Genomic DNA, 72,089 nt, shown 5'->3' on the forward strand with positions numbered 1-72,089 from the left:
CTGAGGCAGGAGAATGGCGTGAACCCAGGAGGCGGAGCTTGCAGTGAGCTGAGATCCGGCCACTGCACTCCAGCCTGGGTGACAGAGCGAGACTCCGTCTCAAAAAAAAAAAAAAAAAAAAGTGGGCAAAGGATATGAACAGACATTTCTCAAAAGAAGACATTCATACAGCCAACAGACACATGAAAAAATGCTCATCATCACTGGCCATCAGAGAAATGCAAATCAAAACCACAATGAGATACCATCTCACACCAGTTAGAATGGCAATCATTAAAAAGTCAGGAAACAACAGGTGCTGGAGAGGATGATGAGAAATAGGAACACTTTTACACTGTTGGTGGGATTGTAAACTAGTTCAACCATTATGGAAAACATTATGGCGATTCCTCAAGGATCTAGAACTAGAAGTACCATATGACCCAGCCATCCCATTACTGGGTATATACCTAAAGGATTATAAATCATGCTGCTATAAAGACACAGGCACACGTATGTTTATTGTGGCACTATTCACAATAGCAAAGACTTGGAATCAACCCAAATGTCCATCAGTGACAGACTGGATTAAGAAAATATGGCACATATACACCATGGAATACTATGCAGCCATAAAAAAGGATGAGTTTGTGTCCTTTGTAGGGACATGGATGCAGCTGGAAACCATCATTCTCAGGAAACTATTGCAAGAACAGGAAACCAAACACCGCATGTTCTCACTCATAGGTGGGAACTGAACAATGAGATCACTTGGACTTGGGAAGGGGAACATCACACACCGGGGCCTATCATGGGGAGGGGGGAGGGGGGAGGGATTGCATTGGGAGTTATACCTGATGTAAATGACGAGTTGATGGGTGCTGACGAGTTGATGGGTGCAGCACACTAAGATGGCACAAGTATACATACGTAACAAACCTGCACGTTATGCACATGTACCCTAGAACTTAAAGTATAATAATAAAAAAATAAAAAAAAAAGACACCTGAAAAACTAGTTAAGCTCATGATGGGAAGTGGGGGTCAAACAGCCCTCATTATACCCTCGTCCTTTGGAATTCAGGCACAACTAATCAGTATTAATATTAAAACCGAGATCTTAAGACTGAAAAAGCAGACTGTTTGTAGCAGAACGATACCAAATTCCAACCTTACTCTAGTATAGCATCACACAACAGATATAGCAGGCCCTGGAAGTATCAAAGTATTTTACCCCAAAATATTTGGAGATGGCCCTGCAAAGTTGATTCTTACAGATAAATTTGCGTTCTGTAGAGAATCCCCTTCCCTTTCCAGGTGTTTTTCTGATCCTAAAGAGATTAGCTGAGAGTCTAGCACCTTTTAAATGTTTAAATAGAAAACATTTGCCATCTATTGCCTCTAAGGGTGGCCACATATGAGATTTCATCTACATAATAAGAACCTTGGTCTCCACAACCCTTATCTTAAAGCAGACACTCCTTTCTGTTGATTCCAGGTCTTTACATAATAACTCAACTCTTTCAAGCAATTACCAATAAGAAAATCTTTGAATCTACCTATGACCTATAAGTCCTTCCCCACCACAACTTCAAATTTTCCCACGTTTCTGGACCAAGCCAATATATACCTGACATGTATTGATTGATGTCTTTTGTCTCCCTAAAATGTATAAAATCAAGTTGTAACCCAGCGACTTTGGGTACATGTTCTCAGACCTCCTGGGGGTATGTCACAGGCGATGGTCCTCACATGTGGCTCAGAATAAATATCTTCAAATATTTTACTGAGTTTGGCTTTCCATCAACACAAGTAAAGGCAGGAATTTCATTTTTGTTTTTTATTTCTTTATCTGTAGCTTCATAGTGATTCTGGTGCTATCTACTGTAATATTTTGATATGCTCTAAACTTTCCTTTTCATACCTTAATATTGTCTTTTTATTCCCCTGCTATTATGGTACACTTTATACCATCATTATGGTACATCCAATAATTCCAAAAAAGTTTTCCACTATCCTCTGCCACTCAACATTAACTTATATCATACAACCTTGGACCCTCCCAACCAGGGGTCATATGAGGATTTCTTCTCTCTCAAGTTTTTCTTTTTATTTATTTATTTATTTATTTTTTTCGACAGGGTTTCATTCTGCTGCCCAGGCTAGAGTGCAGTGGTGCCATCATGGATCACTGTAGCCTTGACTTCTCAGGCTCAAGTGATCCCACCTTAGCCTCTCGAGTAGCTGGGGCTACAGATGTGCACCACCACACCTGACAACTTTTTTCTATTTTTTGTAGAGAAGAGTTCTCACTAGGCTGGTAGTGAACTCCTGAGCTCTAATAATCTTCCTGCCTCAGCCTCTCAAAGTGCTGGGATTACAGACATGTGCCACTGTGCCCATCCTTCCCTCGTTATTTATCCTCTTACCCACAACCTTAATAGACAAGTTAAAATCATTACCCTGTGCTAAACACACTTTATTTTCCTATTTTTTTCATCATTGCTACCTTTAAACTCCTCCAGGCTGGGATAATTGGAACAGATCGGATAGGGTAGCTTAGGTGAGGTGGATGCAGGAGCTAGAGTAGGTTTTCCTTCTCTAAGCTATTGTTAATGTGCTGTCAAACCCTTTGTAGGGATCCTGTCAATTTCTTTCTTCTCTATTCCCTCCCCTCACTTGCCCTTCAAAAAATTTTTAAAGATCATTCTACCTGATTCAATGTTTATTTCTCTTATTCTGGTCAGTATCTTCACCCCAGCCCATTAGCTTTCTTCTGAACAGCTTAAACTTTCTTTTTATTTATAAAGCCCATTATCAGTAGCTGTGAGAACAAATCTGCCTTGGCATTCTGCATATTCGAATCCTTGTTTTCTCACTAAAAGTATCCTACTGGGAACATATGCATGAGGGATTCCCCCTAATCACAATGTCTATAATAGTGCAGGGCAGAGGCATAGGGAAGCTCAACACTAATCATCATAAAACCAAGCAGGGTTGCCACTGCCCTTTATATTTTTAATGCTTCCACAGAAGCAACAGTTTCACTGTTAACAAAATGGATATAAAGTTTTCCTTTTCCGTATAAATTCAAGGTATTTCAGACATCACACACTCCCAAAGGGGCGCTGATATTTAATTTGGGTCTTCTGTGGATCAAATACTGAACACTGTGACAAGTTGATGATTAGCAGTCATACCAGAGAACTCTTTCCATTAAGTAGTTTCTAAAATCAACAGTTCCATGGCTGTTTAGCCTGAGAATCCAAGAAAGCAGAGATTCCTCAGTACTACTAAAAAATATAACCAAATTTCATCCCACTATTGCCTTTGGTTTGTATGTAGGTGTATCTGATAAGGCCAGGTAGATGCACACAGGTTGAGAGACCTAGGGACCTAACCTGTGAGAAGGTCCCACTTTCTCCATGAAACCAGAATCTTAATCTTAGGATATGATTAGCCTTTAGCTAGCCACAAGAAAGAAGAAAACCAAAGAGAATAAGAAATAGAGATGGACAATCTTTCCTGAGAAACAGGATTGGTTTAATGTATCTGCCAGTTACATGCAAGGGAATTAGTGGAAAAGGGAAGAGGCAAAAGGTATGCATAAGAAATTTTAATGTACAGTGACCCTGCTTACAATAAATGCAGCTTAATCAATTTCTCAGGTTCTGACAAAACATATTAGCATTCTCTTCTCTTGGGGAAAGACATAAATGGAAGTGGGCCAACAGGCAACAGGGAAACAAGGAAGAGAGAGTTCCTCTACAGCACTGCCTACACTCAATATAGCACTTTGAAAAGGCAAAAGGATTACATATAGAATTATCTCACCTTCTACTATGTAAAAGTTTGTGTAATAATGGAGAACCTCCTGAAATAGTAGTTTACATCTCAATTTGCCAAATCGGCTGTGCACTTTGCCTTTCTAAATCTTTTAATCTACAATTCAAAAAAAATTACATTAGATGATAGTTATAAGTTCTCTTTAAGATTTAAGATTCCATGATTTTACTAATATAGTGTCTATCCAGACTTCATTACAAGTTCATTGTTGGTACGGGACAGGGATGATGGCTTATGCACCCCTGCACATGGCTAGTGTTCTACAATTCGTCCATTGTTTAAATGCCAGTTGAGATGTGGGCAAGTGTGTATCACTTGCTTCAATTCAAGGAGCTGGAAGGAATATACATATGTACACTTGCATATAATATTTTTGGAATTAGAAATAAGAAAGTAATACTGGTTGTTTCTGAGCAAGGTGACTGAGGTATCAGGAGTTTTGGGTGGATGGGAAAATTTGTTTTCAATATCAGTTGTCCTTTGTATTTGTATTCGACTCTCCCCCTTGCTCTTTCTCCTCCAGCCACCCCGACCTTCTTGCTGTTCCTCCATTTCAAAAACGCTCCCAACTCAAGGTCTTTACACTTGTCATTCTGGTGCCTGGTGTACTCTCCCTCCAGATACTCCCACAGTGAACTCCCTTACTTCATTCAATGAGACCGAAATGCTACGTTAATACTGAGACTTCCCTGACCACACTGTATGTAATGACTTCCCCCACAGACTCCCCATGACCCCTTAGCTAACAACCCTTAACATTTAGTAGCATCTGACATACTGAATATTTGCCTGTTTGTTTAGTGTTTGACTGCCTTTTGGAACACTGCCTGTGCTAACAATTAACAAATACTTGTTGAATTAGGAAACTTACTGTTTGAGATTTTTAAAAAGTAATCACGAAATTACTTTTTCAACAAGAACAACCAGTTAGGGAATAAACATTTGATAAATTAACTTTTAGATCTACAGTATTATAGGATAAAGTCCAAACTTCTTTTCTCAACACACGGACTTTCCTCAACACACAGACTTTCCTCATCTGCCACGTTTTGACCACAGTCAAGTAACCCGTTCCCTTTCCTCCTGCATAAAATGGGGGTATTCATAATTACTTCAGAAAATTAAGATTCAATGCAGATGAAAGCGCTTTTGTAACCAACGCACTGTAAGTTACCATAAGCACAGGATTTCTTCCGCGCTTGGAGCCTAGGAATAGTACATGGTGTCAACCTGCGCTAATGACCTGAGGTTTAAGGACAGGAAAATCTCCAGTGCAGCGCTAGCAGACACTACTCTGGCGCGGGGCGGGGCTCCTTACCACCGTTGCCAGGGAAACTGTCCGGGCGTCCCTAGTCTCTGAGCCCGTGCGCCGGGGCCACTCAGCTCAACCTCTCTCCTGCGCTAGCAATAGGTGGAGCGCCGGCCAATCGGAAGAGGCCGGAGGGGCGGGGCAGGCAGTGGCCCTGGGAAGGCGGGTCCGCGGCCTCGCTCCCTGACTTCCGGGTCGCGGTGCTAGCAGGGAGAGTTCCGTCGTTTCCGTTGCCGGCTGTTTGCAGTGGGGAAACCGAGGCAGCTCCTGCTCCCCCTAGTTCTTCCGCTCCTGTGAGGTGGCTGCTGTTTCTTTTCCTCTTGCCCCGCGCTGCATTGGTGCGGCTGCGCTGAGAGTGCGCGGGCTCGCGAGCCCCGCGGGTTTCTGCGGGAACCCGGGGACGCCTGGGCCGGCGGGTCTTTGTGCGAGCCCTGCCCTCCCATTCGCGGGCGGCGCGCGAGGGGGGTCGGCGCAGCGACGCCCCGAGCCTTGGGGTGCTCAGGCGCGGATAGTAGTGCATCCCTTCTGCTCGGCAGTTCTGCGCTTTTGTCCTAATGAGCGCGGACTAGATGGCTTGGTTTTCAAGATAATGACCAACCCAGCTGTGATGTGTGCTGTTTTCTGCACTGACCTGCGGCGACTTCGAATTTGACAGCCCCTCCTCAGGCCGTAGTCCAGAGATGACGTGTCTGTGGGAATGTTTAAGGCAGGAAGGAGACGAGCAATTTTGTTTTTAAATATCTCCCTCTCACGAGTATCTCCCTGACTTTTTCATTTAGAAGCTGAAGAATTTTCTTAAGACATAAGATACAGTTGTATCGAGTGTATACTTAAAAAAAAAAAAAATTCTTGTTAGTATTTCTGCCCTTGACCTATTGAATGGAAAGTCAAGAATGAGCTAAGGTGTTATATACTCCGTGTTCAACTTGTATACTTAAGTTTATAAGCCATATGTAGTGTTTTTATTTGCTGGCATCACCTGACTGGGACAGTTGTAACGAATTATCCACATGGGATAAGAAGAGCGTGTTCTATAAAAACAATTCTGATGTTTTGGTATATATTTTAATTGTTGATTAGTTGGGGTCCTCTTGATCTTGAACTGTTGAACCCCAATTCTCAAAGAATGGGAAATTTGGAAACTAAGGTATGAAACACAATGATTTAGCAAACCATTCTGTTATTCTTTCAAGCCATTGAGTGGTTTGACTACGTTGTGTGAATTTTCGTTTTGAAAAAGTGATAAATTGGCCATTGAATCATCCATCATTTAATTAATGTAAGCAGTGTATATTACACCTGCCATTGTTTTTAGATGCCTAATTAAACACTATCACAAAACAGACACAATGAAATAATAGATACATAATTTGAGATTTGATCAGTTGTATAAACTAATTTTTTAAATTTTAAAATTCAGTTTAAGGTCATTAAGCTTGTCTTGTATATTTCCCTCCTCCAGGAAAAAAAAAAAAATGTTTATTTCTTTGTGGGAGTTCTTCTATGGGCACTTTTTTCGATTTTGGATGAAATGGCTATTACGACAGATGACTGGGAAGTGTGAATTGCAGCGAATATTTGATACCTATGTAGGTGCACAAAGGACACACAGGATAGGTAATGTTATTCGAAAAAGAAAAAGTGCTAATAAAAGTTTAACTGAATATTTTTCTCAGTCCTCACAGTGACAGATGTATTTCTTGTGTATCCTGACAAGTCACTTAAACTGAATTTCATAAGCTTTGAAATCCTGCTTTGACTCTTTCAGCTCTAAAATTGTATGAATTTATAGAAAAAGTGATTATTGAATTGCTTATCTGTGGAAAGAATTATCTCCTTTGGCTCCTGAAGTTTATCAGTTATTCCTTAGATTATAGCTGCAACCTATTTTCTGGTGAAGAATTTCTATACTTATATAATCCCTTTGAAATTTTCACTCACATGATGGGATGAGTGCCTCAGTCTAGATCCATTTTTATACTTGGCATCCTTCATCAGCCTTTTACTTTCTTACTGTTACTTATGAAAGGCCAGTAATTAGATATCCAGTGGTCTCTGGGAAAGACTATTAGACTCATTCTCACTGTCCAATACCGTAGCCAATAGCCACATTATATTGAGCATTTGAAATATGGCTAGTCTAAATTGAGATGTGCTGTAAGTGTAAAATATAAACTGTATGTCAAAGACTTACAAGAAAATGTAAAAAAATTTCAGTAATTGTTTATATTCTCTATATGTTGAAATGGTAATATTTTGGGTATATTGGGTTAAAAATATATTAAAATTTTATCTGTTTCTTTTTACTTTAATGTAGCTATAGAGAATTTTAAAGTACACAAATGGGTCACAATTTGGGTTGTGTTATATTTCTGTTGAACAGTGTTGCTCTAGTACCTTCTAAAATACATCAGTTTTCAGTGCTTCAGTGAAAATTTTACTCTAAAATTTGAACATAGATGAGTAAGAACTGTGATTTGAAGTCGCTTCTTTTCAGCCAGGGTAAGGAAGAGCAGGGAAGTGCTCTAGCTCATGCTCTCTGTGTTAAACAGAAAATTGTGAATAGCCAGATTTCCTTTTGTGTTAATCAAGTGTGCTTCGACTGAGAAATCAACCCCTGTCAGGTTGAGAGAGTGGAGTATTGGCAATTGGAACCTGTATCCAAAACAACATCGGAAGAATGACATACAGAAGCTGCCTCAGGGCAACTGGTTGATGAAGTTTAATTACTTTCCTAGTTTTCTTACAACTTCATGGCTGACTTAAATTATTGCTGCTCTTTTAACTTGCCCTTTTGACTACTCAAAAGAGCAAAGTACATCTTGATAAGAAATCTCTTCAGGCAGTATGGGTTGGTGTTTTAGAGTGTGGGGGAAGAATATATATAAAGGCATTTGTTTGTGGCAAAAGCATTTTTCTTATATTTTTCAAATTGCTGAGAAAAGAAGATTATTCGTAAATGTGCCAGAAATTTTTTTAAATAGACCAATAAAAATGTTCCTGTCATTCTTGATATAGAAACCAGGAATGGAGAAGCTATTTGTCTAGTGACAGAAGGGTTGACCAGATAATCTGAAGTCCTTGCTCCTTTGTTGTACAATTTGGTTGCTGTCACCTCAAATGTAAACGCTCAGGCTAACAAATGAAAATGCAATAGAGAGCACTCTCATTGTAGTGTTAAGATGAGTTTCTGGGACCTGAGCTACTGTGAAGCAATCATGGGTGAGTCTGCAGTGGTTAGTAGACACTTTGGGGTCTAAACAGAAACAGGTGACCCCAGGTAATGAGGTTGGTGTCCCCTCTTTGGATAGATATGTTGTGTTTGGTTATTTATACTGTAAGATTAAATTTTAAAATGCTTGCTGTTATGTAGAAATTATATCTCCTGGAACTATTAGTTTATTACTGGTTTGATATTTTTACTAGTTGTTTATTATAGGGTAATCCACAAACAGCATTCAATGGTAACATCTTTTTTTTTTTTTTTTTTTTTTTGTCATTTCAGAAAATTCCTTGACATACTCCAAGAATAAGGTAGGATAACATAAAGGTGGTAACTCTAGAAAACTTAACTTGGACATATTTTTTCTTAAAAAAATAAAAAGTGCCCTGCTAGAAGAGTGTTTTCTATAAGGAGCATTGAGTGAAATTTTCCCCCTTTAGAGGTAATATTCTGTTTTCAAATGTTTCTCTATGTATGTGTGTTTTTCTTGTGTGTTTCAAAGAAAATACTTGAATAATTTGTCCTGTTCTGAGGTTTTACTTGTTTATTTTGCTTTAAGAGTTGATAGCTTTTGGGAAAGCAGGGCCTTAGGAGGAAAGCTGTCTTTTAGACAGTGTCTTCCGGATAGGTTATGTGAGAGAAAAGCAACTTAGGATAATAGAGAAAACCCTGGGTTGTGTACCTTCTGAGCTCAAATAAGTCATAATTCATGCTATGTATTAGTCAGCTTTTGCTGTGTAACAAACTATTATAAAATCTCAGAGGCATAAAATGATAGTTGTTTCTTGCTCATATGTCTATGGGTCAGCTGGAGAAGCCTTACTTCAGGCTGAGGCCAAGTTCCTGTTTATTCCATTCGTCTCATCTGGGACTCAGGTGGGGGGTTAACAGGTACCTGGTGAATGTTTTCACCATGGGTAACTGAAGGCCCGACCACACAAACGTATTTTAAGTTTCTTTGTGTCATGTCTGTTAGCAACCTGTTAGTTAAAACAAGTTACGTGGCCAAGCGCAAGTCAAGGGGTGGAGAAATATGATATGCCCACCATAAGGCTATGGTAGGGAGTAGGTTGTATAATTCAATTACAGGGTAATGAAGAATTGGGACCAGTAATTCAGTCTACCACGTGCTGTTACTTCCCTATTGTAGTTCACAGTTTTGTCTACACGTAGATTATTTGGTGTGGCAAGGATAGAATATGGGTCATCTAGACCATTGTTTGAAATCCCATAATAGAACACAACCAGTATTAAACAATAATAGGAATAGAATAGAAAATATTTAGAAACCATTGGTCATAATATGGTTAAATATATTTTAGGAATTTTTTATACTATTATAATTATTTTAAATATTTCTGTGTACATCTGTATGTATTTTAGACATCCACATGAATGTTTGTTCTTAGCCATAATGTAAAATGTGGCTCAAGGTCAAAAATGTTGCTTTGCTACTGTCTAGTAATATGAATCGTGCCAGAAATAAAATAGACCTTCTTGAGAGTTGCAAGCATATCTGTTATGTTCTGAAGAGTAACCTTTAAAATAGGTACTTTAATGATTTAGTTATACTCTTTAAGAATGGTCTATGTAAGAATAACTCATATGTAAGTGAATATTTGGGGGAAGAGTCCAGAGTTACACTCCTTTGTTCAGAATTGTTAGAGAGTGATTAATGTATTTTTGAAAATGAGGATACAGAGGTCCTGAAAGCTAACAAATTGCTGGTTCTCAACATTTATTTATACCTTATCTATTTATATAGTTCCTTTGTTTGAAACATAGGATGCGGTTTCCCAAAGTAACAATATTATAAATTGTAGCAGATGCACTTGGGGAGGTGTTATATTTCAGGTCCATTACAAGAGTAGTTCTTAAATTAAGGATGAATCAAAATCTTCTAGAGGCCTGTTAAAACACAGAGTATTGGGCCCCACCCCCAGAATTTCTGATCTGGTTCTGATTGCATTTCTAACATGTTCCCAGGTGATACTGCTGCAGCTGTTCCTGCTGCTGGGGTCAGTGTCTTGAGGCACTAATAGCATATTAGTATGCTGTCTCGGAACTATTGTGGATCATAACTGCTTTAACTTTGTTTCGATAGGAAACTGTGTGCATTTTTCAAACTGACCTTAAACAAGTTGGTTTGGAACCATTTGGGTGCTGAACCCTCTAGAATGAATTGTTCTGTGAAACCTATTTTCTTTAAGCCTGGACATTGTAAAGAGAGTAAAACCATAACTGAGCTCTTTATATTATACCCACAATCCCCAGCTTCCAACCCTAATTTTTCAGTAGTGTATTCCTTCAAATACCTTGACATCTCTCAGCCTGGAAGTTGACCAACACTGCCACTGCTGTCTACTAAAACTCTTCTCTGGTCCCCTTCATGGCTCTCTGACTTTACTACTATTCTTGCCTTGCGCACCGGTCATCACCACTGTGCTGCCCGTTGTTTTCCAAACACATCGGCATGCTTCTGGTTTATGACCTTTGCACCAGGTCTTCTGTTTAACTAGGATTATCTTCTTCTGCTTAAAAGCTTAGCTCACTTCTTCATTTTCATGTTTTTCCTCAGTTATGACATTCTCTATGAGATTTTCCATGACCATTCTCTACCTAAGGGTATACTCTTGTCTCTGGTTATGATCCCCTTTCCTTAGTTGTTTCACCATAGCACAGACCATCCCTAGCATACCAAATATTTTACTTACTTGTTTTTCCACTCCTGAAAAGAAAAAGGCATTCTTTGGGTTTTGTTTTGTTTTGTTCACTGATGTTTTTCTAGTACCTGAAACAGTGCCTGGAATGTGATAAGGACTCTGAATATGTATTGAGTGAATGAATGAATAAGGGAGAAAAATAAGAGGTTGAGGAATAATAAGTAAATGAAAATTTACTTTTTTCAGAATAGAGTGTGTAGTGTGTCTTTTATTTACTAATTTACTGCAGAGGTTCTGGAACTGGCGACCCAGTATCACATCTATCAGTGTAATTGTTAGTACTGCATTTATAACAACAGTTTTGGTCACAGAATTTATTAATGGGATTGTATGTGTGGTAAAATCATGCCAAGCTTAAGTGGAACAGTACATAAGATGCTACATTTAAGAACTCCAGTGCCTTGGTCAAATCCATTCAAGGATTTGAATGACTACCGTATGTTCAATATTCAACCAGGGTCTTTGGGATATTCAAAAGATATACAAAAGAAGACTGAAATTGAATGTAATTGTAAATAGAGGTTTAGAGAAGCAAGAGGTAAATGTAGACTAGAGTGTTTGGGGATTTTAAAGTAGTGGTTACAAGTTAAAGAAAAATAAAATGTTCATTTTTTTTTTTTTTTTTTTTTGACACAGAGTCTCACTCTGTCGCCCAGGCTGGAGTGCAGTGGCGCAATCTCGCCTCACTGCGAGCTCTGCCTCCTGGGTCCACGCCATTCTCCTGCCTCAGCCTCCCGAGTAGCTGGGACTACAGGTGCCTGCCACCATGCCCGGCTAATTTTTTGCATTTTTAGTAGAGATGGAGTTTCACCGTGTTAGCCAGGATGGTCTCGATCTCCTGACCTTGTGATCCGCCCGCCTCTGCCTCCCAAAGTGCTGGGATTACAGGCGTGAGCCACTGTGCCTGGCCTAAAATGTTCATTATTTTTTACCTCTGTTGCTTGCTGTTAAAAAGTTCACTTGAAAGTAAACATTAAAATTGTATTCTTATAACTTCATTATTCAAAAATAGAAATTGCTGATAGTACGTTGGAGGGCCTGCAAAGAGAATCGTCAACAAATGGGTAAATACTGAAATTAAATCACTTATGGTTTATTCTTTTAAAGTTTTAAATCTAAGATAAACTTTCCAATAAACAGAAGTAGCTTTATCAATTTAAAAATATAATTTATGTGTGTATTGCACCTAATTTGTATATTCCATTTACTTTGTAGGGTAAATCTTTTTCTCATTTTGTGATATTTTGATTTACCTAATTACATTTTTATTCTATGAAAAAGTCGGGGTTCAAATCCTGATATTATCAATTACCAGTTGTTTGACTTTGTGCAAGTTACTTATTTGCTCATTCTAAAAGCTATTCATACCCACATAGTTGTTTTGAAATTAGAGATACTACTATGAAAACAGTCTAAGAGAATGCCCAATACTTGATAAGTATTCAACAAATAGTGGTTACTAATAATATTAATTATAATAGAATTAAGCCAATATATACCATAATCATTTTAGAAGTTTGATATTCATGAAAACCTCTTTGGTACTTCAGATTACTTAGCATAACCAATGATTGCTGTGAATAAAAGTGATTTTAATCTATTCAGAGTGATTCCCTAAAGCAGTGATCTTGGAGTATGATCCTGTTGGGTTATGAACTGTTCCACAGTGTGCATTCTTTCTTTGTTAAAAATTGAGTCTTATTTGCTTATATTTTAGATTAAGGACTATTTATCAATTAGATATTAAGGGTTACTAAACTTTGGGATTTATAAACAAAAATTAATGACTTATCAGAATCTGAGGAGTCTAATTCAATATTCTGCTAAGAAGTCTGGCTCCCATGCAATATATGACAGTGTAGCAAAGCTCCATGTACTTATGCATACACAGGCATCTGAATTTCTGAAAGTTAGGGAGAAATACTTTGGCAATCTATTAGTGTTTTTGGTGGCTGTCTTTGTATTGCAGCTGCTGTCTTAGGTTTTAAATAATAATAATATAGCTGTTAGATAGTTGAATAATAAATACGTTTTATGACATTAGTTTTCTTTTAATGCTATAGTGATGCACATTTGCATTTTTGGGCCTCTACTTTTCCATTACAGCCTATAGTCATTCAAAGTATAATAAGGGGATTCTATGAGCAACTTTATGCCAGTAAATTGTTCCATTTATATGAAATGGACAAAGTCCTTGAAAAACAACTTACCAAAACTAACATAAAAAGAAGTAAAAAATCTAAATAGTCATGTACTTAATAAAGAAATAGAAGCTGTAATTTAAAATTTTTTCACAAATCTCCAATCTTGGGTTCACTAGTGAAGTGTTAAACATTTAAGGAAGAAGAAATAATACCACTATTACATTAGCTCCTAGGAAACAGAATAGAAAGAAACACACTTTATGGGGCCAGTATCATCTTGATACTAAAGCCAGAGATAGACAACATAATATATGAAAATTACAGTTCAATGTCCTTCATGAATATAGGTGCAAAAGTCCTTAACAGGATGCTAGCAAATTGATCCCAGTGATACATAAAAAGGATAATATGTCATGTTGAGGTTTTTTTTTTTTTACTTTAAGTTCTAGGGTACATGTGCGCAACGTACAGGTTTGTTACATATGTATACATGTGCCATGTTGGTGTGCTGCACCCATTAACTCGTCATTTACATTAGGTATTTCTCCTAATGCTATCCCTCCCCCCTTCCCCCACCCCACCACAGGTCCCTGTGTGTGATGTTCCCCTTACTGTGTCCAGTGTTCTCATTGTTCAAGTCCCACCTATGAGTGAGAACATGTGGTGTTTGGTTTTTTGTCCTTGTGATAATTTGCTGAGAATGATGGTTTCCAGCTTCATCCATGTCCCTACAAAGGACATGAACTCATCCTTTTTTATGGCTGCATAATATTCCATGGTGTATATGTGCCACATTTTCTTAATCCAGTCTATCATTGATGGACATTTGGGTTGGTTCCAAGTCTTTGCAATTGTGAATAGTGCCACAGTGAACATACATGTGCATGTGTCTTTATAGCAGCATGATTTATAATCCTTTGGATATATACCCAGTAATGGGATGGTGGGTCAAATGGTATTTCTAGTTCTAGATCCTTGAGGAATCGCCACATTGTCTTCCACAATGGTTGAACTAGTTTTTTGGTACGGAGCCTAGCTCTGTTGACCAGGCTGGTGTGCAGTGGCGTGATCACGTCTCACGGCAACCTCCACCTCCTGGGTTCAAGCAATTCTCTCATCTCAGCCTTTCAAGTAGCTGGGATTGCAGGTGCACACCAGCATGCCTGGCTAATTTTTGTATTTTTGGCAGAGACAGGGTTTTACCATTTCTCAGGCTGGTCTCAAACTCCTGACCTCAGGTGATCCGCCCGCCTCTGCCTCTCAAAGTGCTGGGATTATAGGCATGACCAATCGCACCCGGCCTGTCATGTTGAGTTTTCAGAATCAATGTATGTAATTTACCACATTAACAGAGTAAATCAGAAAAATATGAACATTTCAGCAGATACTGAAAAACTGTTTTCACAGAATTCAGTACCAATTCATGATTTAAAAATCTCAACTAGATAAGGAACTTTCTCAACCTATGAAAGGCTGTGAAAAACATGCAGCTAACATGATACATAACACTGAATTATTGAATGCTCTCCACATTCAACTAAGAAGAAGACAAATAGATGTACTCTCTCTGCTTTTATTCAGCATCATACTAGAGATCCTAAGTAGTGCAGTAAGGCAAGAAGAAGCAATATAAGACATAATGATTGGAAAGAAATAAATTATATTAACAGATGACATTATGAATGTAGAAAATCTTAAGAAATCTACAAAAACTACTGGCATTATTAGTAAATGAATTTAGTAGTATTACAGGACATGGTATACTACTGTATGTTAGCAACAAACTTTTGGAAAATAAAGAACAGTACCACTTACAAAAGCATCCAGAAAACATAAAATATTCAGGGCTAAATTTAATGAAAGATACATAAGACTTCTGCACTGAAACTCCCAGAGAAGATTGCTGAGAAAGATGAAAATGGAACCATACACTGTATTCATCCATTGGAGGTCTCAGTATTATTAAGATGTTAATTCCCAAATTGATTTATGGATTCAATGCAGTTCCAGTAAAAACCCCTGCAGACTACTTTTGAAGATTGTGACAAGCTCATTCTAAAGTTTATAAAGAAATGGAAGGGACCTAGAATAGCCCACATAATCTTCTAAAAGGACCCCCACTACCTGACTTTAAGACTTTCTAGTCAAAAGATGAGTATAACAGATGAGAGACCAGAAATTGGCCACACCTAATATGTCATATAATTTTTAACAAGGGTATCAAAGCAATTCAATGAGGAGAAGAAAGTCTTTTCAATAAATAGTGCTGGAACAACTGGGTATATATAGGGGAAAAAACAAACCTCAGCTTCAATCTCTTACCATACATGAAAACTAATTTAATATGGACATTAGACCTATGTTTAAGCTAAAACTTAAGTTTCTGAAAGCAAGCATAGGAGAGTATCTTCCACCTTGGGTTATGCTACCACTTAAAAAAATTGAAAAGTTAAATTTCATCAAAATAAAACTGCTTATCAAAGATATCTTTAAGGAAAGGAGTAGGCAGGCCACAGACCGACAACGTATTTGCAGCATATTTTTCTGATAAGGGACTTGTAGCTAGTAAAGCACTTTTATAAGTCAGTAATAAAAAGGCAACAGAATTTTTAGTGGACAAGAGTCTTGAATAGTCACTTGACAAAAGTGTATATATATGTGTGTGTGTGTGTATACACACTTGGAAAAGTGCTCAGCATTATTAGTCGTCAGGGAAATGCAAATTAAAGTCACAATGAGAGGACACTAAAAGTTACCTAAATGAAATAGACTAACAACACAGATGTTGCAAACACCAGTTGGAGTATAAGATGATATTATCACTTTGGAAGGTGGTTTTGGCAATTTCATTGAAAGTTAAACACATACTGCCCTATATCTTAGTAATTTCACTCTTAGGTGTCTAAGAAATGAAAATATATATTTATCAAAAGTATAATAAAGTGTAATCCCAAACTGGGAACAATGCAAATTTCCAGTACCAGGAGAATGAATAAGCAAATTGAGGTATATTCATGCAATACAACTCAACAATTAAAAGGGACAAATTACAGGTATGAGAAAGAATGTGGATTTGAGTAAGAATGTGGATGAATTCTAGAGACGTTAATTGAACCAAAACCAGACACAAAAGAGTACATACTTTGATTCCATTTATGTGCACACAGCTAAGCTATGGTGGTGGAAATCAGAACAGTGGTTGCTTCTTGAAGGAAGAATGGATTGAAAAGGGGCGTAAAGGAACTTTTTGGGATGATAGAAATGTTCTGTATCATAGTAGGGATGTGGATTATCTGGATGTATGTATTCATCAAAACAGATCAAATAACATCTGTGCCTTTCACTGTATTTAAATTATAAATCAATTTTTTAAAAAGTAATGGAATAGTATATACAGGAAAGAGTATTTGCTTAGAAACTAGGTGTGGTTTCTCTTCTTAACTCTGCCCTACATTTATGTATGCCTTGGGCGAGTTCATTCAATCAGTCATTTGTTCATAATATATGTAATGAAGTTTTGAGCATATAATCAGTAATGTGCTATGCTAGATGCTCAAGATATAAGAGTAAATAAGAGAGACAAAAGCTGGTAGAGAACATACAGAAACAAAATATGGTGTGGTCAGTGCTCTCTAACTGAAGTATGACTGTGAAAAGAAGTAGGTAACTCTAGGGCTGGGGAAGGCTTCGCAGAGGAGGTGACATTGAACTGGATTTTTAATATTTTAGGAGTTTGTGATACATGCAAAACGTATGGCTTTTGCCTTGACTACACATGGTGAAGGTAGTCCTTTTACCATTGCTGGTATTAAAGCTTCAACACTCTTCCTGTACCCATATTATCTCAGAATTGGACAAACTAGACTTTGTTGACCACATCTGTATCTTTACTGATTGTTATTAATAGATCTTTGACCATTTTCTTCTCACCTTTTACTTTTATCTGGGGAAATCTGTTTCTTTCTCTGTCTCACCTTGGGGTGTATCTAAACTACGGACTCTATTTTTATTTTTCTTACCAGTTTTGATTCGAAGTCTTAGTTTGCGAACTGTTCTTCAGTATGCACAGTAAATTCCTACAGTTCAAATTTGATCTGATTTTGTTTTTGTCAATGCCAATTTGTTACCAGTGGTGATCTCTGGAGACAAGATTATGAGATTCAACTCTTTTCTGCATTTAATTTTTTAAACTTATGCATTCAAGATTTTTTAACATTTTTATTATGTAATTAAAATAATAAACACTATGGTGGCAGCTCATTTGCTAAGAACTCGTCAGCTGAGAACCTGTTGACTCAGTTGAGGAAGCCTTCCTCTGATACATCATGTTGCTGTTCTTTTATTATAAAACTATATATATATATGAGGTTAGCCCTAGAGAAATTTTGAAATAAACTGGTTGCAACAAACTGGGTTTATTTTGCATTTTCAATATCTACTTTGTAAGGTCGATTAAATGCCTCAAAACTGTGTCTTTTTCAGCTACAAAGAATTTTTCTCATTTGGCTTTCTTTCACATAAATAGGTTTTACAGAAGGCGACACGTGTTGTTCAGAGTGAAGTGGACAAATGTGTAGACGATATTATGAAGGAAAAGAATATTAACCCCGAGAAGGATGCCAGGTGTGCTTTTTGTACATTATTATTTTTTTATTATGCAGTCATAGCCTGTGAAGTATCGAGATCACACACTGTTGTAACACTCTAGAGCTGAAGGGTTTGTGGAGATCATCTGATTCAGTGCTCTCACTTCACAAGAGGAGCAGTCGAGATCCAGAGAGGGCAGTGATAGAATCAGTACTAGAACCTGTATCTCTTGGTTTCCAATCCAGAACTAATGCCAGTATATCATCTGCCTTCTTCAAGGTGTCTTACCATGACTTTCCCAAGGTTAATAACTTTGGCTACTATGTCTTTTGAAATACAGTTCCTATATCCTGTAGTAAAATCCTCCCAGGCTCCTCCATTCTGAGTTAGATGCATTGCTGTGGCGTCTCATAGTTCTATCATACCATGTAACCCATTGTACTATAGTCATTGATTAACTCTTGTCCTTCCCCCTGTAAATTCTAAGTTCCATAAGAAGAGGACTTATCCCATTTCTGTGTTCCCAGCACTGGTATGTTGACATAGTATTTCATATTTTTTCCTTCATTCAGCATTTTCTATGTGAATATAGAGGAAGGAACAATTTATTTCAGCTGAGACGAGGAAGGGTCTAGGAGGGAACTGTGAGGATAGTTCCACCTAAGAGGTGGCATTTACGCTGAACCTTCATGAGTGGGTAGGGGAGCAGTGCCAGCAAGGCACAGAGACATAGAACTATTAATACTTTTGTATCTGGAATGATAGGGAGTTATTTGTAGCTGGATCATTGAATATGATCAGAGTAGTGGCTGGAGAAATGAGTGAAATGCTAGATTGATACATCACAGAGTCTTGTATGCCATACTGAAGGATGTAGATGTTGTCCTCTGGTTTTTAAGCAAACAAGCTACATTTTTAGATATGTATTTTAGGAAGATAGAGAGTAGATTTGATGATGTGGGAGGCTGGCAGAAGGAGTAAACAAAAGGAAACTTGAGTCATTCAGGCAAGAAATGACAAAGGCATAAATACAGTAGGAGAAAGAGTGCTGTGAAGATTGCTTTGTTCAGAGCTAGAAAGGTTTAGGGTATGGGGATCTTTGGACACATTGTGATGGAGAGAGGCAGGTCAGAACTTGGAGTGTTGTAGTTTGGGGAACTAATGGGTAGCGATGTCATTAATAGATCTAGAGACTAAAGAAGAAGCATGTTTGTGTAGGGAAGAGAAGCAGTTGTATTTAGAGCTGAGATAAACTGTTGTGGAGCTATTTGTTTTATATATACTTGGAAAATTAAGTCTACTGGTGGTATCTGGCAATAAGGATTTAGGAACATATAGGACTGCCCAGAGAAAACATGAAGAGAAAAGCCTTCACAAATCCTTACAATTGTGAAGTTTGCCATTCCTACCGTATCTTGCCCTCTTTCTAGGCCTTGTATCCTATATAATACTTTGCATAATGTTTTGTGTTTAAGGAGGCCTTTGGTGGGTCTTATGTTAAACTGAAAGCCAGGAAATGCTTTCTAAATAGATTTACGAACCCCAAGCTATGAAAGACTTTATTGTGATAAGGTATGCTTTTTAAAAATAATTTTATTATTTTTAGTTTTAAAATCTGCATGAAGATGTGCTTACTTCAGATAACTGGTTATAAACAGCTCTATTTGGATGTAGAAAGTGTGAGGAAAAGGCCATATGATTCTGATAACCTACAACATGAAGAGCTACTCATGAAGGTAAATTTCTGTTTTCTTTATGTGGAGTTGTTGAACACTAGAAAAATAAATCAGGCTTCAGCTAAGTAAAGTCTGTGCAAATTCTAGAGGCTTATATGGCTAGGCTTATATGGTTTCTTTGCCCTTAGAGAATTTTGTTATGCTGGATTTCATTGATATGGAAAGATTTTTAGTTAGCTATTTTTATAATTTTCTGATAAGCATTATTATAAATATATAATGAATATGTTTTTATGAATAAATATATTCAAATAAATTTTATTTTAATGTTTTTAATTCTGAAATAAAAACCTATAGAGATCTTTTCAACCAAAAAGTATATGTCTACAAGTTTCAGATTTTTCTCCTACTTTTTATACAAACTGCTCATGTAAGTCATGCATTTTTTTAGCTACTTACAAATTGAAAACATGTGTATCCCTTTTCAGATTATTATGTCCAGTCTTTTGGGACTTACAGAATGTTAATTGCCAAGTAATGCCACAAAAGATTTAAACTTTATGAAAGTAAAAATTATTTACTTAGAGTTTTTCTATTTCTTATTTCTAAAGTCTAAATGCATAAAGCCAATGAGGTGCCAAAATTAAAGAGTAATAGACCTAGAGTAAGCTTTACAGATCATCTAGACTAGTCTCTTTGTTTGAAGGATGAAGATTCTAAGGACCAGGGAGATGAAGCGATTTGCTTTAGTCCTAGAATGATAGGGACTGGAACACAGCTGAATCTCCTGCCCGTCCTCTACACCTATTCCAATTTTATTTGAAAATGGTTAAAGAAAGTAGCACATTGCACTTGGAATTAGGAGTTCTGTGGAAACAAACATTGATACTATCTAAGTAACACTAAGCAATACAAGTTTAAAAACAAAGGATTTTTTTGCTTTTCAGGAAAAGTGTATTTTGTTAAATGAGGATAATACAAATATGTATCTCAAAGGGTTATTGTATGGATGAGTTTTTATATTTAAAGTGTTTAAAATAGTACCTGGCACTTATTGAGATTAACTGCTATTTCTGTCCCCATTGTCATCGTTATTCCCTTCATGTTAGGCCCTTGCTACACAATACCGTTCCTTTTGAGGGAAAAAAGTACAAGTCCTAGCCCTCTAGTCCAAGGAATTTTACCTTGATGCTTCATGGTGAAATTCAGTTCTACACTACACATACTCAGCAGTCTACACTACACATATTCAGCAGTTCTACACTACACATACTCAGCAGGGTAAAGAGCTGTGTAATCCGTCTTGCTTTAAGTGTAGTCCAAGGACCACCTTTACTAGAGTTAACTAGTGTTCAGTATGTAGATTCCAAAGTTCCACCTTAGACTTACAAAAATTACAATCTCCAGGAATGGAACCCACAAATTCAATATTCATGCATATTAAATTTTTAATACTAGTGGTTCTATACTGTGGCTCTCACCACATCACTGAGACCTTATCATTGGCATGATCAAACTCCTTGCAGAATTCATGGAGAGAGGCTAATGTAAGCAAGTCACACGTGTTGGTAATAAAAGTAGTGACCAGGTAAACCTAATCTAATGCTTAGATTTAGCTTCAGAGCCAGTCTTGACCCTGGTTTAAAACACGGTCACAAGTCTTCACATTTTATTTTAGGTAACAGAATACTCCTTTCGTTAGGGGTCCTTATTCAACAATGCCTGAAATGGTAATGAAATGGGAAAAAATGCAAGTATTTCTGTTTTGCAAATTTTCACAGACCTTTTTTAGTCAACTTCTGTGTCTTTCATTTGATGGCTTGTATTGAATTTAAACAATAAATTTTCTTTATTTTGCATTGATTAGTTTGTTGGTATGTAATATTTGATAGCTGTTTTTGTTGTTGTTGTTGTTGTTTTTGAGATGGAGTCTCACTCTGTCACCCAGGCTGGAGTGCAGTGGTGCGATCTTGGCTCACTGCAAGCTCCGCCTCCCAGGTTCACGCCATTCTCCTGCCTCAGCCTCCTGAGTAGCTGGGACTACAGCTGCCCGCCACCACGCCTGGCTAATTGTTTGTATTTTTAGTAGAGATAGGATTTCACCATGTTAGCCAGGATGGTCTTGATCTCCTGACCTCGTGATCCGCCCACCTTGGCCTCCCAAAGTGCTAGGATTACAGGCGTGAGCCACCACACCCGGCTTGATAGTTGTTCTTAAATCCTCATCCTTAAAGATATTTATTTAAAACCAAATCATATTTTTTTAAACTGAAAATCTGTAAAACAAGTTGGAATGCTATCAGTATCATTTCTTCATCCTCTTCTGTCTTAGACCTATTTTCATTCTGATTAAGCACTATTAACCTACCATTATAATAGAGCCTATTTAACTATACGGTATCTGAAGCAAGGGCTAAGTTCCTAAAATACTGTGTTCTTCTCAAGCAAGCAGTTTACCAGTTCTGGGCATATCTGTATTAATTAGTAAATAAAGACGTCTCATTGTTTTATATTTTTGTGTATTATTTGTTTTCAAAATCTGTTCTTTATACTAGTCTTTTTAATGGGAATAAATGTGCTGCATGTTTTAGGATAATTGAAAAATGTTCTAAAGTCTTTGCTTAACCTATGATTTTTCTACAAAAGTTATTTGATAGCATTAAATTACTAGTTATAAGCTATGAGAAAGAAAATGTCTTAATAATGGAAATATGTTTGTACAGCTTTGGAATCTTCTAATGCCCACGAAGAAGTTAAATGCTAGAATCTCCAAGCAGTGGGCTGAAATTGGTTTCCAGGGTGATGATCCCAAGACAGACTTCCGAGGCATGGGCATACTTGGATTAATCAATCTTGTGTAAGTGAAAGTGAACTTTTTTTTCTTCCCTAAATGAAATTACATGTAATCTCTGATCTAGTTACTTCTAATAAGAAGTGATCTAGTTGATTCGTACTATCTCTGAATTTTAATAACTGCAGTGCTGGGAGTATTTGCTAATGTGTTGGCAACAATATGAAGATATTGGAGGCCAGGCACATGGCTCAGGCCTGTAATCCCAGCACTTTGGGAGGCAGAGGCCAGAGGATCACTTGAGGCCGGAAGTTTGAGACCAATCTGAGCCATATAGTGAGACCCTGTCTCTACAAAAATAATTAGCCAGGCATGGTGGCATTTGCCTGTAGTCCAGCCACTTGGGAGGCTGAGGCAGAAGGACTGCCTGAGCCCAGGAATTCAAGTTTACAGTGGGTCATGATTGTGCCACCTCCAGTCTGAGTGACAGAGCAAGACCCTGTCTTTAAAAAAAAAAAAAAAAAAAAGACATTGGTGGAAATATACTTGTGTTTGTGATTTCTTTACTTACCAATGCTTTCCTCTCCTTTTTCTTTCTGATCTCCATTCTGATACTTCTTAAAGAATTATGTATCCTCCTACTGCCTTTATTCACTTGCTTTTTCTCTCTGGGCTCCCTGATTCTATTTTGGCAAATATAACCAGGTAAGGTGATAATAAAGTCTCTTTACTCTTTACATATATTCTTCACCACCTGTGACAACTTACCTACCTGCATTCCTGACTTTGTATAGACTACCATATGAACTTTTTCTCCTTTATCTTCTTTAATACTTATGATTAGCTACATGTATGAAACCCCAAATATGTAACTCAAGTCACAATTGATAGCCAAAACTATTCTAGAAGATGGCCTGGAAGATTAATTTCCTCCCATAAGGATATGCAAATGTACAAATTGTAGTGTTTGGGTCTGTCCATGAAATTGTGATTTATAGACTATGAAATGTCTAGAATGGGAAGGCTAGGCTATTAAAGTTTGGATAATTCTTACTGTGAAAAAATCCTGAAATTGGCTAAATTAGGTTAATTTTGATGGTTTTTCTTATTGTGTATATATGTTTATTTTTCACCATTTGATACTGTTAAGACAGGTTAACTAAATTCAGGAAGGAAATTAAAAGTTGTTCTATATTACAGATTGAATATTTTAAGAGTAGTTTGACTATTAATGCAATGCTGAATTATTACAAAAATGAAATATAGTCAACTGAAGGCATTTTAGAGTCAATCTAAGGATAAAGTAGAAAAATTAGAGTACTTAGGAAAGCATTGCATTAAGCAAGACTTTTGAAACTGTTTTGGTGTTTACAGATCCCTTAGGGAATCTGATGAAAGCTTTGTATACTCTCTCCCTGGGAAACATATACACAGAAAAAGTTGTCCATAATGTAAGATGGTTCCTGGATTCCCTTTCATTCATAAATTATCATTAATTCATGGACTTCTAAGTTAACAGCCCCTGGTGTAATGGGTTGAAAATTAGAGCCAGTGAAGAAATAAGGAAGTTTATATTAATACTCTGTAGAAGAATAAAGAGGGAAGAGTTAATTAGAAATTTCTATGCTTTATGAAAATGTCAATGATTTTGTCCCCTAAAATGTAAAACCATGGACATTTATTTTTTATTTTTATCTTCATATGAGCATTGTGTGTGTGTGTCTATCATTTAGAGGTGATCGATCCTAAGGTTAAATAGATTTGGTATAGGCCAAAAGGATGTATGTGCCTACAAATAGATAGTTCCATATCCATCTCTCTTGTACTACTCATACTTCTGTTTTATAGCTAGTATTTTAGTTAGATGATTGATGAAGCAAAAGATTGTTGATTCCCTTCTGATTGCACTGAAAATGGCACTAAACAACACAGACTTAAATTGTAGTGGAAGGAACGAACCTAGGTGAAAGGAAGAGTGTCCTGACAGGTACATATTGACTCTTCTATAGAACTAGAACCAGCAAAGAAACAAAAATAATTCAGTTTTTTTATTTTAAGGTAGTCTCTTTTTATATTATCTATTTATTAAAGTACTTTACAGTCTTGTCAACGACCTATATTCTGTACTACATAGGCCTGATAGCTAGGAAATTTTGACTGAGAAGCATTTGTGAATCACTGAAGTGATTTGAGACAGATATCAGGATACTCATGGCAATACTAGGACTATCATTTTGACAGTAGCTTTTTAAATTGGTTCTGGATATCTTATATTTGAATGGCGTACATTCCTTTGATTTTTTTTCTTAAACTTTTTAGGTATTTCAGTGAAAATTACACTAGTGAAGCTCATCAGATTCTTTCCCGTTCAAATCATCCAAAACTAGGGTAAGCTGGGTATATTAAAGAAGCTGTAATCTCTCACATTTATAATGCTTAGATGATTAATGAATTTGAAAGTATATCAAGGTATTTCTTAAAATGAAGTATTTAATAAGAACTTTATAAAGAATATTACATGATACATTATTTTTAAGGATAAATGTGATTGTAAACCAATTTTGTATGTAGTTCAATATATTTTTATCACAAGATATAGTTTATCTATACAATGGAGATAAGGGCCCTTATAAAATCTTTTTGAGAAATAGATTTGAAGACAGGCAGAGGAAATAGTTTGGAAAAATAATAGGAAAATGGGAAATAGCTTTGCAAATTATAAAGTGAAATGCAAACTGAGGTAGTTTTATTAGCCTTACCGTTATTTTTAAAAATATTCTGATAGTATCTAATCTTTGAAAAAGCATAGTAACAATGTTAGATCATAAAAATAAGTACCCTGATAATGGAGAAGAAAATGTCGGATTATCCAGTGTATTTTAGGAATCAGTGAGATTTGGTGTCTGTAGTCCCCCGACCCCTTTTTTATTTAAGAATTTTAGTTTTAGATATCATGTGAACAGAGCTTTATTTTTATTCCTTAGATTATATCCAGAAAAATATACAGGCTTTAAAAAGCAAAAATGTTAAATTCTTTCTAGTATATTTTTCTTACCATGTGGAGATTATCATAAAAGCAATACTGTGTTAAACCTGAAGTCATTTTCTACTAATTCCTAACGTAATTTTAATTTATTTTATGAGTTATTCGGCTAGCTGGTGTAACTGGTAATGTTTCTGACATAGGTATTCTTATGCAATAGTTGGAATCAATCTTACAGAGATGGCTTATAGCTTACTGAAGAGTGAAGCTTTGAAGTTTCATCTCTATAACTTTGTTCCTGGTATACCAACAATGGAACACTTTCATCAGTTTTATTGTGAGTATTAAAATGAGTTAAAACTAGATCTAAGATAATTCTTAAACCACTAGGAATGTATAATATATATTTTAATCTGTTGCCTCTATGAAGTATATAACTTACGTTTCTCATTTTATTACTTAGGGTCTTTGAAAAACAAAATAGTAGAAGATGAGTCCCCAAGAGTACTCTGTACTTCAGTTTTTATATTTGCTGATTATGAAAGGCAGTATTTCACATGTAGACACATCTAAGATGCATGTAATTTTTCTTTAGGCATTCATTTTCCAGCTAACTACAAAATATATTTTCCCTCTTGGATGCTGGTTAATGAATGCTGTTAAGGCCAGGATAGACCATTTGCAGATTATTTTATTATTTTTGGAAGGAAATTTAATTTAGAGGAACTTTTCACCTCCCCCTGCCTTGAATTTCAAGGCCAGATTTTCTTGTGGTAGGTCAGAGATACTAAGTAACTGTTCCTAAAGCTGTCTTTACTTCTCTGTTCCATTCACTTTTAGTGATAATATTTGAATACTGAAGGTTTAATTGAATGAATCCATCTTCTGAAGCTATTGTTCAGAAGCAAAGAACTCAAATCTAGTTTTTCTTCACATACTACTTTTCTTGATCTTTTTCTGTCTTTAGAATGTCATTTGCATGTTGGTAGCATATAAGAAACTACTTAGATAATAGGTGGCCAAATCATAATTTCTTTATCTCCATTGTTGAAAATATCATCCATGTCTCTTTTTTGCAGAACCTTTCCTGCCTTTACTTACACCCTAATTCCAGTTTTGTCTGCATCTTAACTTTCTCTTGCATGTGTCTGTTTCTTTCCGTCCCCATTGTAACTGTACAATATCAGGCCTTTGTTACTAGGTTACTGTAATAGCCTTTGGCAGTCTGTTTATGGTAACACTCTTCTATTTCTTCTCCACGTTGAAAGTATAGTTATTTAAAATGAAAATCTCATCATTTTACTCCACTGCCAAAAATTCTTCGAAGGATTCCCATTATAAGGCCCTGCATAATCTGAACCTTGGTAACCTCTCCAGACTCATCTTTTGCCATATACCAGCCCCCCTCGCACCCCTACAAACTCTATAGTGGAGGCATCCCAGTCTTCTTTTTAGTTGCTCAGATATATTATGCTCTCTCTTGACTCTGTGCCTTTGCAAGTGACATTCACTTGGCCTGAGCACTATTCCAGCTCCCTCTGTTCTTTCCAAGTGATGCCTTCTCATCTTCCAAATCTCAGTTTAGACGTGCTCTTCTCGGGGAAGTTTATTCATTTACTGTGTGTTAGGTGTTGTTCTAGGCCCTGGGGATATAGCAGAGAAGACAAAGTCACTGAATTCAGTGAGGAGCTGTCATCTTCAGAATCAAAATTTCCCCCTAATGCAGTGTCCACCTCCAGATACTACTTCATTTCTCTGCTCCCTTTCTTCAGGAAACTTTTTCAATAATTGCTGTTTTTCATTTCTTCATCTCCAGGTTTTATCTAATTCCAATTTAGTTTCTCTCTCCATGACTGCTCACACTGATTTTTCTCAAACACCAAGATTTTTTGCTGCCTAATACCATTGCCATGTTTTTTCTTCATGTTATTTGTTCCTTTTAGTGGCACTGGGCATAAATGACCACACGTTTCTTCTGGAAACATTATCGTGACTTTTCTGATGCCACATTCTCCTGGCTTTTCTCCTGCACCACAGGAATTCCTGTAGACATCCACTACCTTACTAGATGTAGGAGCACCTCAGGGCCCAGCCTGTGCCCACTCCTCTCTTTAGCCCGCATACTTTTCCTAAGTGATACCATCTGGTCCCTTGCTTGAAATGCCAAATGTGCATTAAATGCCAAAATATATATCTTCAGCCCAACCTCTACTTTAACCCCAGCACTGTATGTCCAGATCCTTTTTCTCCCTTAATGGATAAGGATAAAGAATCATATGGGCATGCTTACACAACGTAGGAGCCAATGCAGCATGTCTTTAAATGGAGGGACAGGTTTCAGGTCCCTAAGGACAGCATTGATGATTCTACCCAAGTGTACTGAAGATTTCTGGCAGGCATGAGATGCTTTGCTTTAGCATTCCAAAGTGTTGTCGCTGGGACTTTGCTAACTTGCCTCTATTTTTTTTTTTTTAATGAAATATATCCCTTGTTCATTAGCTACCTATTGAACATAAATATAAAAGCAATTTAAAAACTCCCTAAACAATTAAGCAGTTTCCCGTATCTCAATATATACAGGAAGGTGGTAGGTTAGAAAGCAGTGCAAAATGACCTCTGTGTAGTAGTTTTCCCCTAAAGACCAGGGAACTTGAGGATCTGTGGGAACTGTTGCTCTCCAGCACCCTCACACCATCTCGGCTGGCTCCTCTATAGGAAGGACATTAAAGTGTAATATCTGAGGTAGAAAAGTCATTGTAGAACCCTTTCAGTTGCCTCCTGTCAGCTCAATCTATCGAGCTATATAGATCATCCTGGAAACAGTGAAGCTTATGGTTTTCAATTATTTTGAGACATTAAAATGCACATACACATATACCTATGTACCTTTTAAGCAGAAGTTTCCCAAAAACTTGATTTTCATACCCGTTACCATTGGAAGTTTCACATCTTAAGGTTCTGCTTTTCTTCTTAGGAGGAACGTATTCTAACTAGAATAATAATTTGAAATCTTGTCTTTTGAATGTGTATACTTTTTTTGTTAGAGGAGTGGGATCAATTGGTTTGCACAAATTAGTTCCAAGGTCATAGTTTCTCTCCAGAAGGAAGAACAGTTAAGAGATTAGTTTCCACATTTTTTGTTTCCCTACGATCTGCCTTCATCTCCCCCTTTGCCTTTGATCTCTCTGCCTTTGTTTTAATGCGTCCTGTGTAGGAAGGACTGGAAACATTGGTAGGTTAGCTTTTTAGCTCCATTGTCATCCTGTACGTCCAAACTGTGAGCAGGTATCTGCCATGATTGTGGAAAGTTACTGACCACTAGTCCAGCAGGAGGGCTTAGGATTTGGGGACCTCTGTCTTCTGTATATTCCTGTCTAGGATGTCTCCATTCTAGTTTTGTAGGGCCACAATTTTAGCTGGACTTCTGGTTTGGTGGTTCCAAAAAAAAAAAAAACAAATAGTAACACCTCAAATTTATATAACAAGAAAGTTATGCCTCAATAACAACTTTATGGCCGGGCGCGGTGGCTCAAGCCTGTAATCCCAGCACTTTGGGAGGCCGAGACGGGCGGATCACGAGGTCAGGAGATCGAGACCATCCTGGCTAACACGGTGAAACCCCGTCTCTACTAAAAAATACAAAAAACTAGCCGGGCGCGGTGGCGGGCGCCTGCAGTCCCAGCTACTCGGGAGGCTGAGGCAGGAGAATGGCGTGAACCCGGGAGGCGGAGCTTGCAGTGAGCTGAGATCCGGCCACTGCACTCCAGCCTGGGCGACAGAGCGAGACTCCGTCTCAAAAAAAAAAAAAAAAAAACAACTTTATTGAGGTATAATTTATATACCATAGAATTTACCCATTTTAAAATTACACTTAAATGGATTTTAATGAGCTAAATTGGGTAGCCATCATCATCATCCACTTTTAGAACATTTTCATCACCCCAGTGAGATGCCAGTTTACAGTTAATCCCCCTTCCTATGGTTTTCTTATCCTTAACCTCTGCAGTAAATACATGCAGGGAATTTCAGGTTTAGACATTTCATATGGCAATTTCTACAGAGTCTAAGTGTTCCAAACATCTGGACTCAAAAGGACAAAATATGTGCATCATGGAAAACAGCTCTGTTCCATCACCTTTTGCAAAGCTTTGGGGGTCTTATGCCAAGGATGGCCCTGCCAGTTTCCTAGAATTTCAGTATTTTTTCCTGTGGTTTCCTGATGTCATATTAAATCACTTTAGCTATTATAGTCTCCGTTCTTCAAGTTAGTCTTTCTCTGACACTGATTTATATTATAGGTCAACAGCCTCACTCTGAAGCATGAAGTTCCTAGTGCTTTAACTTGAGCATTTTGTTCCAGGCCCATGTAGTCATTTGAATGGGCCATATTACTGACAGTAATGAAAAAGCAATTTAAAGGACGTAAGAATGGTAAATATCTAAAACATAATAACCAGATATACCGAAACAAATGGTATGGCCATGAAATTTGGATGGCTATCTCCGTTATCATACTATGCAGAACATTAATCTCTAAATGTATTTATTGTACATCCCTAACAGTGTATGGCGGATAGAGATAGCAGATGGTATTTCTTCAGAGGCTTCATTTCTTGATACTACTTGTATATCATGGTTGACAAAAATCTGTTTTATCATATATTGAGAATAATCCAAAAATCTTTCTTAAACTGGCCTTCTTATGAAATGATATTTCAGTGTTGGAATATGATGATTTTAACCATTAATGTTGGCTTTATGACCAATATTATTAAAATAGGATTTCCATTTTTTTCATAGTAGGCAATCATGATAGTCTAGCCACCCTTTTGTGTAAAGTCATTGGCTTTTGCAACAGAGACCACTTACAAACTGTGTGATTTGGGGCACATCATTTAACTTCTCTGCACCTCTGTTTCCTTTTGGTAGAGTGGGAATAACAACATAGTACTTGCATCCTAGGGCTGCTCTGACAGTATATGAGCATTTAGTGAGCACTGTAGAAATATTTGAAAAAATAATTCAATAAATACATTTGATTACATACAAAGTAGGACTGGGGTGGTTTTATTTTTTATTTTTTGTTTTACTTTTTAACAGCTTTATTAAAGTATATGGTAAACTGCACATATTATATAACATATGATAAACTGCACATATTTAAATATGTATGATTTGATAAGTTTTAACATATGTATACACCTGTGAAACCATCTCCATGATCCAAATGGTGAATATAATCACCACCTCTGAAAGTTTTTATGTGCTCCTTGGTAATCCATGCCTCTTGCCCCTCCCCCTACCATCCTAGGTACCACTTTTTTTTTTGTCACTATAGAGGAGTTTGCATTTATTTTCTAGAATTGTATTTAAGTGAAATGCAGTTTTTACTCATTTTGGTCTGGTTTCTTTCTGCATAATTTGTTATGTGTATTAATAGCTTTTTTTACTTGTTACTTTTTTAAATTGACAAATTAGCTCATTTATTTTTATTGCTGAGCAATATTCCATTATATGCTACACATTGTTTATGTACTTGTTGATAGATATTTTGATGCTGAGTAGTTTTAAATTCACGTTTAAGTTTACATATGTGTGTGTGTGTGTATATAAACAAGTTCAGTTTCATGAAATACCTTTAACATTTTGGGGGTTAATTTGGCTACCATAATGACGATATTGAAAGCCAAAAATATTAAGCTGATTTAGAGTGGATTTTTTTTTTTTTTTTAAAGAGAAGATGCTGATAGCTCATTGAAAAAAAAGTAGAAATAACTCTTAGATTTAGAAATCAAGAATTAAGTAGGAAATAGCTTTCCTACACTTTAGCCTTATCCAACATTTTCTTATTACTTGCATTTTTGTGCTTCAGAGGTTTCTCGGGAAACTTCTCAAGGTATCTCTTGAAAGTACTACGTCTTTTTTTTTTTTTTTTTCGAGATAGGGTCTCACTCTGTCACCCAAGCTGGAGTGCAGTGATGCAATCATGGCTCACTGAAGCCCTGACCTCCTGGGCTCAAGTGATCCCTTCACCTCAGCCTCCCAAGTAGCTGGGACAACAGGCGCATCCCATCATGCCTGGCTAATTTGTGTACTTTTTGCAGATACGGGGTTTCGCCATATTGTCCAGGCTGGTCTCTTAAGTCCTGGCCTCAAGCGATCTGCCCACCTCAGCCTCTGAAAGTGCTGAGAGTTCAGGCATGAGTCACTGCTCCCGGCTGAAAGTCCTGCATCTTTTAAGCTTGAGGGACGTTGTTGATTTTTGAGACCAATAGTAAATGCACACTAAATCGTTTATTGAAATTGCTGTTCATTTTGAACATACAGAAACATTTCTTATTTAGTCCCTCAGGCCTCTAATAGTTTTGAGATTACTTTTGATTATTGTATTCTAATATGGAATTTAAAAGATGGTTATATACTTTGTAAAAATGAGATGGTTTGAATGTGATTCCAACATTGAGGACTAAATATTTTGTTTTTCTTTAACTGTAGGTTATCTTGTCTATGAATTTGACAAGTTTTGGTTTGAAGAAGAACCAGAAAGCATTATGTATTTCAACTTGTATAGAGAGAAGTTTCATGAAAAGATTAAAGGACTTTTACTGGATTGTAATGTAGCACTTACTTTAAAAGTATAAATCATCCACTGTATCTTCTATTTCTACCACATTTTGCACATTCAACAGAATTTATATGTTGTAATAGGAATTATCTGCTCAATTACACTCTTATATATAATTTCCTACAAAAATATTTCAGAAATTCTATTTAAGAAAGCTAGTGGACAATCAGTGTATGTTTACAGTTGTTTATACACTGTTCTCCAAAGGTACCTTATCCTTCCAAAGATCCCCTCTGTAGAGTCATGCGAGCTACAGTTTGGAACTTGGGACTTAGCCCGTTGGTGTAAAAGTATAAATCAGGTATTTGTATTAAATTGGTTGATTAAAATGTGTAAAATCAATTTTCATTTTTATGTGTTGTGGGATCAAGTTGGTATCTTTTTTCAAAGCTCTTTAAGGTTTTTTTTTTTTGGTTTTTAGTTTGGAAATGGCTGTTTTTAATTTTGTCTGATTTTTATTTCTAGGGTAATTAACAGGAAGAGTGTTTCTTTATGATTTTCTTTGTTTGCATCTTAATTACATGTCATAATGTTGCTTCATTAGTAGCAAACAGAGTAGAGATACGGCAGAGAGAATAAAGAATTATGGCCTCCTTTTGGGTTTCTGTGATTATTGAGCATAACTGATGAGAGAATGACAGTATTGGTGACTAGCTTTTTTGTTTTTAAATAACACACTTTAAAATGCCACAGTGTTATTTGAAAGCTTAAAGGCATTTTCTCATCTTCAGTATTTGCTTTTTATCAGTTGTAGAAAAGAACCTTAATGTTTTCTTCTCTAGCTATGTATGTTTATGAAACTGCTTTACTTGTGTATGAAACTTCTCCACCTATGTATGTTTATGAAAAGAGATGTATTTGCCAAGAAAATCTTGATTATGTAAAAGACAAAAAGATTATAAAAGACAGTTTTTATTTAAATAAAACTGTCTTTGAAACTTAAGAAAGTTTAAGTTTAAAAAAAATCTCAGTTAAACATCATTAGTTTATTTGACTTACTGTTAACTCTTGCTTCTCTTTGACTCCATGGTGTTTTTAGATAACGATGTATGAACTTTATGTTAACGGTTTGTGGGATACTAAAATAGCTTGAAGACGACATGATGACTGTGCATTTTATATAGTTTTATTCTCCTAAAATCTCAGGAGGGCAGCAAGTGCTGTCAAGGATTATATAGTGATGAGATTCTTATGGGAATGATTTCTTCTTGATGTGTTTTACACATTTGTACTGATAGCAAAACTAAAGTTTAAAGCAGGAAAGTTTAAGTTCTCCTTAAATCCTACAGAAACCAACCTTTTGAAGACATAATTTCATCTAAAACATGATGATATTTAGCACACCTTTTAATGTGGGTGTATATCAAGTGTTTAAGGACTGGCTCGTATATAATAGAGCAAGACTTGAGACTTTTTAAGTATTTGCTCATGTCTGTTGACCTTTCTCTTTCAAACTTGTTAAAGAGAAGAGTGGTAAGACATATCCAATTGGAAAATAAGACGCAGTGTTGTATAGCACATACATTTAAAGTGCATGCGTTAAAATTAGTTTCTCAATAAGATAAAATTATTTTAAAATTTTAGTTCCTTTTATTACAATAGTGGCAATTTAGCCTTTCCGTATTACAGGAATTTAAAAATTGGTTTCTTGTAGGGGACATCTCAACTTTGGGAATGTCTTCACTTAATTTTTAAAAAATATTTTCATGCTTTATTGTCCAGCTATATGATATATCGCAAAATCCTGACAAGGTCATTGTATTAAGGTATTAACTATTACATGGAAAGCAATTCTGTTCATCTTTTGATGTTTGTGCTGAAAATGCTTACCTTTGTATTTTGATCCTCCAACAGCAGAGAACTTGAACTGATTTAAACCTTTGTCAGTATACTTCAGAATGCTTTAAGTATGGAAGGGGAAAATTTTAAGTAATTAAGTTTTTTCCCTTCTAGGAAGAAAAACTATGATGATGTTGAGAAAATGTCGGTATAAAGTTTGCTCAATAATGTGTTCTTTAAATCCACCTCCATATGTACGTTATAAGTATCATTCTATTTTTGCTTAAAATAATCTGCATCCATTTCAGATAGTTTTACAGCAAATTGATCTAAAAGCCACTATTAAATTCTAGGTTTGAGTCTAGAAGCCAAGCAAAATGTCACCAATGTCAGTTGTAAATTAGAATGCAACATGGGCCTTCAGACTCTTGATAGTGATATACATGAAAACAGAAATATAATTGCGTCTACCTTCCTACTTTCCCTTTTGACATATGTAGTTGGAATTTTATGTAGTCTTAAAATCCATATTTAGAATCTTACCTATTTCTATAATGATTAGTAAAATGCCAAAGTAGTGATAGAATATTGTGGCATTGAAATAGCCAAAAAATTATGTTAGTTTTAGCATCAAAAAAGTAAATAAATGTTGAAATGAATTTTTGTATGTGCCAGATTGAAGAGAGTGTGTCAGTGACAGGAAGTAGTCTAAAAAATTAATAGTCATGGTTTTAATAGGGTCTGAAAGACAATCTTTAAAGAAATGGGAGAAATCAGGGGGTATCAGTGAACCTATACCAACCTCTCTTTGTACATAAATGTGGTGATGTAGCTAGATATAAAAATCAGTGTCTTACTGGCACCATTTACAGTTTAGAAAACAATCTTTTTCTTAAAAATTCCCATCTGATTCGTATTTTTAGGAGCTACTTGGATTTGTATGTATTTTTTCTACGTGAAAATATATGTACTCTTCACTTTTGTTCCAGTATTATAATTGCTCATGCACTCTTTCTCCCCTTTGAGAACCTTCAGTGAAATACAAGTTCATCAAAGATTTGCTCAAAGGAGAAGCATCACATGAGCGTGAAAAATAGATGCTTGCAGCTAGAACAGAAAAGGTTACACATGATCATGACACAGAAGATAGGAGGTTTGACTTGGAGGGCCATAATGTTTATTATCTTTCTTGAAATAATGGGGACCAGCAGCTGTTTTCTCAGGATAAATGGTCTACCCTACTTCTCCATGAACAGGTGTGGGGAGGCTTACTTTCCATTTTCATATTTATACACCTCTCTACAAAAGCAATTTTTAATAAAGATTAGTGGAATTGTTAAAAATCTGAGAGGAATCATGAGTGGAGGTGTTTGGGGTTTTTTTCTGTATTCAGTTTTTGATGAGAAAAGTTTTAAATGTAGTACAGGTAAGACCCAACTACTACCTTACTATTATAGGATGATTCTGTGTTTCTGTTAAAGTATTCAAGTAGCTTTCTCTGGGGGAAAAGTACCACTTGGACACTTAAAGGAATTGGGATTTTTGTCTACTTTGGATAAGGCAGTTGACTTCTTAAGTAAAAGCAATAGTGTAAAATGTCATTTTGTTTGGAATGTTAAGTGAGCAAATAAAAAACCATGTTGAAATTGTTATAAGCCTTTCTGTTGATACTTCTTTTTTTCCATATTCCTTCATTTAGTCATTCATGCTCATTAAACATTTTTCTTATTTTTCTTATGTTGCTATAGGTAAATCAGAATATATAGAAAAAAGTTTTGATTTTCTTGACTTTTTAACTGCTAATTACCTATTTACAATGTTGAATGAGAAACAAGTGGTTATGAGACTGAAAATGTCCTCTATTTAAAAAGAAGCCACCACCTCCACCTGCCTGTTCTTACAAACAGTAGGAATAATTCATGCTAAACTGCACTGTTTTATTCTTAACTTTACATAAAAGTTCTATTATCCATCATAAAAAGGATCTATTTTCACATAAATACATCATTTTTTACAGCTGCACAGCATTTCTGTGTGTGTGTGTGTGTGTATGTGTGTATATCTTACTTTGAAATAAAAATATTACAGGTAGATCTGGTTGGATAAGGTTAAGTTAGTATATTAGTACTAACTTTATTAAAGTTAGTACTAATTATAATTTTAAATATATGTGTATATTTGAAAATAGAAAGGCTGGAAATTAAAGACAAAACATCCATCTTAAGGAGTTTGATGAAGAACACAATAAATGTAAAGAAAATAGACAAGGAAATATTAAAGATAAGTGCTTAAAATGCATAGAATAGGAAACAAGCATATAGGATCAACAGAAATAAGTTTTTGCTTGAAAAGACTAATATTGATAAACTTGATGATACTAGTTAAGAATAAAGGAGAAAGCAAATAATGTCAGTGAAATATGGGACATCCCTACAAATTTTACAGATGGTGAAAAAAATTAATTTTTTCAAAAATTTGAAAATTTTAATGAAATACAAAAATTTCTAGAAAAATACAGCTTACGCAAACTGTACAAGAAAGGGGGAAAGCCAGCCCTATTAAACTGAATTAGCAATTAAAACCCTTTCTGCTAAAAACTGCAGTTCTATATGGCTTGCATCAGTGAGCTGAATGACACATTTAAGAGTAAAATCACTTTTCACAAACTCTGGCAAATGATAGAGTATAGACTCTGCAATTCATGAGACTATCATAACCTTGATGACTAAAACTCCACAAGAACAGTATGAAAAAAAATTGTATGCCAATGTCACTTTAGATGCAATAATTATAAACAAAATGTTAGCATACTGAATCCGGAAGCTTACTAATTTTAATATATTAATGACCTGCATTTATAGATAATATTGCTTTAATATGTCATCAGTTATGGCTCAGTTGATCACCAGAATAAAACTAATGTAAGTTTTCATATTAACATTTGAAAATCATATGATAGTCTTACATGCAGAAAAAACATTTGATAAAAATTCATTTATGTTTAAAAAATAGTAAATGAGAAAAAGTGATTAATTTTATAAAGTGTATCCTTATAAACTACAACAAATACACTTTAAACAGTAAAATATTGGAATGAAATTTAGAAAGACTGGAGAACTATGGAGCAGTTTTGATGCAGATCATTTCCCTCTAGGGACAGACTATTAATGATAAAAATAAATGCTTTAACTCTATAGATTGCATTAAATCTGTAAGATAAATATAAAAACAGTTTTTCCCAATCCAAGAGTATGTTGTATACCTATATAGTTTTAAAAAACATATTTCAATAGAATTGTAGCCTTTATAGTGATACCACACATCTTTTGTTGTATTTATTCCCAGGTACTATTTTAAAATGCTTTTTTTTTTTTTTTTTTTTTTGAGACAGAGTCTTGCTCTGTCACCCAGGCTGGAGTGCAATAGTGCCATCTCGGCTCACTGTAACCTCTGCCTCCCGGGTTCAAGTGATTCTCCTGCCTCAGCCTCCTGAGTAAGTGGGATTACAGGTGCCCGCCACCATGAGCAGCTAATTTTTTTGTATTTTTAGTAGAGACAGGGTTTCATCATGTTGGCCAGGCTGGTCTCGAACTCCTGACCTCAGGTGATTCACCTGCCTTGGTCTCCCAAAGTGCTGGGATTACAGGTGTGAGCCACCACGCCCGGCCTAAAATGCTTTTATATAATACATTTTTAATGTTGATTTTATTAGCCACTTTGCCAAACTCTTATATGTGCCAATTCTTTTGGATTTTCTGTGTACACATTCATATCACTCGTGAGCAGTAACTTTTATTTCTTTCCATCCATTTATTTGTCTTACTGCACTAGCTAGGACTTCTAGTACCATGTTGAACAGATGTGCTATGCCAGTTTGGATTTATTCAGCAAATATTCAGTCCTTTCTATTTCCCAATAAGGAGTGCATTTCCCTGCTCCTTGATGTTAGGCTTGACCATGTGACTTGCCAAGATCAGTGGAATGTTAGTGGACATAAGCAAAGGCTTGAAATAGGTTTGAGCAATTGGGCTTATTCTTGCGCCTCTGCCATCACCATGAAAAAGAGCATGCCTTGGTTTGTCCATGGGTACCAGATGAATCAGAGCCACATGGAGTTGATCAGAACTGGTCATAAACCCATGGCCTGAATTTAAAGGCCAACTGAATTCAGCCACGATTAGCAGAGCTGCCTAGCTAGCCTACTGTTGTGTGAATTCTAAATTTGTAATATTGGTCAAAAGATGTGCACATAAAACATACTGGAAGATTCCATTTATATGAAGTTTAAAAATAGACAAATGAGCCATATAATTTAGGGATGTATACTTAAATAGTGAATCTATATAAAAACACACGGAAAACCATTTACCATGAAAGCAAAGTTAAGATGGTCTCAAGTTGTGATCCCGTGGGTGGAGGTGGTTCTGCGGTGCTTGCAATTTTCTGTTTCTTGGGCTTCACTTTGGTTACCTGTTAGTTCACTTTGTAATAATACATTAAAATATTCATTTGCTTTATGCACTTTTATGTATATGTGTTATATTCCACAATGAAAATTTTCCCATTTTAACAAATGAAGACAAGAAGCAAGAATGATTTGCATACTTTATATCTTACCTTGTTTCAAGTAATGGCTTGCCTTGTTAAACAAAGAACAGAGTGTGATTATTGCCACTTACTTTGCATGAAAAAGAAAAACTTTGTGGTGATTCTCAGGCCTGTAGGGGCTTTCGCCCACCCCCGCAGTTGTGTTCCCTATCAGATGAGATCACTGAGGCTGCTATCAAAACACTTGGTAAATCCCCAGGTACCTTCTGATAACAGATGGATTCCCTTATATTTCCTTCTGTATGGGGGCAGGGCCTATGCTTGTTTTATGTACCACTGTGTAGTATACACAATGTCTAGAGCATAGCAGATCCTCAAATATCTTCCGATGACTGGCGTTTCTCTGTACCAGGAATTGGCCAACTTGTTTCCCTCCATTTACAACTTCCCATTGCCTGACCAGGGTCCCAGGCACAGAAATAGTTACATGTTTTATTCCTTATTCTTGAAAGAAACATGCTATTTTAAGGTTGTGATTTGTCCTAGTTTGAATTCCCTGTGAATCAGACCTTGAGGAAAGGATTTGCACTTCATTTCGGAGGTGATCCAAGGAAACACTGGTAACGGAGTAGGGAACCGAGATAGGGAATAGAAGTCAGCCCACAAATGTTGTAAGCTAAAAATAAAATCTAAAGCTTCCCACTGACTAAAGGACCCCCTCTTGGCCAAGGGGACCCCAGAGAAACCCTCAAAACTGAATTCCCAGCCGTGATAGAATGGAAGGTCAGACATGCTTTGTTATATCCCCTCCGTTGGATGGTTTAGACACAACTGACCAGCATGAATGTTAAAATAGAGATCACAGACTGAGGGAACAGACGCTTTGTGGCAATATTCTTTGTAGCATTGTAGTCTTCTCCATAGTGATATGACACATGTTTTGTTATATTTATTCCCAAGTACTATTTTTAAATGCTGTTATACATTTTTACAGCTTTATTTTCTTACTTCCTTTTGCTGGTATATAGAAATGTAGGTATTTAGTCTTTTAAATATTGATTTTATTAGCCACTTTGCCAAACTTTTATTATGTATGCCAATTCTTTTGGATTTTCTGTGTATACATTCATATCACTTGTGAGCTAGCTGTAAGATGCCAAATTATAAACAGGACCTAAGGCCATGCCAGGCAGGATTAAGTTACGCACTCCTACACTTAAAGAATAAACTATGTTCTAACTGCCACAGTTTTTTCTTTTTCTCGAGCGGCTAAACAAACACTGGCCTTGAGTGTCTGAAGCAATTGCAGCTTCACCAAGTGTTGACTGGCTCCAGCCCATTTTCCACCAGCCATAACTACAGTTTTAACTGGACAAGAGGATTCTAGTAGGTTTCTCCTGATAAGAGACCAACCACTGTGGACTGGCTCTGGCCCATTTACAGAGATGGTGCATTGTGTGCCTTTGTGTCCCTGCTTCACCTTGTCATATATAGGGCCTAACTGTAATGCATTTAAATGTTAAGTCCCCACCCCAAGGTGTAACATGCATGTTTGTTTAACATGCATGCATCAGGACTGCCTTCATGAATATTCTTGGATCCATCTGTAGCCTGTTGAATACGTATACTTGACCAACCCATTCAACTTAAATTCCTGTCTTACTCTTCCTTCCCTAGAAGTGCCTGCCTCTGGTCTTTGCTGGAGGATACGCTTTCTAACCTGCAGAATGACCACCTTGAAGGCTGTAACCCTTTGTAAGAAATAAAGTCTCCTTTCCAAATGCATGAAGACCCTGTGATTTTTTAGTTAGCCATAATAAGCAAAACACTGCTGTGTGTTACTAGAGTTTGATCCCTCAGCAGTACTCCACCTGACAGTTGAGGGAACTGAGATATTTGTACACCAGCTACTACCAGTTATTGGTTAAGGGCTGCACTGGGGCTGTGTTATTTTCCCTGCTCCTCTAGAATGCCACGCACAGGTGAGTAAAGCTGGCTGTGGTGGCCAGAAGACCCTAAAAAGGGCAGGTGCTGACATGACAATAGGAAGTCAGGTCAGCAAGCACTAAAGAGCAAAATGGTATGTGTAGGACATAGAAGATATCTGCTACAAGACCCTTTTGCAGGTAATGAATGGGGAAGATATGCATGAGGGCAAGGTGAGGATCCTCAATAGTAAATGTAACGTGGAGTTGATTAAAACAGAAGTAGAATGATGTTTGGCAACCTGTAACCTTCCCGGTCGTCCAAGCTGCCAATCCTTGTATTTGGCTTAAAATCAGACTGGGCTTTGTCTTAAAAACTTCTTTTTAATATGTTTTACTGTTTCCCTCTCTCTTCTGCATGCAGTTTGTAGGCATTAAAAAGGTTACTACAGGTGCTAATGATGAATTTGAATTTGGCTTTGCTGAAAGATTCCATGAAGATTCATTTTCATCTCAGTAGGAATCTCAAACTGTTCTTCTGTCTTCCCAGAAGTATCCTCCAGCTCTAAAATTACGTGATGCTAGCACAGGTGCCAGGACTCTAGTAACAATCCTGCTAAAATGAATATAGTGTCTTAGATTAGAAGTTGTTAAAGATATCATCAAATCTGGACTCTAAACATTAAAAATTTATACTAATATCATTCAGAGTAGGTTCATGCCTATGATTCTAAAGACCTGCACTTCCTATTGGGCAGTATTGTATTCTAGGTGAACTTGACTCCTACACCCAGGTATAGATCTCAAAAGACACACTTTAAAAGGTATTAGCAATAGTTTATTGAATATATTAACTGACAACTGTGGTTAATAAAAACTAATATTTTTAATAACTTCATTTTTAAGTATTTATAAATATAAACTGCATTTCACTCAGTTTCTTTTCTACCAGTTGGAATTGTAATTAAAACATGTTAAAGTTCTTCACATTCATTCACACAATTGCACTCCAGAAATGGTCAAATGCAGTAGCTTATCTGCATTACATTTGCCAGGGTATATGCTGAATGTGTTGCTTTCCCCTTTTTAAGACACAGAGAAAAAAAAGTTACATGAAATAGGCATTAGTTTTCCTCTTTTTTAAATAGAAAAGTCCAAAATTCTCTACCAAAATTCCTTTATCATTTTAGGTTAAAATAAGTGAACAAGTTTTGTTTGTTTTTATGATCCAGTCAGCAAGATTCCCACTGGTATGTCACATCATTTTCTTGAAGCTGATTATGTGGCACAGTCCATAGTCTGCCTTGACTTTGACAGTTCTCGTTTCAGTTGTTCAAAGCACACAAACATAATGACGTTCCAGGATCCGAGTCGCAAGAAGGAAGGTACCAACCTAGAAAAGTGCATGTCATCGTTCGATTAGTTTGTTTGAGATTCTTTTTTATTTTTTAATTTTTATTTTTTTAGATGAGGCTTCACCCTGTCACCCAGGCTGGAATGCAGTAGCACAATCATAGCTCACTGCAACCTCGAACTCCTGGGCTTAAGTGATCCCCCCACCTCAACCTCCCGGAGTAACTGGAATGAGAGACTGCACCACCACACTCAGCCTGAAATTCTTAAAGTGATTATAGCAGGTTATGCTTCTCATTTTGCCACTCCTCAAGTGAAGATGCTTAAAAGTACATATTCTTCATCTTTCTCTCCTCTGCTGAAAATAAATTTTCCTTTAGATGTCCTATGTTACTTCAAAACAACACAGCCCTAATGATCACATCTATACAAATCCACAAATATCCTTCACTCCCAAAACATGTCTGCTCTTCTCTGACATGAACTTTTTCAAAAACTCTTTCCTTGTTTGAGGGAAGGGGGAATTTTTGCTTGTTTTGCTTTGCTTTCTGAATGGGAGGTAGGAAACTTAGAAGGGAGAAGGAAGAAGAGAAACCAAAGAAGTATTGAGTAGAGTCAAGAAATCAATGCTGTCTCAATCTTGACAATTCTTGTCCTTACAGAAATTGTTAAATGTTTAAATGGCTTTTATTGTTTAACCTATAAAAAACACCCCTCTGCCCCAATTTTTTTCCTTCAAGTCTCTTAACATGTTTCTCTTCACTTCTCAATGTGGGGTATTTTATTGCCCAAAAAAACCCACAAAATTACATTTCAGTAGCATTAAGTACATACACATTGTGTGTAACCATCACCACTATCCATCTCTAGAACCTTTTTGTCACCCCAGAAAGAAAGTCTCTATCCATTAAGCAGCTCCCCATTTATTTCCTACCTCCAGCCCCTTGTAACTTCTATTCTTTCTGTCTCTATGAATTTGACTACTCTAGGTACCTCATTTAAGTGTAATCATACAGTATTTGTCATTTTGTGTCTGGCTTATTTCACTTAGCATAATGTTTTCAAGGTTCATCCATGTAGTATTTCTCCCCCAAAAGATTTTTAAATTTGAAAAAAATAAAATTATTAAATGGTTAATGGTTTAATAACTGGTATATCCATTTTAAGTTAATTTTATAAAGAACTTCATTTGTATTAATGTATCATAAGTACAGATTATGATGAGTTGGAACTTTTTATAAAATGTGTATGATGTATTCATGCTTAATTTATAAGACTTGAGGAATGGCCTTACAGTTTAAAAAGGTAATGGAATTTTATCATTTAACCACTAGTGTAATCCTTGTAGAATATATTGACAGATTACTTAATACTGTATTTTCTTCTCCTTCTTCTTCTTCTTTTTTGAGACAGGGCCTTGCTCTGTCTCCCAGGCTGGAGTGCAATGGCACAATCATAGCTCACTGAAACCTTGAACTCCCAGGCTCAGGAGATTCTCTTGCCTCAGCTTTCCAAGTAGAGGGGACTATCAGTGCGTGCCACCACACTCAGCTAATTTTTCAATTTTTTGTTGAGACAGGGTCTCGCTTTGTTGCCCAGTCTGGGCTCAAGTGATCCTCCTGCCTCCATTTCCCAAAGTGCTGGGATTACAGATGTGAGCCACCATGCCAAGCCCATACTATATTTTCTTAGGAAGGTAGTTTCCAATACAACATTGCATTATGGAACTATGTAATCTATTACACAATACTTGTTTCTAGGTGAGTGTAATAATTACCCAAATCACATAATTTTCTGCATCACTTTTCTAGATTGGTGGTGATGTCTTATCTCTAGTTTTACAATTTTAAAACTTGAGTCCATCAAATTAAATCAAATCAAATCTTGTTCTCTTATAGCTCTCTATTATGATTTCCCCCTACTTTATAGCTCTCTTGCCCAGAGAAGGCAAAATACTGTCTACATTTCTAATAGATTGGGACCAATGGAAAAGGCACTGATCTTGAATGAGCCTTTGATCAAAGTTGAGAAAATTTTAATATAATGACTTTTTACTTTCTGGCACAGTGGAATTGGTGGATTCAAGAAATCTGTGGTAAGGAAAAGTCAATACTAAATATATGAATATACTAAAGCTTGTAAGCTAAATGTCAGTTGTTTGACATAAGAGTGTCCCAAAGCACATAGACAGCCAGAACACATTACAGATACACAAGACCACATCTTACCCCTTGAAAAAAGCCGTTGGTCCTTCATTAGTGAACATTTTCATTGCACAGTTGGGCACACTTCTATACTGTCCTGGTGGAGAATTAATAAATCTGGTTTTTACTACATCCACCGGGGAGGACATAGCTGTTGCGCAAAATCCAGCAATAAGAGCCGACACCAAGTGGCAGGTGACGTCATCTAAAATGGATCGGTGAAACAGGTCAACATCAGACTTTTGGGGGCTTGCAATTTAGTTATCTGTCATATCTTTATAAACCTGTTGATAACAGTAGCTCAGTGAAGAGGTCTTATAAATAAATAAAACAAGAAAGGCATTGCACTAGAAAAAGAAGGTAAAGAGTAAATGGCTTAATAGATTGTTAACACTTTAGGAAAAAAACCTGTTAGTTTCCTCTGTGCCTTTAAGGCCTGCAATAATGCCTAATATATGAGCATCTAATACTTTTTTACTGAAATAAAGTGCAAGGGAAATTTTAATGTCTCTAGAAATTGTTAGTATATTATTTTTAAGAACCTATCTTATGGAATTACTTTTTGGATGAGACCACTGATAAGCTCCTTGTATAACTAGATCTTTTGGATATAGTGCAGGATGGACTTACCTCCTGAATTCTGCTGTATAAAGAAAAAGATTCTAACAAAAGTCCCATATATTAGTGTTAAATGAGAACAATGCTGACCTAAGATGAAATTGCCTGTTATTTTTGTTGCAAAATATTTCTGTTGTGGCAAAACTTCTTAAACTTAATATTTTGGTCTTTTCCTGCTTCTCACAAAGTTATATATAGTTCAAAATTACTTATTTTTAAAAAGAGAAAACTATTAAGAGTTAAGGGATTCAGTATAAGGTGGCTGCAGAAGCTCCAAGAGGAAATTCTAAAGGTGCAGACGTGTTTGTTATATGAAATGGGAAGTTACCTGCTAATATGTTGTTTTTCACAAAGGCCTCCTTCATTAGATCATATGTTACCAGCTCTGTACAATTGATGATGACACTTCTCATCAGATTGGGGGTAGTCCCTGGGGAAAAAAAAAAGACAATGTTTACTAACTCTACTTTATAATAAGTTGATAATTGTATGTATGTGCTTTGGTGGTTCTAAAACCCACTTTGAAGTTAGTTACCTTTCCAAAGACCCGTCAAGCCTTCCGTTGTTGCTACTATTCTGTACGCGTTATAAGTCCCCGTGTAGCGAGGTTTGATACCGTGGAGATGGCTCTGCGCTTGAAGTCTGACTTTCACAACCTCTGTGGGTTGTCCGATGAATACTGCCACTCCTCCAGTCATTAGACCAGCTAAGATCTTGCTTCCTAAACTAGGTGTTGCTATCCAGAGAAAAAAAAAAAAATATTAAGAAAAAACAATTAAAGACCTAGAATGCATGCATATCTTTTTAATTTTCAGTGGTTCATAGTTTTTTGTTTTTTGTTTTTTGTTTTTCTGATATGGAGTCTTGCTCTGTTATCTAGGCTAGAGTGCAGGGGTGCAATCTTGGCTCACTGCAAACTCCACCTCCTGGGTTCAAGCAATTCTCCTGCCTCAGCCTCCCAAGTAGCTGGGATTATAGGCATATGCCACCACACCCTGCTAATTTGTGTATTTTTAGTAGAGACAGGGTTTCACTGTATTGGCCAGGCTGGTCTTGAACTCCTGGGATCTCAGGTGATCTGCCTGCCTCGGCCTCCCAAAGTGCTAGGATTACAGGTATGAGCCACCATACCTGGCCCATATTTTTGTATTCTGACAGCTTTTCTACTCCTCTAATGCATGTTCATGTGTTGATCATGTACTAAATGTGTACCAACTCAGAGTAAGGCTAGAAAACGTCAGGTGTCTGAAATTTTTTAAAAATGAAGACTTTCAAGGAACAAGAAAACACAATGCTTATTTTCACAGTGGTCTGATTTTTTCCTGTGTTCAGCTTGGTTCTTTCTTATATTTAGCTCTCTTTTCAGTATTATCCAACTGTGAGGAGGCACCTGTCACCAATGAGGCTTGATCTTTCTCCCATGAAGGATAATGTTAATTATGGGACTTGGTGCCCTTAGAAGAAGCCCAGTGGACAAGCTGCACCAATATGGGCCATCAACTAGTGTTAGGCTACAACATGTGAAGGGAACAAAAATAAGAAGACAGGTGAGAAGAAAGTGATTTTTATCTTAAAATTTTGAAAAAAAATAGCTTATGTTGCTCAAGACAGATATCATTAAATACAAATAGTCTTGAAGCCCAACATTCATTTCTATCATTAAGTAAATATAAAATTATGGTTCAGCAACATTTACTCAGCAAAGGCTTTCTCAGTCATTCTAATTCAGTTTCCTAATCTGTCAAACAGGGATAATAATATCTACCTCCTCGAGTTGTGTGAGTTAAATAATACTGAAAAAGAGCTTACACTGTGTAGCACAAAGAAAATCCACAAAACTGGCAGCAATTTTTAAATCACTATCGTGATTGTACTCTTCTCATCATGCTTTAGCAGGAGCTGGGCATATGATTGACAGCTGTCTTTTAATTGGCAATATCGTATGACTACAAATGCCTTCACTTTTAGCTCACATTTGTAATGCATTGCGCTACAATGTAGTGTATCTTGATGTACTCATCCTATCCTCCAATCTCCAACTTTCAAATCCCTCTCTTCACTTCCCAGTCAAGCTTCCTGGAAAAGAGGCTATGTATTTTTTTTTCAAGAACTAAAAGAAATTTATTTACAAAATATATTGTTTGTCTTTACTTCTCAGACCCATTTCTTCCTCAGTCCCCTACAATATAGCTTATACCCCACTACTCTGCTGAAGATGTTTTTACTAGAAAATCAGTGAGCTTCTATTTGTTATGTACAATGATCACTTTTCAAGCCTTTCCACACTCTCTGCTGTCTGACCCTATTGATAGTCCCTGCCCAGACTTTTCTCCTAAACTCATGTGCCTACTGGACATTACCTGTTGACATGGCCTAAACTAAATTTCTTGTCTTCCCCCTAAGACGGCTTCTATACATCTTCCCTCAATAAAGGGTATCTTTAACCAGAAACTTGGAAGTCATCTTGTATTTCTACCTGTCCTTTATGCCTTACTTCTATTTGTTCACCAATTCAATTCAATTATACTTTCTCAGTCTTTCTGATTGACATCTCTTTTTCCCTATTGCCAGTGCTTTAGGGCATACCCTGATCATTTCTTGCTTTCTAACTTACCTCTTTCTTACTCCTTTTACATATATACTCTATCTGCTGCCAAAGTGATCTTTTGAAAATGTAAATTGTTTATGCCACTCCCCTGCTTAACATTTTTACAGTGACTTCCCACCAGGGTAAGGATAAAATCCAAACTCCTTAGCATCGCCTGCAAGGCCTTCTGTGATCTGGCTCCTTCCTGTCTCTGTGGCTTCACCCCTCCTTCCTCACCAACATGTCCTCCCTGTGCTATGTTCACTCTACTTCTCACTGAGTCTTTGTACATGACCTTCACTCTACTTGGAAGGTCTTTCTTACCCCTTTACCTGGATCACTCCTGCTGGCCCTTTCAGAATTGATCTGGACATTAACTCTTCAGGAAAATCTCACAGGACCATGCCTCCATGGCTAGGTTAAATAGTTCTGTTTAATATGGCACCATCTTGTAATTACAGTTAGTCATGTGCTGCATATGTGATGGTGGTCCCATAAGACTAGAACAGAGCTGGAAAATTCCTATCATCTAGTGACATCCCAGGCACCGTAAGGTTGTCATGTAATGCATTACCTTTTCTATTTTTAGGTACACAAACACTTAACTGTTATACAACAATTGCCTATAGTATTCAATACCAACAGTCTGCACAGGTTTGTAGTCTAGGAGCAATAGATTATACCATATACACTAGGTGTGGCTATGCCATCTAAGTTTGTGTAAGTGCTCTCTGTGATGTTCGTACAACAACCAATTTGCCTCCTAACTCATTTCTGAGAATGTATCCCCATCATTAAGCGAAGTAGGACTGTATTGTAATATAGCATGTGTCATGGTGTTGCTGGAAGTCAGGGACCCCAAACGGAGGGACCGGCTGGAACCACAGCAGAGAAACATAAATTGTGAAGATTTCATGGACATTTATCAGTTCCCAAATAATACTCTTATAATTTCTTATGCCTGTCTTACTTTAATCTCTTAATCCTGTTATCTTCATAAGCTGAGGATGTATGTCACCTCAGGACCCTGTGATGATTGCGTTAACCATACAATCTGATTGTGAGACATGTATGTTTGAATAATATGAAATCTGATTGTAAAACGTGTGTTTGAACAATGTGAAATCAATGCACCTTGAAAAAGAACACAATAACAGCAATTTTAGGGAACAAAGCAAGACAACCATAAGGTCTGACTGCAAAAAGAGCCATATTTTTCTTCTTGCAGAGAGCCTATAAATGGACCTGCAAGTAGGAGAGATAACACTAAATTCTGTTCATAGCAAGGAATATAATATTAAGACCCTAGGAAAAGAATTGCATTACTTGGGGGAGGTCTATAAACGGCCACTCTGGGAGTGTCTGTCCTGTGCAGTTGAGATAAGGACTGAAATATGCCCTAGTCTCCTGCAGTACCCTCAGGCTCACTAGGGTGGGGAAAAACCCTACCCTGCACCCTGGTGAATTTGAGGTCAGACCGGTTCTCTGCTCTCGAACCCTGTTTTCTGTTGCTTAAGATGTTTATCAAGACAATACATGCACAGCTGAACATAGACCCTCATCAGTAATTCTAATTTTGCCCTTTGCCTTGTGATCTTTGCTTTGCCCTTTGCCTTGTGCTCTTTATTGGCCTCAGAGGCATGTGATCTTTGTGACCTACTCCCTGTTTGTACACCCCCTCCCCTTTTGAAGTCCTGAATAAAAACCTCTGGTTTTACGGCTCAGGTGGGCATCACGGACCTACTGATACATATCACCCCTGGTGGTCCAGCTGTAAAATTCCTCTCTTTCTACTCTTTCTCTTTATTTCTCAGACTGGCCGACACTTAGGGAAAATAGAAAGAACCTACGTTGAAATACTGGGGGTGGGTTCCCCCAATATCATGGAATATGGTCATCTATTCACTTCTCCTCACACACCCCTTACTGTCAACTGTAAACTCTGTCCAGAGACACATCTGCCATCTAAATATCTAACATAGTTACTGGCACATGGCAGTTCAACAAAGCCTACTAAATAAACTGAATCTATATAACATAGAACACTGCCAACATATATCCTATTAATTTGGTGCCCAAAGTCTGCAACAATTAATAGAACAGTCAATCTGTAAAGAAAACCACCTGAACGAGCACTTGACCTCCTTTGTGTTTCCTCTCTTGTACATCTATAAATATCAAAATGCAGTTTTGATCTAGTAACATAGAGACTTTATCTTCACTTTGAAAGTACTTGTGTGGATAAGTATAATTTACATATTTGTGTAGACAATATTTATAAATTATCCCATAAAGCTACAGTATTGAAGGTTACTCACAGCAGAATTGATGAAATCTACAAGATGGATTTCACTTAATATATTCATTTTGTCATCAGCACATCTTCTCTCTGGCTTGTCTGCTCCACATGAAAGTGCCTCTGATGTTGATTAGCTGTGTGATTTTGTGCATCTGACTTAACTGCCCTGATACTCGGCTAGCAGTTTTTACTCACAGCATTGTTGTGTGTTTGAATGATGGACAGAATCATATGCGAAGTGCAGAAGGCAGTAGAAAACAGGGTTAAGAGCCTGGAGTCCGAGGCCAGACTGCCTGGGTTTGAACCCTGGCTCTGCCCCCTCCCAGCTGTGTGACCTTGGGCAAGTGATGAATTGCTCTGTGTTCAGTTTTCCCAACTGCCAAGGGATAATGATACTACTAGTACCCTTCCAGTTGTAATGTATCTGAAGCACCTAGAACAGTGTCTCATTCATAGTAAGCCCTCAAATAAATACTAGTTAAAGTGACAGGAATTCTTAGAGTGCACTTGCACTCAGGAAATACGTTTCTTTTTCCTTTTCCCGTAAACAAACGCCCTACAGCATTCGTCCATTTTTTCTGGTCTGGTCTTCCCTGGACCTTATGAGGAACTTCTTAAAAGGAAATATATCTTTTCCTGTCCTTTCAACTCTACTCACCAAGTCTGGCTTTCTTTGCTTCAAACAGAAGGTTTTGAACTTTGTTGCATACCCAAATGATGAGGGAAGCTTGTGGAAACACAGATACTCTGGTCTCTAGCCTAAGGATTCAGACTCAGAGGACCATGGTAGTCCCCATCTGGATTTCTGACAAGCTCCATAGATGTTTCTGATATATTTCCCTGTTTGGAGAACTTTAAGTTAAACATTATTCTGTAGCTCATGCATATTCTCCAGATGGAGATCCAAATTAGGCACACAACTTTCATGACTGGGTGACTTTTTAAAAGCATAAATCTGCATCTAAAATGTCAATTTTGCATACTTTTTTCTTTCTATGAACAATTTGGGGAAGGGAGAGAGTTCAAATATGAATGTTTTCTCGCCAATTTGTTATGAAAACCACTCCTCGATGTGTTACATTTTTTGGAACAGAGCAGAGCCCAAGGTTTTTCTGCCCCTCCCAGGAACGTTCTCGGCTTACTTTCTTTGCCTGCGGTGAGGAACTCCTGGACCGTGTCATAGAGGCCGATCCTGAGAGAGGTGGAGCTGATCTGTCTCTGAAGCCCGGCAGGCAGCCCACTGTAGAGTTTCATCCGCCCTTCTGTTTTGACCAGAGTGGTGATTGTTCCCAGGACACCTTTATACCTAATAGCACTGGACGTCGGGCGTTCGCCTTGGACCTGGAAATAAGAAAGGTGCAGATCAGAAGGGAGAGAACATTGAGTTCACTCTTAAGCCAAGATTTCCCCCACCGTGTTCCTATTTTCCGTTTCTTTTCTCAGCAACATCCCCCTTCCATCCACCTCCCTCTACGCCGTGTGTGTGTGTGTGTGTGTGTGTGTGTGTGTGTGTGTGTGTGTGTTCGCGAGTGCGCAGATTGGGGAGGCTGGCTACAATGCACATTTTGAACATCCCCCTCCCCATGAACTCTCCAGAACCCCTAGGGCAGTAGGATAGGACAGAACCCCCGAAGAATCAAAGAAAGGAAAAAGCACCTGACTAGTAAACTCAGGAGAGGCCAATATTCTCAGCTCTTAGAATACTAAGTGCACCCTAAATTTTGGGAGAATTTGGTAATAGTCATGGTCAACCCGTCCTCTGTGGCCCTCGTGGTTCTTCAGCTAATCCCAGAAGAATTTCCAGTTTCCCATCCTAAAGCACCAGCCCTGGGACAAGGCCAGACTGCTTTGGAAGGGCACGTACCCTACCTAGAAACAGTGGTCAACCCAAAGCAGAGAATAAATGGAATGCACTCAACAGCGCCCCCTCTGGCCTGAGAGCCCTCGTCATACCCCTCTGGCTGGCTACCTGGAGCCGGACTTTGGCCGTGTCCAGCGGGAAGGTGATCACGTCCGCTAAGCACGCGGCTATGCCAGCTGAGAAGAGCTGGATCCCCAGGGTCGGGTGCACGTCCGAGGCTGTCAGGCCCCCCATCTTCACTCAGAGACTGGAGATGCAGAGGAAAAGGGTTCCAGCCCTGAAGGTGTGGGAAGTTTCTTTCCCTTGCTCTTCACGCCTGTCTCCCGGGCAGCAAAACCCACTTTCTGTTTTTTGAACCCCTCACCGGGCAGCTGAGGTGCAGAGGCGGCGGCTACAGACGAAGCGCGGCGTTGGGGGCCGAGTTCCCGCGTCCCCTCCTCCCCACCCTAGCGCCAGCAGGACCCTCTGCGCCCTGGTCTTCCGCTGGGACTTATATAGCTGGGCCGCTCCGGGGCTGGGCCGCGCGAGGTCTCAGAAGACCCGGGCGTGGGACCTGGCGGGGGCGTGTCCGGGAGCACTGGCTCCCTCCCATTCCCATCCTCGCCCGGCGCCTCGGGAGCCCCGCTTCTCTCCCCAAAAGCCCTAGGCCGGTCCCTGGTTGTCTGCGCCCGGCACTCCGCGCGTCGGAGGGAGGGCGCACCGCGGCGGTCAGCACCCGCGCCCCCGGCACGTGCCTCACCTTCTGTCACCCTCTGCTGCGCACCTTCGGCTGGGGCTTTCGGAAACCAGCACTACCAGAGACCTTGGTAAAAGGTCTTGCCAAGCTGGAGCTCTCCCAGGAGGAAGAGCTAGGCACTCTCCCACTCCTCCGACTCCTCAGACATCTTGCAGGCACCTTGCAGCCTTCTCTGCTTCCCCTTCCTCTCCTTTAAACTTCTCATCCTCCTTCCTCCGGATTCCTTCTCTTCCCACGACCAGTTTCAGACTTGGAAGAATCCCACACAGGAACCAAGAGCACTCTGAACTTGTCAAAGAAAGCGTTTCGTTTCATCACTTTTTGAGAGAAGATGTCAAACGAGGCAATAGACACACTAGAAAGCAAATAGTACATTGCTAAAGCAAATACAAAATGAGATACCACTTGTTCCTTCTAATTACATTTCTTAGAGGGTGCAGTGGAAAGGACAGGGCAGGTTGCTTGGCTCCTGGTGCAGCTCTCCAGCTTACCAACTCTGTGAACCTGGGAAAGTCATCTGTACTCCAGCTTTTATTTTCAGCAGTGTGAAATGTGGTTCCAGAGCTAGCCCGGGTCTGAAATCTTCCTGCTAACTTACCTATTGTGTGTTGGTTGTGTGGCCTTTCCTAGTTCAATCGTTGTGCAAATTTTATTTTCAATGTTTATTCTTGTGAAAATTAAAAAAAAAAAACTTTTAAAAAACAGTGGGAAATAATAGGAAACAGGAGAAAGAGGGAAATCGGCAAGATCAGGTCCCAGCTTCCAGAATCTCTCAGATGAGCCAAAGATCTATTTGATATTACCAGAATCCACATCCAGCTATCTAGGTCTCAGGTGCTCAACCCTGACTTAAGCCCCCCAAAAGAGTCAGTGGAAGTCAGAGTCATCTCCTCCAGGAGCAGCGGAAATAAGACATGAATAAAGAATAATCTCCAATCCCTCTCTAAGAAAAGGTTGTGTACTGTGCAAGAAGCCAGTCCTAAGGCACTTCCAAGGGAGGTCAGGCTAACGGAGCTTCCCTGAAAAAGGCAATGTTGACCTGACTTGGTAGCCTCTGAAAAAATTAGAAAGGAGAAGGAGCGAGCGAGGTTTCCCCTCTGCAAACACTTGTTGAAATAAAGATCAACTGAGGCAAATAAGTGGCATGCGTGCAGGCAAAGATGTTGAGGAAAGCACGTTGCATATATAGAGTGCATTCTGTTGGCCTGACTGACTGGGAAATTGGGTGACAGGGAAGAAAGAGAAAGGTAGGGCAAGAAGTTGGTGAGGGATGAGGCTGTAGAAGCCAAATGAGAAGCAAAGCCTGCAAATCCCTTATGAGTGTAGATTCATGTTATCACCTGTGTAGTGCTTTCTGGACTATGAAGTGCTGTCACATAAATGTCACATTTAATATGATCGACAATACAGCTTTATGAATGATTAGATGTGGAGTCAAAGATGACTCTGTTTAAGAACATGGGTTGCAAGCTTAGTGATGGTACCAACAGATTGTCATGAGGCAGTTGGTAAGGGGGTAGATTTTAGGGGTAAGAAGATTAAACCAGTTTTTAAAGTCTTAGAATTACTTGGAGAGAATACTGTTGATACCTAGATAGAGAGCCTAGGAAGTTGCATCTAACATGCTAAAAGAGCAAGAAATAGAGCTGGGAGGTATTTGGTGGTCATGATATGGATGCAATGAAAGGGGCATGCTTTACATGGGAAAATGGGACTAGTCCAATAGGACTAGGAAAAGAGTTCAAGGGCCAAATGATAGGGGGACCCAGACCCAGAGTTATAGTCTGGAAAGAATGGCCTTGTCAAAGGTAGAGTGAGAACAAGAAACTGTAACATATCCAGTGATAGAACTAGTATTTAAGAATATGTTTAAATAAAGATTGGGTCTTGACCAGTGTCAAGTTTAGAAAAAATGTCAAGAGGACAAAAACAAAGAAAAACCTACTGGATTTGACTCTAAGATTGTCGGTGATCTTAGGGAGTACAACTATGATGGAGTTGTTAGGTTGTGAGGCTGATGGCTAAGCAGTGGCTAAGAATGTTGGTAGAGTATGACTGAAATGTCCATAAGGAGGCCTTATTCCTTGCTGACTCTAGTGAAACTCTGCATCAATGGATTCATTCCCAATCCTCACCCCAAAGCTACCCATGAATCTTTCTCAGTGGTTCTATCTGTAGTAGTTTTAAAACATAATTGCAAATCCATCGCATTCTCCCATCAAAAGATGAGGGTCCATGTGCCTTCCCCTTGCATCTGGCAGGCTTATGAATGCTTTGACCAATAGAATAATACAGAACTGATGCCATGTGGCTTCTAAGACCAGATTATAAAAGTCCTTGTATCTTCTGCTTTACTCACTGCAACATTTGCTCTTGGAGCCCTGGGTCGGCATGTAAGAAAGCAAACTTCTCTGAGCTGTCATGCTGGAGAGGCCCCACATCGTCATCCCTCTTTACCAAGGCACCAGGCACCAGAGTACAGCTATCTTGGACCCTCCAGATAAGCCTACTTGCCAGTTGAATACCATCAAGTGATCTCCAATGATGTCAGTAAAACAGAAGAATCACCTAGCTGAGCTCTGTCTAAATTCCTGATCTATAAAATTGTGAGATATAATAAAATAATTATTGTAGTAAGGTAGCAAAAGATAACTGTAACAGCACCTTTACTTGTTTGAGCAGTTGGGAGGGGCATGTATTCTCTCTTTGCCCCATCCTACTTTCACAATGAGGAGTTCAAGGCAGTGGATGGGTATAGAGTTTTGGATTTGGACTATAAGAAGAAGCCATAATACATTTGTAAAGAAGAAGCAAGGTAAATTAAAATTGTCTTTTTTCCCCCATAAGGCACATGTTTGCATGTTTTAAAGCCAAAGTATGACAAACTGGAGGAGAAAGTGAGAGGAAAACTATGAGAAGGGAAGGAAATGTGAGAAATAAATCTATTAGAAAATAAGAAAAGTTGTTATCCAAAAACAGGTAAGGACAGGTAGGGACAGAAGACTCCTGACAGGATAAAGGGGTTGCTTTATTTGAGCCTGGAAGGAAGAACGACAGTATAAGCTTCCGGGATATTAACATCAGACTAAGATGGACAGTTAAGAGCCTTTGCCAGGAGATAGTATGACTGTAATTCAATGGTGACTGAGCACCTGGGATGTGCGAGGCACAATAGTGACTTCTAAGGGTTACAGGAGAAGCTGACGTCAAAAACTTCACACAAGGAGACCCTGAGAGGTCACAGAAGTTCAAGATTCTGAAAATGGTTCTGGATTCCAACCAGCAGACTGGCCTCACCACTTCTGAGAGGCTCTAGGAAGTAGGAGAAAGTTTGCCTCAGGTTGGAGAGAGCAGTAGGGGAAAGGGTGGTATCCCCAAAGGGTCAGATTTCTGCTCTTCTGGGACAAAGAAGAAGCAGAGAGGTAAAGAATAGGTCAGTGTGAGCAAGGGCAACTGACCCTTTATGACGTAGCAAAGGAATGGCAGCAAGCTCTGAATGTACCAAATTCTCCTCTCCTTTTTTAAAATTTAGAACACATTAACAAATGCACTTGATCGAACTGTGGTCAATCAGAAATCGCTACACAAAATGTCTTTCTATTAAATAAAAATCATACAGTGCTTTGCACTTGAATAGTGTTCTATACTTTCCCATAATTCTCTCATTAGCCACCATTGGGAAATATCCTGCTATAGTTATACAGATAAATGTGCAAATGACAGAAAAATCAATTTATAGAAGAAGAAATACAAACTTTTAAAATGGGAGAGAGGATATATTTATTATCACTAATAAAGAAATGTATATACTTCACCTAATAAATTAATACTATGTCACTACCAAAATTATAATTACTATAACTTTATATATACTATACATTAAATTTAATATTATAAATATTAATAAATTATGAATGTTATAATTATAAATTATGAATGTTAAAATGTAATAACCATAATATCAATACTATATTAATGATGGCGTTATACATTCACACAATTCTTTTGGAAAACAATTTGGCGGTATACACTGAGCCAAGAGAATGTCTTTTTTTTTTTTTGAAACAGAGTCTAGCTGTGTCACCCAGGCTGTGTAGTACAGTGGCACAATCTCAGCTCACTGCAACCTCCGCCTCCTGGGTTCAAGAGATTCCTATACCTTAGCCTCCCATGTAACTGGGAGTACAGGCATGTGCCACTACGCCTGGATAGTTTTGGTATTTTTAGTAGAGATGGGATTTCGCTGTGTTGGCCCAGGCTGATCTCGAACTCCTGGCCTCAAGTGATCTGCCTGCCTCTGCCTCCCAAAGTGCTGGGATTACAGGCATGAGCCATCACACCAGAATGTCTATATCCACTTCTGGTAATTCCACTTCTGAATTTCTACCCTAAAATAATTAACTAAAATATGAAAGAGTCATATGTAGGCTAATGTTTATGATAGCTTAATATTTATAACAGCAAATTAGTGAGAGTGCCAACCTCAGCTTGGCATCTAGATGTGGGATTGTCTGAAGAGCTGTCCAGAATAGTGGTGCTCAAGTGTCTACCGTTAGGAACTGATACACACGTGAGAAAGGAGAGCGCTCTTAGGAATAGAGAAAAAGTAGAAAGAGGACAGGATTGGGTTTTCTTGGTCCAGCCCAACACAAAGAGACAAAGACTATCAAACTCCATGTTAAGGAGAAAATACTCCATATCCATGCTGATTCAGGTGGTATAGCATGGTGATTAAGAGACCAGGAGGCCCATGTTCAAATTCTCGCTAAGATACTGACTGACTGGGTAAGCATGGCCAAATTACTTAACTTCTCTGAACTTTAGATTCTTTACGTATGTGATGAATATTCCTGCATCATGAGCCTATTCTTACTAATAAGTCACTCTTTATGCTAAGCGCCTGATGTACCTAATCCTCATAACTCAATGAAAGATTTATTCATGTCATGTATTTAACAAATATATAGCATTGAACTAGTGCCAGACACTATAATATTTTAAGCATTTTGTGAAACTTAACACAGTTAGTCCTCCTTGCAGCCTTTGGAGGCATATATTATTATTCCCACTTCATGGATGAGGAAACTCAGAGGTTCAGAGAAGTAAAATAACTTCTCCTAGGTCATGGAACCAGTAGATGGTACCCTAAGGACCTGCCTGACCCCCTAACTCTCAACTACTATGTGATACCCCAACTGTCTTCCCAATACATTTGAGACATGATACTTTCCTATGATTTGAAGACACATAATGGCTATGTATCCTTATATATTTTTCAATAAATCATATCAAAAGTTAAAATATCACATGCAATATATATCCCTTATTTGATTTGTATATTTTACTAAGGAACTTACAAAGACAAAAATAAACAAAAAGCACTTTTTTCATCTTCAGTAGAACCTGGTAGAAGAGATAGGAAAAGTGACCTATGAGATTCAGAAAAATGAGGTGTATGGGGATTGAAGCCCCGTGGAAGGACCAGACAGTGAAAAGGAGAAAATGTCTTACAGAACAGGACATTACTGTTCTCAGATACTTGAAGGCATAGCCAGTGGACAGGGGTAGATTTGTTCTGTATGCAATTAAGCAAAAGAATTAGTGCCAAAGAGTGGAAACTACAGGTGGGCAAATTCTAGATAAGTGTAAAAATGGTGATCCAGATATAGAATCTGATGCTATTTGGGGTAATGAGTTCTCTATCAATACAGGCATTAAATTTTAGGCAGTTTGATATAGTATTCATTCAGGGCATTAGATTTATTGTCAGAAAGATATAGATTTGAGTATGCCATTTGCTATGTGATCTCAGGCAACTTCTTTAATCTTTTAAAGTTCCTGTTTTCCTGTCTATAAACTGGGGGCAGTAATTATAGTTATGGAGATATTGTGAAAACATAATTAAAGAATACTGGTAAAGATCTTAGCATGGTAACTGGAGTGGCAACCTGGAAAGGGCATAAGTGATAGTTATAATTACATTTTCTACTGATAGAGTTTGGATGACCACTTCATAGGCTGTTGCAGGGAACCAAAAGATTGAACTAAGGGTTTTACTAAAAAACATGAAAAGGCCCTGTACATCCTGAGATCCTACAAGTCCATGATTCTGTGGCCCACGCTGGGACACAGTTTCTATGCAGGGAGGTGAGGCAGGACTGGCTCCCAGATCCCTTTAGAAACGGTCTGAGGGTGAAATGGGAACGTTCCAGCTAAGACTAAGCCTCAAGACTCCTGGTATGCAGAGACTACAGGGCCTCTGTACAGATGAGGACATGGCTGCCAGGTGAGAGGTCACAGCCCAGTGACAGGGCCCTCCCCTTCCATCGTCCCTCCTTTTTCTAATCTCCCGGAGAAATGGAAATTGCAGAGTGCTGCAGAGTGGTGCGTCCTGCCTGGCAGAAAGGACTTGGTTAAAGGTGAAGAATTGTAGCCCTAGAGTGAATGTGAAGCAGACAGTGGGGGAAGGAGCAAAGACGAACTGAGGTTACATTGGAAGCATTCTTTGTGATGTCTGTGGTCGTCTGCCTATTTCCAGCACTATGTGGAAGCCAGGGAACAAGCCAGGAGGCCTTCTCAGCCAGCGCCCTGCCTCTATGAACAAACCCCTGCAGGCCCTCCTGTGGCCGTCTATTGATCCTGAGTGTCTGGGAAAGATGAAGCTCCCACACCAGGACAAAGAAGGATTTTATTTCATCTACAGCGTGATGGAACAGGGCAAAATACAGAAAAGAAATCACTACCCTCAACAGTTTTCACTTTGTTGTTTGAGCTATTATACAGTACGTGAAATGCATTATATGGTGAGCAGGTAATGGGGAACCTCCCGCAGGGAATTCACACATCTGAGCTGCCCAGGGTGCTTCGTCTGAAGGAAAAGCAGAGGGAGAAAACATCTAGGTGTACAAATATACTTGTGTGCCTAAAAGTCCATAAAAGCTCACTTTTTTTTTTTTTTTTTTTTATACAGGGTCTCACTCTGTTGCCCAGGTGAGCGCAGTGGCACAATCAGGGCTCGTGTATTCAAGTGATCCTCCCACCTCAATCCCCCAGTAGCTGGGATTACAGGCACGCACCACCACATCCAGCTAATTTTTGTACTTTTAGTAGAGACAGGGTTTTGCCATGTTGCCCAGGATGGTTTTGAACTCTTGGCCTCAAGTGATTTGCCCGCCTTGGACTCCCAAAAGCTCACTCTTTTACATTTACTCATGTTAAAAATATTACTTGGAAACACATATGTGACTGGTTTTAGAATGTCTCAGTCTCACAGACAAAAGAGTAAACTTTCCTTTCTATTATTTTCCTATGATCTGTAGAATGACCTTATGATCACTCTCCAGGAGGGTTTCCCTGCCCAGCTGAATTTCATAATGAAGTATAGTACTTGGAGTTTAGTTCACCTTAGAAGCCATCCTTTGGCATGATCTCCACCTCATGTTTTTGGATCTTTGTCCTTTTGAGGTGCATCCTTTGTGTTTAGATCCTTTGCTAGAAACATTCTTATTCAACATTTCTTGGTAGGGTATGAAGGGGATCGGCCTTTGGGGTAACTATCCATTGGGCAGAGCTGTTCTAACATTCTTGGAGCAACTGTTTATTCAATGAATGTCTAATTCCACACACATTTATTGAGCACCCCCTGCACACCCTGTGCTAAAGTCTGGAGAGACTGACGCATTGGTAGATGATTATGATATAACATGGCAAATACAATGTTAAAAATGCCTCCAGGAGAATTGGGATCAGACAAGAAGAGTTCCTGGCCCTGGCTGTGAGCATTTGGGGGGCTTCCCAAATGCGGTGCGAATGGATCCAAATCTTGAAGAGTGAGTAGGAGTCACCCAGACAAGAGACGGGCATGGAAAGTGGGAGTGAGGTCATGCAAGACAGATGAGATGGCACAGCCAAGACAGGGAGTCAAGGAACACCATGGTAAGTTTGGATAAACAAAAGCTCATTGGTATTTCTGGACCATAAAAGTCAAAGCAGGGGAAAGCAAGACATTGGACTTGAGTCTGAGGAGGCAGAGCAAATCCAGAGGATTTGATCCTCCTATCTCATAAATAATGAGGAGATTTTAAATCCGGAAGTGACAAAGATAATTTTATGTTTTAGATAGATCCGGGTGGCTTTGGGATTGAAGTCCCGAGGGCTTTGAGAAGACCCTGTTGCATGTCTCTCCCTAGGCTTCTGGTGGTTTGCTGGCAAGCTTTGAGTTCCTTGGCTTGTAGAAGCATCACCCCAGTCTCTATGTCCATCTTCTTCATCTTTGCATGATGTTCTCCCTTGGTGTCTGCTGTGTCTAAATTTCCCCTTTTTGTGAGGACATCAGCCATACTGGAATAGTGCTCACCCTAATGATCTCATCTTTATACCTGCAACAACCCTGTTCCCAAATGAGGTCACATTCTAGGGTATTGGCAGTTATTACTCCAACATATGAATTTGGGGGTGGGGGAGACACAATTCAACCCATAGCAAGTGCCAGTAACAAGCTGCATAGGCCTCTTTTGGCAAGACTTGAGTCTGTCACCCTTGGGTTAAGAATGAATAAGCCAGGTGTGGTGGTGCATGCCTATTGTCCCAGTTACTTGGGAGGCTGAGGCAGGAGGATCACTTGAGCCCAGGAGTTCTGGACTACAGTGTGCTATGCCGATCGGGTGTCTGCAGTAAGTTAGGCACCAAATGGTGACCTCCTGGGAGCATGGGACTACCAGGTTGCCTAAGGAGGGGTGAATTGGCTCAGATCAGACATGGAGCAGGTAAAAACTGCCCTGCTAATCGGTAGAGGGATCGCACCTGTGCATAGTCACTGAATGCCAGCCTGGGCAGCATAGCAACACCCCATCTCTAAAACACAACAAAAGAATGAATAAACAAAAAAAGAAGCATGGTAACAAATATAACTTCTTTTTTCAGGAGCCAGAGGAAAATTTCAGAAAAATTGTGTAGTGTATTAAAAGTGATGTAAAGAAGACACAATTTTTGAAAAATGGAGCAGAAAGCCCAAAGAGAAATCATGCTTCAGTGAAAATTAAGAGAAGATAAGATGCAGACAAGTTGAGAAGAAAATGGATGTGGAGAGATAAGAAAGAAATGCAGGTAAATCAAAATTTCAATAGCCAAATGGAAATCTGACTTGGGCTTTGGTGGAAGACATACATAATTTGCAGAGGGCTACTCAGCATTTTGAAATATTACTTTATTCAAGAGTAATACAGTGAGGGTTTTTTCCTCCCTATTTTCCCCCTTTCCATTTGTCTCATTCACGCAGGTAGTTGGGTTTATGCCTATTGTTTTAGGAGATATGAGATAGGATGGAAAGGTATATTGTCCCGAAAACTCTTTCTATGTTTTATTTCCCAAAACCTAAGTCCAGAAAGGGAGAGAGTTCCCAGGTAGGGGTAAAATGACTTCCAAGTACAGTTTAACCCACAACAGACATGCCCTGTCCTCTTCCTCCTCCCTGCCCTCTAGGTCCCGGGGAAAGAAAGGCAGCTACAGAGTAGTTTCTCCGGCCCTACACGTGGCATGAAAGCAGCAGAGACAGGCTGCTTGAAGAGCCTCTTCCCACCTTTGGCACTGTGCAAGATGAATGGCACGACCCCAGAATGCAGAAAGCATAGGAATAACTGAGAATAAATGTATGCCAAACCTGCAGAAAGGCACTCTGAATCAGAAATGAAGTTGCATTCCTGAACTTGCCATTGTCTTAGAGGGGCGAATGGAATTTAAATCGGTGATTGGAGAACAGACCAGAAAACTTCCCAAATGTGGAGGACATTGGACAAGAAAACTGATTAGAGAAATGATAAATATGAAAAAGAGATTAGTGATCCAATTTTAAGATATTGCAAAGCTCAGAACTTGGTAAAAATCACCTGAACATGCAGGCTAGTTCATGGAGCAGGCTAGTTCATGGATCAGAAGCAAGAGCCCAAGAGGCTGGAGGAGGCGCACTACTGCAGGCTTGGAGAGGCCGCTCCAGCCGGCAGGGGGCTCCCCCGACCTGGGCTGGCTGCCGCAGCGGGGCTTCGGCTTGAAGGGATCCAGGGTAAGCGCGCGGGCTTGGTGGTACCGCGCCGAGTCCTTCAGCGGCGGCGTCAGCTCCTGCCAAGCATCCTATCCCCGCGCGGTGCAAGACCAGGCGGGCGGCGCTCCCTTCCTGCCTCAACACCTGCGGGGCAGATGGGAGAGCTAACACCCCCTTGCGCCCCACCTCCCGGCTGCCCCGCTGCTGGCCACGCCGGGGACCCCCACGCGATCTCTGCTCAGGGAGACCCTCCCCAAGTTGTTCGAGGAGAGGCGCCCACTAGGTTAGGAGCCTTACCATCTACACTAGGCGTGGGAAAGTTGAAATGTATGGAGACAAGAGAATAAGCGGAAGAACAGAAATAACGTCATAATTAACCTAGAAATGTCATCTGCGTTCGAAATACCTGCTGGAAAAGTCAGAACAAATAAAATAAAGCAATGCAAGATTATAGCTCTATGTATTTCAGCAGAACGTCTGAAATTTAACCAGAGGGGTGTTACTACCGTTTGCTGAGAGAAGTGTTCTTTTCCCGCACCAAAGCCGTCAACCCAATCAGCCTCTGGGTGAGAGCTGCCCGGTGTTCTCGAGATTATACTTGGGAACACATAACGGAAAACTTCGTGATAGGAATGCACAACAAAGCATGTCAGAATATTATGGAATATTCTGCATTTCAATAGCATTCGTCAACCTTTAACTTTTGGTAAACGTTTCAAGATTTTGCATATTTCTTCAGTGAGTTATTAAATAGCTGTCTGTTCAAATTATGTCCTTTATTTGTGGCTTTTTACATTAGTAAATTGTTTGACTTATTACCTAAATTTACCTAAACCCATCAAGTGTCTATATATGACTGATAGATATTTCATTTTCCTACAGTAACTTCAATTTGTTTTATGACCTCCATATTTGTTCTGGGAGATGCAGCTACCTATCACAGTCTGAATTCACAGAAGTTTTATTTTTGCACATATCTTTTTTACAATTATGTGATGACTTTCACGTGTCTGGCTTTTAAAAGAAAAAGGGTCAAGGGTTAAACCATAGAGGTACCCAGAGTTATGGTCTTGTTGAGCAGAAGTTGTCACCCAGGTACAGCTGGTTAAGATAGTGTTGGGTGGCAGGGTGCGGTGGCTCACGCCTGTAATCCCAACACTTTGGGAGACTGAGGCGGGTGGATCACCTGAGGTCAGGAGTTCGAGACAAGCCTGGCCAACATGATGAAACCCTGTCTCTACTAAAAATACAGAATTAGCCGGGTGTGGTGGCACATGCCTGTCATTCCAGCTACTCAGGAGACTGAGACAGGAGAATCACTTGAACCCAGGAGGCGGAGGCTGCAGTGAGCTGAGTTCCCACCACTGCACTCCAGCCTGGGTGACAGAGTGAGACTGTCTCAAAAAAAAAAAAAAAAAAAAAAAAGATAGTGTTAGGAAAGCCATTGTGCATGCCACCTCTCCATTCCTGCTTAGCCACAGAAGAATGAGCCTTGGGCCTGGCACACTTGCTTACCAAGAGCCCACATAGCCTGTGCTGGGCTTATTACCTTGCACAGGAATATCTTTCCCTGTTTGAGACTCAATGTGTACTCCTTTGTTCTGCATAAGCATATGTGTCAGTGGCCCTTAGGCATGCCCCCAGCTTTCAGTATTTCCAGCTCCACTGGGGAGAGGTTGGGGTCCTTCATCTACCCCAGGAGAGGGGCACATGTAGCCCACTGCCCTACTTCAGCTGCCAGAAGAGACCCTCTGGCCGTGGGAGATCATCACACATACTGAAGCTCTGTCTCTTCTCTTAAAGCTAACACATTGCTCCATCCAGCACTTGACTGTGTTGTTTCCCTTGCCTACTCTGATGTCAATATGCAAAGGGCAGAAGTGTTTAGAGTCCTTCTCTGGAACTGGTAACCAGAGAATGATGTTTTGCTTCCCTGGGACTGATGACCGGTGCCCAGGGCTCTGCTTAACAGATAGTTTTCAATGTGAATGAGTCTATTCATCTTTTCATTTTGGATGTGTTCAGACCCTAGTTTATTATTTGTGTCTTTTTGAAACTGGACACTGTATTTACTGTTTCAATAATAACCATTTTTCTAGTAGTATAGATTGCAGCCTTTATTGAGATAAACATCTCTATCAATAGTTTTCTTCTTTTTACAGTTGACTAGTTAAGGTGCTACAAGCTCATTTATTTTTTAAATTTTCTTTATTATTATTTTTGAGACAGAGTCTCACTCTGATGCTCAGGCTGGAGTGTAGTGGTGCTATCTCAGCTCACTACAACCTCCGCCTCCCAGGTTCAAGAGATTCTCCTGCCTCAGCCTTCTGAGTAGCTGGGATTACAGGGGTGCGCCACTATGTCTGGCTAATTTTTGTATTTTTAGTAGAGGCAGAGTTTTACCATGTTGGCCAGGCTGGTCTTGAATTCCTGACCTCAAGTGATCTGCCTGCCTTGGCCTCTCAAAGTGCTGGGATTACAGGAGTGAGCCACCGTGCTTGGCCTACAAGCTAATTTTAACAGGCAAAGTATCACCTGTGAATCCATTTATCAGCTCAAAAATGCAGCTTTAAATTATTTAAATTCCATGATCATGAATAATTGGAAAGACTTATATAAAAAATAATCTGCTAATAAATTGCCATGTTAAAATGAAGTAAAAGGGTTTGTTATATCTAAATAGTTGGAGAATAACCTTACATATTTTACACTCAAAGATTTTGTAAAAATCTACACTTTCCTGAGAATGATGGTTCAAAGCATATAAAAATGCTTAGAAAACCAAACACTGCATGTTCTCACTCGTAAGTGGGAGTTGAACAATGAGAACACATGGACATGGGAGGGGAACATCACACACTGGGGCCTGTCAGGGGTGAGGAGCTAGGGGAAGGATAGCATTAGGAGAAATACCTAATGCAGACGATGGGTTGATGGGTGCAGCAAACCACCATGGCACATGGCACGTATACCTATGTAACAAACCTGCATGTTCTGCACATATATCCCAGAACTTAAAGTATAGTAAAAAAAAAAAAAAAAACTTACTTAGATGAATTAGTCAATATTCATGGTACAGTGGGGATTGGAGTTTTTACACTTAAATTTTAAGAACTTAAATTTGAACTTAAGTTCCCTTTGCAACTTCCATCTATTCAAAAAATACCATTTAGGATTGTGATTTTGTTTGTAAAATAGTACAAAGCAAAACAAAATAATTCCAAGAAAAGTTTTACACTTGTCCAGGAAAGTTATTCACCAAAATTTGTTCTTAAGACAAAACACAGAATAAAGTTGAGAATATTTAGCCATATTAAGGTTTATGTTAATCAAAAATTTATTGAATACCCATTGGTTATGTTAACCTGAGATTTACTAATGACTTTGAAATTATAATAACTTAAACATTTTAGCCAAATAAAAAAATGAAGAAGTTGGAATACAAAAGGACTGGCAGTGAGCATTGAAACCAGTTAAACAAATTTACATGTTGCTATCAACATGTTTATAAAACAGCACAAACATAATTTTTAAAAGAGAAAACATGAAATGCAAAAATATAATAGCCTTAGTCCCTAAACCCCAATTTTCAGAGACTGGAGATTGGGAGGGCGTCGGAAAGTCAATTGGTGAATGGATAAACAAGCTGTGGTACGTTTGTAGAACAGTGAAATACTATTCAGCAATGAAAAGGAATTAGATGCTGACACTTGCAACATGGAGGAATCTCAAATGAGTCATGCTAAGTGGAAGAAGCCAGACTCAAAAGGCTACACACTGTATAACTCCATTTGTATAACATTTTGGAAAAGGCCATGCTATAGAGAAGGAGAACAGACCAATGGTTCTCAGAGGCGGGGAAGGGTTTGACTACAAAGGGGCTGAGTTTTTGGAGAGTGTTGAAACTCTCCTGTATCATAATCATGGCAATGGTAGTTATGGGACTCTATGAATTTGTCAAAACTCATAGAACTATACACCAAAAAGACTGTGTTTTACTATATCTGGATACAAAATCAATTTAAAATAATAAAAAATCCCCTCAAATCTATTGTCATCACACTTAGAACAAAATTAAAGGTCTTTATTATATCCTCTAGGACACTGTATAATTTGGCCAGTGTCTACTCTTAATTTTATATATTAAAAACAATGGCACTTCCAGCGTGGGGGGTGGGGAATCTCTTTTAAATCTCATTCACAAAAATACATGAATTAAAGTCCTAACTAATAAAGAAAAAAAAACTATAATAAAAGCACTACAAAAATATACAAGATTATTTTTATTAATTTGGAATAGGAAAAGCACACTTGAATCAGACAAAGTTGGTAAAAGAAATAAAGGAAACTATTGAGAAATTCTATTGGATCAAAATTTAAAACTTCTGAATGAAAAGTCATGATAGATAGATAAATATAGATAGGTAGATGATAGATGATAGATAGCTAGATAGATAGCCAGATAGATAGATAGATAGATAGATAGATAGATAGATAGATAGATAGATAGATAGATAGATAGATAGATAGATAGATAGATAAAGTTAAAAGAGACAGGGAGCAAAAGCAGAAACATTTTTTTACATCCTAGCAAAACTAAAGTGATTTCTGTTCCTCCTAAATGTTCTCTCTTGTTTGCCTCACTTCTTATGCTGTTCTCTCTGCGCGCAATGCCCTTCTCTCCTCTGTGTTTGGCCAGCTCCTATTCACCCCTGAGACTCAGAGGAGGTGTTGCCTCCCCCATTCTTCCTCCCTAACCATTCCTCCTTACCCTGCCCCCAGGGTGGTTAGACACTTTTTCAGTGATTCCAAATTTCCTGCACAAGTCCCTACTATTGCACTCCCCCACTGTTTTGTAATTGTTTATTTTTGCATTTATGTCCTCTGATAGATTGGGAGATCTTGGAGGATCAGAATGCTACATCATCGTATTTCCTGGGCCTTCCACTTGTCTGACACACATAAGCACAATGTGTACTTTAAATGAACTAATTTCTGTGCATAACTAACTTGATTGGGGCCAGCTAGCAGGACAACTAAGTGCCCTTTCTCCCTTAGATCAAATGTTCCAGGCATGTCCTTAACAACTAGCAGCCACTGTTTCAGAGATTCTTGGTTCCAATCCTGTGCAGCACATTAGATTCATTTTATTTCATAAGTTGCTTTGGAATCCATATTGTGACTTGTATACTTTGTCATATATGGTCTTAATTTTAATCAGCTAAATAATTTAGGCCCTTAAATTTCAACCAGTCCTTTAAGTACTGACCAAAACTTTTACCAGTATATAATTTTTCATGGTTTGGGAGTGCTGGTCTGGAAATGAGTACTTAGAGTTGCTACTATATAGACATTTATTACCTATAGAAGTGTCTATGAATATGGCTATAATGAAAAGGAACAGAAAACTCTAGGCTAAGGAAAGTAGGAGAAAACATTCCTTTGCTAGTACCTTTTTTAAACTCCAGATTATCAAGCTCCAAGTTTCTCCAAAGGAATCCTCTGCCCTCTACATTTTATGTTCTGAGTTTCACAAGAGTTATACATAGCTGTTCTCTTTGAGAATTTAAGCTTGCTTCTTCTAGTGAAAATTCAACTAAAAAAAATCAAATAGTGAATTTTCAACATGAGGCATTGTCACTGTCCATGAGAACAGTGTCTCACAGAAGCCGAAAGAAGGGTGGGAGAAGATGATTGAAATGTTGCATATCTCTGTTGGGCCTGAAGATACTCTCTTCCCTCCACCATGCTCCTGGGATGAAAATTTAGACTAGCCCCTCACCCAGCCTGCTGTCCTGTCCCCAGAGCCAGTTAAGGCACCTCTAGATTTTGGTCATCCTCTGAGGCTGGATTCTAAAACTTTACATAATATAAACAAATATAATGACTTAGAATCACTTACTGTTTTCAATCCCGTGTATTGAATCCCCTGCTTTTAAAAAGGGGATCTCTTCCGTCCCTCTGTTTAGTTATGATTAGGGTTAATCTAATTTATGATTGAGTATATAATCCTTTCCTCATTTATAACAGGATTTTTGTTAACTGTGTTTACTTCGTGTTTATTTTACCCTTTAACGTAGTGCTTTATACATGTAGGAGCTCAATATAAGTTTCACTTATTGAACAAATATTATTTGGTACTCTCTATGCTTTAAGCACTGTTTTAGGCCTTCAGGACATGGCAGAATATTTGCTTTCATGGAATTACACTAGGGGTAAGGGAAAGGGTAAAAAAGATAATAAATACACTGGTAATATTTCAGGCAATAAATAAGTGCTATAAAAAAATAAAAGAGACATACAGCAATTGGGGGCTGTTGTTTTTGATGCATTACTCGGGAAGCCCTCACTAATATAGTGGCATTTGAACAGAGACCAGAATGAAGTGACAGAACAAGCCATGCTTGTAGCTTAGAGAAGTGTAGTCCATGCATAGGGAACTACAATCACCAAGGCTCTGTGGCAAGAATGTGCTTGAATGTCCAAGTAACAACAAAGAGACTAGAGGGACAAAGGGGATGTGTCAGAGTAGTAAGTGACCAGTTAGAGCAGCCGCCAGAGCTAGATCATCTGGGCCATTACGAAGACTTTGGATTTGATTATTAGTGTGATAGGAAGTTACTGGACATTTGGGCAGAGAAGTGTATGATCTGGCTTACATTTTTAAAAAGAATAACTGTAAGCTGGGTTCAGTGGCTCACGCCTGTAATCCTAGCATTATGGGAGGCTGATGCGGGCAGATCACTTGAGGTCAGGAGTTCGAGATCTGCCTGGCCAACATGGTGAAACCCTGCTCTATTAAAAATACAAAAATTAGCCAGGCATGGTGGCAGGTGCCTATAATCCCAGCTACTTAGGAGGCTGAGGCAGGAGAATCTTTTGAACCCGGGAGACGGAAGTTGCAGTGAGCCAAGATTGTGCCACTACACTCCAGCCTGGGCAACAGAGCAAGATTCTGTCTAAAAAAAAAATGTGTGTGTGTATATATATGTGTGTGTGTGTGTGTGTGTGTGTACATATTTATATATGTATACATATATAATAAAAAAATAAAAAGAATAACTGTAGGGGGATACGATCCTAGCAGATAGAACAATTAGCAGGTATTTGCCAAATACAAGTAAGATGTGATGGTGGTTGGGACTAGGGGAGTAGCAGTGGAGGTGGTTAGAATAGATCAGGCCTGATAAGATTCTCTGACGTATTTGCAATGGAGGTAGGAGAAAGAACAGTCAAGAATGATTCCAAGGTAATTTGGCCTGAACAAAGGGAAGAATGGAGGTAGCATGGGAGGAGCAGGTTTAAGGGAGTGGGCGAAATAAAGAATTCAACTTGGAACGTTAGATTTACTATGTCTATTAGATGTCCAAGTCATAATTTCAATCAAGCAAGTGGGTGTGTGATTCTGGGATCAGGGGAAAGTCATCAACATACAGATGGTATTTAATGCATGGGACTGAATGAGATCATCTAGTGAGTGCAAATGGAGAAAAAAAGAGGACCAAGGACCTAGACCTGGGCACTTCAACACTGGAAATCAAGATGATGATGAGGAATCAGCAAAAGAGACTTGAACAGGAGTGACCAGCAAGGTACTAGGTGGAGAAACAGAGAACGATGTCTCTGTTGCCAAGGGATTTGTTTCAAACAGCTGTTCCTAAAGTTTTGAGTAGGTGCCTGTAAATTCAGGAGGTGATCAGAAGTGTAGACCTGATCCAAAGAAACTAGTTAAGAGAATAAAGTAACCAAACAGGTATCCTGTGTGTGTTGCTGCATATCCTGGGACCTTTGCCTTCCCAGCGCGTCAGCTCACCCACCTGCAAGGGTCCCTCCTCCTGTGGGTGAGGGCTGCCCCGCTGAGCTCAGAAGTATGCAGTGAAGGGTTCTGCAGTCAGCAAGTACCACCTTCACCCCAGGCCAGGCAAATCCCTAGGGTCTCAGCTCTGGCATATCAATGACATGGGAGGCGGTATGTTACAGTGGAAAGTCTTGGGCTTTGGAGTCAAAAAGGTTTTAATTTGAACCTTGAACCTTGGCTTTACTGCCTGCTTGCTAGATGAGATCGGGCAAGTTCCTTACTTTTCCCCCTTTGCCAAATGGAAATAATAAATATTAGCCTAGGAGGATTGTTACAAGAATAATAAATAATATATTGAACATAATACTCTTGATACACATTGTAAACACACTAAATGGAAGGTATTATTATTACTATAGACAGGAAGTAAGGACTATTATCAAATACAAAGCTTTCTGCTAGAACTATGGAGGGAAATGAACAAAGAGGTAGACAAGATCGATATGAATAATCAGTGAAAACTCTAGTAGTGAAACATCGGGACAAACTAAAGCCCAGGAAAACTCAAATACTAACACGATTTAGGGGGTTATTGGCCCCTTACTCTTCTTATCTTCCTGGAAACCTACAGAAGGCTTTCTCAGAGGCTTCCTAGCAGTGATCCTGCTGCCTCTTGGGACACCTGACCTTACTGGATGAGGACACTTGTCAGTGGAACTGCCTGACCTTCACGAGTGCTAGCTCTACAAGTCTGTCTCCTCAAGGCCAAGGGCTGTCCAGCTGTTTCTGAATCTCATCAGGGAGGATGGTACGTGAGAGGCCCTGATAGGCTCCAAATGGTGTGTAACTATGGCAAAGTTTAAAAAAAATCCTTTTGGGATTTCTACTTGAACTTGCTAAATAAGCACAACCAATATTGACCTTGAGAGAATGAGGAAAAGTCTGTTTTCATATGGATTGACCATCACCATTTGTTGGGAAAACTGCACTTTCTCCAGTGCTCTTCATTGCAACCTTTGTACTAAATCAAACGTTTTATGTATGTGTCTGTTTCCGAGCTCTTCAATCTATTCTATTGGTCTGTTTGTTTCCCCTGTGCCAATTCCACATTGTCTTAATCATTACAGCTTTAATATAAGGTTAGGACTCAGTAGTTCTAGAACTCTGCTCTTTAACACTGCCTCGGCTATTCTAGGCTATTACCCTATTAATTTTAGAACCAGGTTTATTTCCACTAAAACAAAACAAAACAAAACAAAACAAAACAAAACCCAGAAGTTTGACTGGAGTTTTGTCTATAGATTCATTTGGAGAAAATGGACATCTTTATAATATCAAGCCTTCCAATCCATGAATGTCATATATTGTCAGGTTCACGAATATGCCAAATGTCATGTTGAGGTCCGAAGGGAGTGGGTGGGCGAGGAGAAAGAACACTCAAGAGGCTGTGGGCAGGTGAAAGATGAATTTATTCAGCAGTAGCTCTCATCAACAGCTTTCTCACACTGTCTGCCCTGTCTCAGCTGCTTAGTCCAGCAGCTCCCACACACAGCTGTGTGCGTGGCCAGCTCTCCCCTGCCTTCAGGGTCAGCAGCTTAACTCTTTCTCTCTTTGGGCATGAGTGAGCAGAGCTGTGTTCTGACTTCCCTATGTGCATCGGCAAAGACTGACAGCTTTGGCTCTCTCTTCCTCTTGGCACCAGCGCGTGTACAGTGTCAGCAGGGCAATTATACCTCTTACAGACAATAGTGGTATAGAGTCGAGAGATGGCCTTCCCATGTTATAGCTACATGGCTGTGATAACAAGCGGAGTTACACACCTGTGCTCTAAACTCTCTGAGTAACTCTGGCCCAGGTGTCCATGTCAGCCTATTCCTTGACCAAAGCACAGCCATGTTTCTTACATATATTCTCCCATTTGTTTAAGTTTTCTTTACCTTCAAAGCCATTTTGTAATTATTAGTGTAGAGGTTTTGGTTTTTTGGGGTTTTTTTGAGACAAGGTCTCACTCTGTTGCCCAGGTTGGAGTGCAGTGGTGGTGATCACAGCTCACTGCAACCTCCACCTGCTAGGCTCGGGTGATCCTCCCAGTCTACAAAGTAGCTGGGACGACAGGTGTGCACCACCAACCCCGGCTAATTTTGCATTTTTTGTAGAGACGCCATGTTTCCCAGGCTAGTCTTGAACTGCTGGGTTCAAGCAATCCTCCCAACTTGTCTGGGAGTGTCTTAACACATATTTTGTTAAATTTATTTTGAGATTTATGATGTTTGTGGATGCTACTGTAGATGGTATGGCTTTCAAAGTTTCTTTGCTAGTTTGTTAGTTTCTGATGTAAATAACTAAAATACATTTTTGTGTATTGACTATATTCTGCCACCATCTGAATCCACTTGTTAATTTCAATAGCTTTTAGATTATTTGGCTACACCATCATATCATCTACAAAAAGTGACAGTT

General features: G+C 38.5%; 2 protein-coding genes across 2 annotated transcripts; one reads left to right on the plus strand and one right to left on the minus strand.

The window, feature by feature from the left end:
• Positions 1-6,602: 6,602 nt before the first annotated feature.
• ELMOD2 (ELMO domain containing 2) lies at positions 6,603-35,314 on the plus strand. Its single transcript, XM_025386698.1, has 8 exons — positions 6,603-6,750; positions 8,639-8,667; positions 17,749-17,846; positions 19,417-19,546; positions 22,210-22,343; positions 24,597-24,665; positions 25,464-25,597; positions 31,756-35,314. The coding sequence occupies exons 1-8, from the start codon at positions 6,609-6,611 to the stop codon at positions 31,899-31,901; spliced, it is 882 nt and encodes a 293-aa protein (XP_025242483.1). The 5' UTR covers positions 6,603-6,608; the 3' UTR covers positions 31,902-35,314.
• Positions 35,315-41,233: 5,919 nt separating this feature from the next.
• Positions 41,234-51,369, minus strand: UCP1 (uncoupling protein 1). The gene is made up of 6 exons (XM_025386532.1): positions 51,168-51,369; positions 50,341-50,539; positions 44,848-45,048; positions 44,641-44,742; positions 43,719-43,899; positions 41,234-41,530 (listed from the first exon to the last, which is right to left on the minus strand). Exons 1-6 carry the CDS (start codon positions 51,291-51,293, stop codon positions 41,416-41,418), a joined length of 924 nt encoding a protein of 307 aa, XP_025242317.1. The 5' UTR covers positions 51,294-51,369; the 3' UTR covers positions 41,234-41,415.
• Between the last annotated feature and the right edge of the window lie 20,720 nt (positions 51,370-72,089).

The sequence above is a fragment of the Theropithecus gelada genome, chromosome 5 (assembly GCF_003255815.1).
Source record: "Theropithecus gelada isolate Dixy chromosome 5, Tgel_1.0, whole genome shotgun sequence".
NCBI lineage: Eukaryota > Metazoa > Chordata > Mammalia > Primates > Cercopithecidae > Theropithecus > Theropithecus gelada.

Coding starts and splice junctions, on each gene's coding strand:
- ELMOD2 (XM_025386698.1), top strand. CDS start 6,609: ATGTTTATTTCTTTGTGGGAGTTCTTCTATGGGCACTTTTTTCGATTT. Junction 6,751..8,638: donor ACAAAGGACACACAGGATAG/GTAATGTTATTC, acceptor TTGTCATTTCAG/AAAATTCCTTGACATACTCC. Junction 17,847..19,416: donor AACCCCGAGAAGGATGCCAG/GTGTGCTTTTTG, acceptor TATTATTTTTAG/TTTTAAAATCTGCATGAAGA.
- UCP1 (XM_025386532.1), bottom strand. CDS start 51,293: ATGGGGGGCCTGACAGCCTCGGACGTGCACCCGACCCTGGGGATCCAG. Junction 44,743..44,847: donor CTTGACGGGTCTTTGGAAAG/GTAACTAACTTC, acceptor TTTTTTCCCCAG/GGACTACCCCCAATCTGATG. Junction 43,900..44,640: donor GAAAAACAACATATTAGCAG/GTAACTTCCCAT, acceptor GATCCATTTTAG/ATGACGTCACCTGCCACTTG.